Here is a 69,046-nt window from a genome sequence, read left to right on the forward strand (position 1 = left end):
TGTAGTGGCCTAGCGCCAGCTACGATGGAATGAGAAAGCAGTTGAGAATAAAAAATGGCTAGCACCACAACAACATAGACTGGACTGGTCATTGCTATGTCCAATATTCAAGTTACTTCCAAGGTATAAACATTCGTTTACTACAAATACAATCAGAGTCATCTCGATTAATAAGTAGTCGTTGATAAATTTCTTTGTAAAGTATTTTATGCTCATTTAAAAAACAATTCTTTCCCAATTTCTTACATCATAATATCAATTTCGAAATAGTTCTATAAGGTTTTTTTAAATTCTGAGTAATTTCAAAAACATACCACGGAAGATGTAGCTAAAGGATTAAGTGATTGAAAATGAAAATCTAAGCTCTAGGGTGAAAAGAAAATAGACACATATCACTATATTGTACGAATTTAAAGACTAAATTTTAACTGATATTGCTATCGATGGGATTTGATTATAAAATACTTACGACTTAAAACAGTTTAATGTAAGTCCCTCAATATTTATCTATTTAGCCTAATATTTCTATACCTGATTTAACAAATTGATTCAATATTCTTTTGGTCTTTTTCTTTTTGAGTATATATATATATATATATATATATATATATATATATATATATATTTATATATATATATATAGATATTTGTTTACACAAAATTAAAATTTCATCATGAATTCGATGACATTACTCCCACCCCTGATTGCTCCGTAACATAATTATTTCGCATTTAAAAATCTAAACTCTTTTTCTTTTTTGTAATAGTTTATTAATTTATATAAGAGACTGTGTTTTTTAACATCAAGCGGGTGTGAGTACAAAGAACAAATAGCTATGATCCATTAATACAACTTGTGTACAATCATGATTTCACGTACTATGCACAATTCTGAATACTCAAGAACATGATTATGATAGCTTGAATTTTAACGACAAAACATTAAAGACTCATGTCATGTCATATAATATTCTGGGTGAAATATCGTATAATTCATGTTGAGGAAAGAGACCAAATTGGATAAACAAATTCTTATCAAAGTTCATCGTGATCATCATATCCTTCGTCGTCGTCGTCGTCGTCATGAGCTAAGGTCTTTTCGACATCACCAACAGCTTCATTGCCTTCATCATTGTTGACGAAAACATCTTTCTTTTCCTTCATGTTCGTAGGCTTATTGTATTGTCGGAGATGTTCAGATCATCTGGTTTACTATCAACTCCAATTTTCAAGTCGGGTTTCTTTTTAACGCATCGGCAGGCGGCGTCTTGCGCCTTCGGGAACATCTTACATCCGGGTTCCATGATCATGATTCCAAGCATCCCCATTGCAGAGTGGCATGCTGCGGGGTGAGGGGTGAGGGGTCACAGAGAGGGGTGATGTGGGAGAGAGAGAGAAAGAGATAGTCAGAGACAGAGAATCAGAGAAAGAGGGAAAAGATAAAACATTAGATATTCTATTTTACAGGATCAGGTTCCAGGACTATCCACTGGAAGACCAACCTGGATCTTCTATTCCCAGACAACTAGAATAAATAGAAAATACCGAACAAGTGCACGTATCAATACATTGGTCTTTATGTAGTTGTTCCGGGGGCAACTGGGGTAATCGATTAATGGAGTATCGCGTTGTCCTTGGGAGTAGTTGTCTGGAGTTACGTTTTGTGGTATTGTGGTATATTAAATCTTACTTCCAGAAGTATTCAACAAAGGCCCTCATTCAACCAGCTAACCTTTCATTCGTGAGTTATGAAAAACACAACAAATTTTTAATTTACAAGGGGTATGAATAATTTAGTGTTAACTGTATATACATTTAACAACTAGATCATTCATATCCTATCCAAATTTTGTAATGTGGCATATTAAAGCTTACATCTAAAAGTATTCAACAAAAACCCTTATCAACCAGTTTACCTTCCATTCATGACTTATGAAAAACACAAAAGTTTACAATGGGTATGAATAATTTAGTTGTAAACTGTTTATGATAGAGGTCTTACATTTAACGACTTTCTCCGTTTTGATGATCCCTTTCTCCTCCAGCTCCACGCAGATGTTCTCTATGCACATATGAAACTCCATGTCACACTGTTTCCGTTCCCGTGCACAGGTGTGGTAACAAATCTGGTGTCTCGCGCAGCATCCTGAGGCCCCTGGTATACGGTCCCACTGAATGAGGAATATAAAATGGATAAGTTTTAATTTTTAAAGAAAGTCCGCCACTTTATAAACTCATTTTCCAAAGTTGCTTTGGCACAGGTATGGTAACAAATCTGGTGTTTCGAGCAGCATCCTGAAGCCACTGGTAAACGGTTCAACTGGAACTGGGACAAAAGCAACGGCACATTACAAAGAACCAGATATAGAAGTTGATGGAAAGCCTTAATCTCCAATGTCTTGAACAGACAGGGCACCTATAGCAAGAAAGAAAGCAATGTTTACTTTAAAGAAAGTCCGCCGCTTTATAAAATCTCCTTTTAATTTAAAGTCTCGAAGAGCATCTCGATGCACCTGGCATTCGCTGACATTTTAATGTATTTTTATCATATGTATGTATCTATGTATTTTTTCGTATCCACAGGCCCCAAATAATGTTCAACAAAAAGCATAATTGTATGCTTAAAGAATCGTACACATTATAATAGTATAACAGAATTACCAAAAAATTACAACCTACAACCTTTCGAAAAGAGCCATCATATTATATATCATATTCAAGATGAATAAATTTTGGAAAGATAAAACAAAATATATTTATCTGAATATTGTAAGGGAATTAAATGAATACAGTATAATCCTGTACTAATCTAGTACACGATTATTTACTATAATTTAGAGATCGTTATACAACTTAAATCTACCAAGCTAGGTGGTGTTGATCAGTTCGATAATATTTGGAGAAAAAAATCTTACAATGCAAACAGAAAATGATAGCTACTACTGTGTACATACCGAGCTGTCATATAGCCTGCAGTTTTTAAAAGCTGGCATTTTGAAATCTGGGTTCTGTTCCTGCACCCGACCTGAAAACGAAAGAATAAAAAACTTCTTTATCATACAAGATTTGTCTTTTCCCGCTAAAAACAATGATACAAAATATGTCATCTGACATTAGGCAGGTAGTATTAAAAACTGATGAAGGACGTCCAACCAAACAGCGGATTGTTTGCATTTGCATAATTAGCGGGCACAGGGGCACATGCCCCCCCCCCCCCCAAAAAAAAAAATAATAAATAAATAAATAAATAAATAAATAAATAAGTAAAATAAATAAATAAATAAATAAATAAATAAATAGATAAATGAATAAAAAAAAATTTTAAAATAAATAATAATAATAATATATCGAATGGCAAAAATAGAGAGAAATACTTACACACAGATAGGTCAAGAGAAAGAGAGGGGAGAGACGGACAGACGGAGAAACGGAGAAAGAGAGAGAGAGAGAGAGAGAGAAAGAGGGGGAGTGGAATCGGGGAAAGGGAAATACAAAAAACATTAACAAAATTATTGCAATTAAACAGCTCCCACCCACACCCCCCCCCCCCCTCGTGTGAGGCCGTGTTCGTTCGCAATATTTTCATATAGCACGACAGGTTCCCCCACCCATCACCCCATGACACAAAATGTTCCAATTTATTTTTTACGCTACGCCCCTTTTTGTTCAAACTATATACAAAAGAGGAACACTGAAAAGGTAATGAACGAAAATAAAATCTTTGCTAACGTTACCCTTCGGGCAGTGAAATTCGCATTCCGACGTCGCCTTCATCTGCTCCTCCATCACATCGTCCTCGGACATCTGCGCAGGGGGCTTCCCCGGCCAGTTCGGATCCTCTGCCTTCAGCTTTCCAATGTCCTGCATGAGCTTGTGCGTGAGCTTGTCCGTCAGATGCTGGAAGTCCTCCATCGCCAACGACTCCACGGACGACGAGCCCGCCGACCCCGGGCTGAGCGCCGACGCGGTGACCAAGTGGACGATGACGACGAGGATGGTGGGAAGGACGAGGTCCTGATCGATGATACGGGTCGGGACCATGCTGAAGATCATGTTGAGTTGGAAATCGAGTTGAAGTTAAACAACAGTGGAACAAGCAACCTTCTGTGTATACAAACAGGTCGGTTGGATCCACGTCTAGACCTTTAAGGTTTTAATCCAAAATTAATGTTTCTATTCTGCGTTAAATCTTCTCGTCCTGCATAAAGTGATCTCTCGAAAGAGCATTCCTTTTTTATCGTGTATTCTCGTACCTTGCTATGTTAAGCACACAAGATGAACGTATCACTATCGTTAGCATAAGTTCCAATACGTAGTTTGGCATCTATAGACGTTATATGGGTGACTTCCAATCATGCTTCAGCAAAGTATCCAAACAGTCATTTTAAAACTTGTCACAGAATCAGCCACTCCGGAACGGAAGCCACTATCTTACTAACAAGGCTGGTAAAGAAAAAAATCTTGACCTGGCGAACAGATTAAATACGAATTAAGCAAAGTTCGTACCGAAAAAAGTTCAGTGTTTAAAAACTAGAAAGAAATGAATATGTCTCCTGAAACGCCGAACAGATCTGGTTTAATCATCAGATCGTGAATCCATGCAATAAAAAATTAACACAACATTCAGCTTCCGGTTATGTATATATGCCACTTCCAAGTTCCACGTAGCAAACTAGTATGATGCATATCAACGTAATCTAACCATGCATTCATTCGCATGAGGGTAAAACTGATTTTATTGTAAAGAGAACTCTTTTGTCAATATTGAGCATGTCAAGGGGAATTTCATTTTTCAATGAGAACTTAGTGATCCATAAAAATTGGAACTTTGGACTCGACGTGTCGATTTTCTTCCCAATAATTATTTCTGGTGTCTATTACAAGAGATCCTAAACGGATATGGTATTTGACTTTAAGAGAGGCGGTGTGGATTCATATGCATTGGAGGAGGGGTAGGGTAAATGTGAACAAATATCGGTACAAAGTTGTTGATATAAGTTTTGCTACTTCTGCATAGGCTAATGGCGTCTGCCAGATGACGAAATCAAAAGGTTACCAAGGAAAACTGCAGTATACCCCGTACACTCTACAAATATACACACTTACTTCCCGACTTACTTTCTCTCTCTCTCTCTCTCTCTCTCTCTCTCTTCCTCCCCCAATCATACTGTAAACTAATAAAAAAATACCCTCTCACCAATCTATCTCTAAAACACCAATCATCCAAAACCACTGCCAAATTCACTTAAAGGCACACTGTCCTACTTGTAACTACTTGCTCCCTCTATATAGAAAGCTTCCCCAATCGGTGCCTGTTGGTCCCCCATGATCCTCTTTTTCTTATGTTAAATGACAGCTGAGTTAATGAGATAGCCAGGCGCGTACGCAGGATTTTTTCAAGGGGGGGGGGGGGGGGGGGGTTTTAACATTTATAAATCGGTCCGAAAATTTCGCAACGACTCAGCCAGCCGCTGAATAAGCGGGGGGGGGGGGGGGGGGGGGGGGGGGGGGGGGGGGGGGGGGGGGTAAGAGGACACATTTATTTTTTTTTTGGTCCCAAAAAAATCGCAACGACTCAGCCGACCGCTGAATAAGCGGGGGGGGGGGGGGGGGGGGGGGGGAGGGGGGGGGGGGGGGGGGGGGGGGGGGGGGGTAAGAGGGCACTTTTTTTTTTTTTTTTTTTGTCTCGAAATTTGGAAATTTGACATTTTGCTCCGTTGGGGGGGGGTAAGGTCACCTTTTTTAGGTCGGCCATGGGAATAATTTTTTTTTTTTTTTTTTTTATTTATTAAAAAAAAAAAAAAAAAAAAAAAATCAAAAAGGGGGGGGGGGGGGGGGGGGTTTAGGTTTTTTTTAGGGGGTTTTACACACAAAAAAAATTCCAAAGGCGTACGCGCCTGGAGATAGCCACCTGTCACAGTAACCTCGCTGGCTCGCTGTGTGGTCGAATCCCTTCTGGCTGAAGTAATAAAGCCTCCCTTTAAATCCCTCTCTCCTAAGTCTCCAAGATAAAAGGAGCAGAGCCCTATTAAAGTCACATAGAAGTCAGGGGCGGTATTCTGAACATTGTTGTAAGTTTTGTGTTATCTTTTGTTGTATCTTCCAGAGATAACACAGCGCTAATATTGTTGTAAGTTGGTATTCTGAACATTATTTTATCCCTGTGTTATCTCTTGAAGGACCGCCTCTATCTTATCTTTGACCATTGATGACACGCCCATTTTTTGTGGACCCTACCAATCAAAATCTATTTTATATAAGCATGATAAGTAGGTCAACCAATAGGAATACTTTATGCCATATCTGAAGATGCGCCTAGCGCATACTAATCTTGGGCGTAATTAGTTATTTGAGCACTTATTACGCGCGTCATCATTATGCGCTGTGAATGTGGATCATGAAGACAAATCACGCTTTCACTATATTGGTTAAGATGAGAGCATTAAAATCGTCATATCCTATCATGTAATATCTTAGAAAGTTCTCATCTGTGATGTTTCCGGTCAACACACAATCTTCTTCTAACTCGTCTATTGGCACGAAGTTGGTTCTGGGCAAAAAATATTGCCGCAATTATATCACCACGAAAGATACAACAACCCCCTACCTGTTGTAAATATTGTTGTAAATACCATGCGAGATAAGATAAGATAAAAGATACAACAACTTTCAGAATACCAATTATCTCGACATATTATCTCCCGTGCGCATATGCAAATGAGGATTAAATGCCACTTTATTAATAATACGCACAATTACAAGCGCACCAAACTATGAGCGCAGGCGCGGCCAATAAGATGAGAGAAAAGATACAACAAAAGATAACACAAAAGTTACAACAATGTTCAGAATACCAACTTTATCTTATCTTCAAAGATACAACAATATTAGATATAACACAGGGTTCAGAATACCGTCCCAGCTCTCATGGGGAATTCGACACCGTTCGGGTGTTTGGCCAAATAACAGGTGTTGTCAATCACCAGGGTTAGCCTTGAGTTTTATGACCATTATACCTTATGTAATGCTTTGCTTTTCCTTCGCCCGAATAATCTCCGAGCATGCTCCGAGAGACTAGGGGGTAATTCTTGACGGGCCAGCGGGTTTGCTGTGTGCAGATTTGTACTCCATTAATGGTATTTCCACCAAGTCTGGTCTCAGCGAATTATAGCCTTCTGCACATGGAAACTGACTACCCACTCCCTTTAAAATCAGTACAACTCACTCAGATCATGTCCAGTGCAGGTCTGCATGTGTTCTATTATATGCTGTCATGAAGCATCATACTGAACATTTTTAGGCAAAGTGTATCCAAATGAAATACATCATAAACCAATAGCAAAGTAGGATTTAGGAGTTAGACTGAATATTCAAAAGGAAAAAGGTAAGAGAACCAATGAGAAGTGGAAATACCTAAGCCATGAATAAAGAATGAGAAGAAAACAAAGGAACATACCAGGTGAAATGGACAAATTGGTATGTATTATAACTATAATGAATATTATGTAACCACATACCTGTATTCATTTTTTTATACTATCATTGGTTTATATTATGTTATACAAGCATTGCTTTTTAATAGGTTCCTCATATTTCACGTTACGGATTATTTACTGCCATCATTGTCATTATGCTTTATCTTGCTAACTATTGATAATATTTAAACTGTTCTTTTGTGGAATGTGAAACAATAAAAACAGAACAAACAAACAAAGTAATGAATTATGTAAGTGAATAAGCAAATTATGTGAAATGAATATGTATAAAGAGAAGAGATTAGAGACACAAATAGTAACTGTAACAAATACAAGTATGGAATGAGTCTAATTTTAACTCTTACCATACAGTCATCCTTTATACCCCCCTCCTCTCTCTCTCTCTCTCTCTCCCTCTCTCTCTCTCTCTCTTTCTCTTTCATTGCTATACAGTGTGAGTCTAAAAAAGATTACACCTAGAAAATTGCTAATTATTAAACAAATCATTGATGAACATTAAATTGTTATATGTCTCATGAAAGAGTGTTTTATTCCAAATCATTTGGTACCATTTTTGTGTTATGTGTTCACGCTTGGATGAACAGGAGACAATGTTTGCTAGAGTGCAAACATCGACTTGCGCCAAAGTTGCCTATGTGATGTTTGAATAATAAAACAAATGGGATTTGGGTATTAATTCGGTCTTTGCAGATCCAAATAACATCCCTAACAAAATTAATCATGCCTCTCATATATTAGATATTGAATATTAAATATCAACGAACATTTGTGCGCGTGTATGTGGGTGTGTGTGACTTTGCCCTTTGCAAAAAACATATGCAATGCATTTCATTTGATAAATTCAATCCATTCTCTCACTCCGCTAATCCCAACATAATACATACTGTAGGCATCACTTTGGCGCAAGTCGATTTTTGCACTGTCGCAAACAATGCCACCTGTTCATCCAAGCGTGAACACATACCACACAAAAATGGTACTAAATGATTTGGGATAAAACACTCTTTCAAAAGATGTATAATAATTTACTTTTCATAGATGATTTTAAAAATAATTAGCAATTTTCTAGGTCTAAACTTTTTTTGACTCACACGGTATAGGCTATTAAGCTAATAAACCGGCCGACTAATATTATATAACAATTTTATTCATACTTTTTTAACAAACTGGACAGCCTGAAAGCTTGCCCAATGATTGCCCGACATGGATTCCTAGTATTGTATTAATATCATGTCACTAGGTCCCCAGTAAAAACATTCATACATTTTAATATGTTAGTAAACCGATCTATTGTCAACCCGGCCTGAGCAGCCCGCTCAAATCCGTAGTTAAAGCCCCTCTAAAATGTTGGGAGCCCCACAAATTTGATGGCAAAAAATTAATTTAAGTTGTCTCATAATATAAAATAGGATGTCATTTAAAATACAAAATTCATGTTTACTGCGAGAACCTAAATTTTGTATTCTTTTATCAATATTCGACTTTAAACACATTATTTTTGGGGGAAATATTTCCAGAAGTGTATCTTAAATAACGCCCCCTTTCACATTATGATACAATTTAAGTGAAATTTTGCCATCAAATTTTCGGCGAATTTGGGGCAAAGCAACGAGATATATATTAAAAACCAAAACAAATGATCAATGTAGAATCACCGAATGTATACTATATTGGGTTTCGCAATAACGAGATCCTAGTGTAACAGAATAATGTGAGAGAGTGAAGCGACTGACTTTTAGCAAAAGATTTCATTGTAAACCCACACAAAATTTGATTTCTGATGCAATTTACCTAACGTATTGGGAGCGCATATAATCCGTCACTGCCGCCACTGTCTTTCATGCTTTTGGCAGTTTATAAGGGACAAAACCTACACAATCATATTGTGAGGTCATCGCGTGCATTCACTTCAACCTATAGGAAAAGCCCTCTCACACATTTACGCGCATTGACCTACGTAATAATGTATACTCATCACCAATGCGTTCGAGTAGAAACTTTTGACCAATCAGGAACGCGTTACTAAAATCATACTCCAAAAATTATACGTAACAATGAAATGCGCAAGTTTTGTGTTTACATTAGTAACACATTACCTACAAGAGATTCATTCTTTATGAATTCCCCTTGCATTAAAGACGTTTGCTCTGCTCCTGTCTTTATATCTCAAAGAGAAATGGCTAGCCGATCTTCTCGTAAGCGACGATTTTTCGCCCGACTTCGAAAGAGAATGGGAAAGAGTATGAGGAGACTGTGTTGTCTCTTGTCAGGTAGGAATATTTTCCTAAAGCTCCCCCAATGGTCATATAACCTTATTAACACATAAACACAGTATTCACATTTTAATAGTGTCTGAATATAAATCAGATTTACTGTTTCTGCAGTTACCAGACTCCAAAGCTTCGTCGAGCACGACCCGAAAATAGGGTGGTACTCTTTTGACCACCATTCACTGTTCAACTTTGTTCTATCATTATTTTCTATAGCAAATTTGAAAATTACAATTTTATTTTTGGGGTGGTATTTATCTAATTACAGCCACCGAGGATGACAGTACTGCCAACCGAAGTAATGTTTTGACAACAGAAGCCCTCAAAATGGTAAGAATTCTATTAAAACCCAATTCTTCAATATTCGTAAAAGTTCTATTCAACCAAGACAATCATAGTTGGAATTAAATCATTCTTTTGCTCTCACGGGCCTTTCGTTCTCCTGCTTTAATTAGATTTTCATTTTAATCTTCTCTCCGAATATACATCAGCACTACATCCTGACTTATGGATCCTGTTGCGTATCGTCGTAGAAGTAGAAGTAGAAGTAGAAGTATATAATATTCTCTCTCCGTATTGGTTTGTCCGCCTCTCTGTATGCAATTTTAAAGCTATTACACAATATTCAGCTCTCATCTCATATAATTCTTTTTCTTCGTTCAAACACAGTTCCACTCTACTACATGTAATATCAACGATACATTCAGTGACTCGACTTCATTGTGGAGTTCGGAAGAGGGCTTCCCAAGCATCACGTATTACCCAATCATCGCTTCAAAGGAAAACGACAGCGATAACAACGACGTCGACGATGATAACGATGACGGAACAAGTTTCGCATCCGACTGCTGTCAGCTCCATAACGAAGTCTTGATCGAGATTCATCATGAAGATGATAACGATTCATTATCTGACACTACTTCTAGTTTGATCAGATTCATGGACGAAATGGACAATGATAGTTTCACAGACGTGTCCAGCATTACAACCGACAATGAAGACGATAACGACACGTTTACGACAGTCACCGATTTGACATACTACACCCATGATCTTTTCGATGACGACAGTAGTGACGTCATACTTGATCTCTCCCTCACCAAAAATGAATACGAACTTATCAATGGTAGAGACCAAACAATCGAAAGTGATTTGTCATTGCAACAACTTTTCTAGATGAAATCATTTCTGAGGTCGCCTTCAAACTGGATTCTTACAATTGAACCTCCGATATATTTTTGTTTAAAAAATGACAAATACTCAATTATATCCTTGTAAATAAATCTGGATATGCTATACTCAAATTTAAACTACCTTTGTGTTGTTGTTGTGTGTGTGTATGTGTGAAAACTTGTGAAATAATAAAGAGTAGAAAACCATTCAAACTCAACTAAAGTATACCGTGTGAGTCAAAAAAAAGTTTACACCTAGAAAATTGCTTATTATTTTTAAAATCATCTATGGACAGTAAATTGTATACATCTTATGAAAGAGAGTTTTATCCCAAATCATTTGGTATCATTTTTGTGTGGTATGTGTTCACGCTTGGAGGCACAGGAGGCATTGTTTGCGAGAGCGCAAATCACATTTTAAATTAATCTTTTCTTCTTTATATATTTTCTCGTACCATGTTATTGGTTTTACACATATTTTGTCATGCCTAATACTTGTTTTTAAAATGGAGATGTGGACATAAATTCAATTCAACTCCCTCACTCTCTCATTCTCCTACCCCTCCAAAACCCCTTCTCCTTCAGCTCACTCCCCGTCTCACCTTTTTGTTCATCATATAATTATGAATTAATTGTCACAAACAATACGTGAATAATAAAAAAGGACACATTTCTTATTTGTTCTATTAAATTCAAATCGGACATCAAAAATATACACAACATAGTCCAAGAAAGTACATGAACTGTACAATGACATTTTATACTTAACATTTGTTCACAATTAATAATAATACTAATAAAAGGATACACATATTTCAGAAAACATACAGAAAAACATAAATTACCCGGGTACTGTACACACTGAAAGTGAAAAATAAATAATGAGAATGATAATACCCAAACAAATTGCACGGTTGACAAAATAGTACACAAAAATTATATTGGAGCACTTGTATAATAAGGAAAAAGAGGTCCGATTTCAGCAACGGCTTTTAAAGGTATAGACCAGTTCTGGTCATGCGATTGCATTGTGAAAGAAACGTTGTGGAATCGATCAGAAAAGGTTGATCATCTAGCATAAAAGTTGGTGTGTACTGCAAGGTTCTGGAATCATCAAAATTATAAGAAATTTGGCCCAGTCTTGGTAAAGTTACAAGCACTGTACACAGAAAGATGTATTTGGGACTACGTGATATCTATCCAGTCCGGATAGATATAATAATTACCAATATATAACAACTAGTAGGCGGTTTCCCGGCAAAATTTGTATCATCACATATTACCGGTAGTCAAAACATATTCTTTCACATGATTGGTTATAAGAGCTTTCATTTCAATTTTTGAGAGGGGGGGGGGCATTTTGAAAACTGGTCTATACCTTTATTATAAGAAAACCTAAATCTGCAGCATGGTTGTGTGACTATGTCACAGTTTAGGTACACAGTAATTTACTAATTTCATATCTTTGCAAATGTTGAGAATACACATAACAGTTCATGATGTACTTGTATTTAACTTCATAAACAACAAACAAAGACATTTTTATGCTCTACATAAAACACAGATCACCTTCAAGGTTATATCTTGCATAGAAAGCCAACGGCTACAATACACAAGGCCGACAGTCCCCAAGACCGACAGCCCATATGACCGACAAGTTCGGTCTCACAGGCCTTCCGAACAGCTGCCTTTGGGTTTAAAAGACGGTCTTACAGATCCTCTGACAAACTTTTCTGAGGGTTCACAAGACCGAAATTGTCGGTCTCGAAGTGCAGGCCATTGGTCTTGTGGGCCGTCGGTCTCAAGAGCTGTTGGTCTACTTGGATGGAATGGAGAGGTTACAAGAGAAAACTACATGTACCTGGCAGTGACTGGGCCCTACAAGTTACACATTATAAACAAACTACATGTTCACAATACACATTATCACTTCATGTACTTAATAAATATACAATTGTCGAATTATTGTACTGGTAGTTATTACCCACTAACTATTCACTTCACAATTTAGTCTTCTTTTCTTCTATTAAGTATAATCTTGAATCTTGATCGAATAAAGGGACTCACTGCATGATTCAATATTCATTTGTTGGTTTTAGTTACTAAATACTAAGTCACACATACTGCAAAACAAAGTTAGATTTACTGCAAATAATTTCATTCCTATGTCAAAGAATCTATAAGTAATAAGAACTTAACTGAATACAGGCTTTCTAACATTAACAATTAATTCAGAATTAGTAATAAGATCACAATGTTTACTATCAAGAACATATTTTTTCAGCAAATATTGACAAAATATCAAACATACTACACTTACTACTGTTGATATACAGTACAGTACTACATTTCTACATTTTCTAAATTTCTACAAGTTCTCTTTATGAATGAATTTCAACTACCGGTAACATCAAAATTCATTCTTATTCTATAAAACGAAACATCAATATACAACGATCATCTTAGTAACAAGCTCTTCAATGATCAAAACTCATGAGTCAAAATTTTGAAGTACGCCCCCATGCCATCAGAATCAGAACATCAGATTTGATAATATTTGGTGAAACATTTGTAGATGCAACAACTTCACAGAAGTCAATACCAAATAAATTTGTTTAGCATAGTCTTGCAATACCGGTACACAAAATTTGAAACAGGAGGAATGTGCACTTTTACTTTTTGGTAAAAGCATATTTTCACTTCACTGGAAATAAATAATAGTTCAAAGTATTTATTCCAAGTAGCTTTTGGCAATAAAATAAATTACTGTTTGTTACATTGGCAATAACAGAGAGACCATTTCAGTTCTGTCAGTATGTACACAAATCATTTTGCACAAATACAGTACAAGCCTGAATTATTCATACCCCTTGTAAATTTGATGGGGGGGGGGTTGTGTATTTTTAGTAACTCAAGAATGAAAGGTGGTCTGCTTGAATCAGGGGCCTTTGTTGAATACTTTTAAATAAAGCTTTAATATGTCACATTCTCAAGAAACATTAATCAGGATAAATCAATATTCCACATATTTATATTTAACAACTTGGTAAAGGTATGAATAATTCAGTCGTTAACGGTACAAGTTACTCAGTTACTCATATTGCACTTGCATTGGTGGATATGTACTCAAACTCTAATTATAATTCACTGGATTAATATATCTTATTGATATGTTTGATACTTTTTTTTAATTTAAATTTCCATTTCAATATAAAATACATGTACAGGTTTCAAGTTGTTATGACTGTTTAAGGAGCTTTTCCTTAAGGGGTATTTAGTTCTCTCAAGAAAAGAAAAAACAAAATTCGCTGCTAAGGCTACATGTACATGTACATGTACATAGAGTTAATTTCCTTCTTTCAAATATGTACATGTAAATTACATCAAATTAAATTAGAAATTAAAGTACTGTATTTTGCTAGTCAAGTGATTTGTTAGCATTTATCAACCATGCATGTTAATTGTACCGGGTATTTGAAAACCATGATTGCTCAATACTGATCTAAAAGAATGCTCACAAGTATTCTCCATAATGCTCTAAGAAAAAACATCATTCATGAATCTAGTCTACATAACTAAACTGGCCATCACTTACTATCATTTGAAAGATCATGTAGGATTTTTGCTTTACAAAGTTGGTGGGAAATTGCCTTCAAACAAAACAAGGCACAACAATGGTACAGTCAACCCTGCATAAGTCAAATATGTTGAGACGGCAAAGAATGGCTTGACGTATGACTTAGGAAGTGTAAAAATTAAAATAATACATGTTTTGTATAGTTTTTTAAAGATCTGTCTTAAGGAAGATTTGGCAATGCATGCATGACTTTGAGTTTTGCAGAGTTTAACTGTAATTCCATCTAGGTCAGAAAATTATTCTTTTTGCAATTGGTATTGTAGTAAGAAAATGTTGAGGTTCATGCTGGTACGCGTACATGTATACAAAAAAAAAATAATAATAATAATTTGTTCAGAAAATCAGCAGAGATTGAATTTTGGCTCAACTTTTTGTAGTTCTACTAAGCTCCATTCTCACATGATGCCGTAAAACCAACTAAACAAAACAACAAAACTTGCTGCATAAAGCATCGAATGCACTTCAGTCAATGTTTGTCCTTTGAACCAATTCAACAAATGTTCCCTTGGTAAAGATATATTATCCGAAAAAGGAAAGATGCAACTTCTAACATGCTGCATGTAAGTACATGCTGCTTGCATGGTGTACACTTAGGGCTTGCGGATGCACCATGTGAGAGAGACAGAGGGTGGATAGTCAACCTGTTCGAAACGTCAAGCCACTCCCGCCATCCATCCTCTCCAATCGTCGCTATAGTTCTCCTTAGAACTATGAGCTATTAAAGAAAGATAACCAACAGTCTTTTTACAGACTACACCAACAGTCCTTTTCAGGACTACACAACCTCAAGAAAGATTACAGAGAGTACTTTTCAGGACTCCTCAATCCTCCCTCTCTCTCTCACATGGGGCATCCGCAAGCCTACTGTATAACTTCTGACATATTACAATAGTTAGCTCTCTTAGATGTCATTACACATAAGACTTGGCAAGTTCAATTAGATGTAAAATAGTTGGGCTACACTTTGGTGACATACATTATGGTTGTGCATAAGGGGCGAGACGTTACAGATGAAACTATCCTGAACTCAAAATCAAAAGACTTCAAGCTTTTAAACATATATAGTTGGGTTTTGGAATATAATTAACACAGGGCTCTATTCACATTTTTAAAGGGATGGGGTGGGCAAGAACTGAACTTGTTAGAGTCTGCTTGCATGAGCCCTAAGTAAAGATTTCAAGTTTGGGAAGGGGGTTCGGACTTCAAACTTTAGGCGCCCATCTGTCCCGGGGGTCGAGTACACTAGTGTCAAGCACTGCCGCTTACAAGACTGCCATCATTTATTTTGAACTCACCAAAAAAGACACAGAGTGCTCAGCCTTATTGCTATCAATGTGGAGAGGGTAGCTTTACTTCTCACAGCTATTGCATAAGTACTTTCAAATTGAAGAGAGATGCAGTCACTTGTTGGGAGAGGATGAATTTCAGAGGCTGGACAACAGTGACCTGAGGAACACAAATGATTTTAATATTAAGATACAAGAATGCTGAACAATAATAATAATAATAATAATATTCTGTGTTTATATAGCGCTCAATACATCGATCCGACTATGTGCCTAAGCGCTTTACAGATATATTATTACCCAGGTCATCAGATTCAGGCTTACCCGCACACAATGTATGCACATTTTCCACTCCTGGGGAGCATTCCAGCCAATCGCCATTTTACAAGCGCAAACTTGCTCGTCCAACCACATGAACATTCGCATCCTACCGGGTACCCATTTAAAACCTGGGTGTTTTATTCATACTTGAATATGAATGACATGAAACTTCGGAATCTCTATCAACCTAATTTCTTCAAAATAAATTTGAAAAAACTTGAAATTGAGTCGCAGTTTTCAGATTTTCAGGGTCTTTATGTCTTTCATTTAGGATTTCTGAATTGAAAAGTCTAAAGGCTTCTCTTCACTTCAGCACATAGTTACACAAATGTAGCCCAACATTAAAGGAAAACATACATGCACCTGTACATCTCATTGTATGACACGTTCTCCCCAAGTGCTTTGAATTGCTATAAAATTAAATGTTGATCACAAAATTGTGAGAACTATCCCACTGCTAGTGTCCATGTAGGACGAAATTGGAGAGAGAACTACCAAAACCTGATGAAAAAGAACATTCAGTTTCAAGTTTTTTTGCAGTTATTTTAAGACTTTTGTAGTTCAAGGACAATCACCCCCGACCAATTACCAGCAAGACAATTACCACCCCCCCCCTCCCACCCCCCCCCCCCCCCCCCCCCCAAAAAAAAAAAATGCTTTTATTAAACCAACTTATTCTCAGGGTGGACTCGACTTCTCCTTTAAATTTAATGAACAGCCCTGGAGTAATTTTCCAGTGGGGGGGGGGGGGGGGGGGGGGTGGTTGTCTTCGGGGAGGGGGGGGGGTGGTAGTTTCTGTGGGCCATTGTCCCGTTACTCATATTTGCTACACATGGAGCAACCCATTGACTCTCTATGCTTTGCTGGAGTGGAGCAACCCTAGAGTTACCCTGCATCCCACTCATTTACATAATACATACCCAGTAAAGATAGCTTTTCCTCTTGGCATGGATTTTCCAAGTCAGTTTGGAGAAACCTGCCATCTCTCCATCCTCGATGTTAAAATTGGATTTGACAGACATCATGGTGCCCTTGGTCTCAAACTCAACCCGCGATGGATACTGATGCTTGGTGATCGTCGCTGGAATCTCAATTTTTCCGATTGGAGAGCTGGCGTACATTCGGAAAGGTTTTCCCATCTTCACTTGGGGGGAGGTATCCAAGTCTTCAGCAACGTACACGACAAACGTCATCCACTACAACAGTACAAATAACAAAGGAGAAAACGTCAATATTCATGAAACGCTGATAACAACAAAAAACAACATGAAAACAAGTTATAATCCCTATTATGTATTGGCTTGTAATTGTAGGTAAGCTGTATCAGGCTATCAGCAATTTCTGTTCTTTTAACAAGTGTAAAGTGTAAACAAAACTGTGTTCATCTCGATCTCCTCCATCAAACTCAACTCTCAAAGTCAATCATCATTTGATTTAGGCCCTAATTGTATTTAATAATAGTAAATGCAATCCAGGTTCACCAACAAATGAAAAGAAAAGACATATTTATTCATAGAGACATAACCAAGGATTCTACTGCATTTTCCGCAAAGATGCAGATATAGCAGCACACATCGGCCGCTCCGCCCCGGTCTCTGGCCTGCCGATTACCTTGTGAAAACCTTGGAGGTCAGTCACCATCCGAAAAGTCTCGTGTTTGTCCGACGAGAGAGTTGCGGATCTTTGAGCTATAAGTGGTTCTGATTCGAGCTCCAGTTGTGCTAGAATAGCTACCAATACAACCATCACGATGAAAAGAATTACGGTGAACTGCATCATGAAAAAAGTATCAAATAATTAAATAATTCAAAAAATGAAACACTGCACAGTTGTTGTTGTTTTCAATTTTCTGCGACCTCTTGCGACCAAATAAAGGAAACAAATCACACACATGTGAAAATCTTACCGTCACATTTTTTTATTTCCTGCTAAATATCGTGATTTCATTTGTCACTGCTGTTTGCCTTTAACCATTAAGATGGTAAGTAGTTAAATTACGTTTGTATAATATTTCGTGTTCCCTTGATTTAGATAATGCCATCACTGGTGTGGTTTCTGAGCATTTAGTTTATTGTGTTGTCCCACATATTAACTTTTATGTTGGTGAATTGACTTGGATCTACTAGTAACTAGTGTGCCATAGGTCTAGTCTACTAGACTCTATACCAAAAATTAGAAGAAGAACAGGAAATAGACCCAACAGTATCAACACAGTATGTCAAATAGGCTCGTCCATGAATAATTGATAAGAGTGATATTACACAAAAGTGCAGCATTCTCACTTCTGTTTCGTGATTTCAGAAATCATCCGCAAAACAAGGATCGTCTTCGTAAATGCGGACAGACGCGTCAGCAAAAATAAGGGCTGTCCGCATTTTCGTTGACAATTCTGAATTCCGATCTGTGGGTTCGGGATGCGAAAGAAGGTCGGCAATGATTTTCTTGACGCATTTCACATTGACTTTGTACAGAGACTTAATTCACGTTATGAGCGATAAATCCGATCGAGAAGACAGACAACCCATAAAAGTAGACAGTAAACTGGAGGAATTTCATTACGCGTAATCCTGTTTTTCGCATTGCCAGTGTGCAGATCGGGAAACTGAACCCGCAGAGTGCCAAAGAAAAAAAACGTCTAGGCCTAGATGAAAATTTTCGACAATCCATAATTTTTTAGGACACATTTTGTGAATGAGAAACCACTAAAATAGCATTTTAGTCTAAGCTTCGCACAGGAAATTCTATAACCGCCTTCTGTCTCTAAAGAGAGGAGCAGACCCTTCCCAAATAAGAGACTATAGAAAGAGACAGAAATTTTCAGTCTAAAAACTTATTATTGATTGATGGTAACTTTGTCATACATGGTATTGGTAACTTCCATGAAAACTTTGATAAGGTTATACTACAAAATAATACATTTATGAATGCTCACCATCGGCACATACATACATCTAGCCTGCTATAAACAATTTTTTTTCCGCGATGTTTTATTTTCTTGCAGCCAAAAGCAGGGAAGACCAAGGTGGCCGCCAGGTGTGTGAAGCTGATACATCCTCAGAGCAGAAAGGCTGCCAAATTAGGTGGAAGGGAGATGCACAAAGAGAGGGTCAGAAAGTAAGTGGATTGAATTTGTTTTAATTGAATTGAACTTTATTTGATTCCAATCACATTTGACATTTACATTGTTGTAAAACATAGGCAAAGAAAAATACCCTGAAATATATATAAACATAAGTTTAAAAAAAAGAAAAAAGGCATGATTAAATCTACTGAAGTATGGGATGGAAAAAGGTGCATCCGTAAAAGCCACAGGGGCTTGGATGCATAGGTGATATAGGGAAATTTCTTGAAACTGTGAAATCATTTGGGAGTTATGTGTCCTATTTACCATGCAAGTATAAATGATTTCAGTGATTATGGTGTATTTTTTTTCAGATACACGGAAATAAGATTCACATTTTAAGTGAAATGTACATGTATAATCTAGTATTATTGATCATGTCTCACTATTCCACACATTATGTCTCTCTAGTGACTCTAGTCACACTTGTATTCATAAACAGCTAAAAATGTGTTTTAAACCCAAGGATAAGGATAGGGATTAATATTTAGGCTTTATCAATTGGATATTCTTTATTGAATTTCAACCTTTTTTCATTGCATCACTCTTTTAATGATTTTTTTTTTACTGAAGAGAAACTTAATATATTTGTTGTCTATCTTTGTTTTATTGGTTGGATGACAAAACTCATATCGACTCTTGACAATTTAAAGAATAAGAAATTAAATATATAAACAAATTAAAAGATTTTTCAGTTGAAGTATGATGATTTCTCAGTGACAGAGAAAGTGTTACAGCTAAGAAAGTATGCTTATTTTAATTTTCTCTGGTCTCTGTCTTTCCTTACCAGAGTTCATCAAGACACTGCCTTTAAGAACTCTATTCAAATTGAGAAGTTAAAGTGGTTCCAAGAGGCATTAGAACCAGATAGAGCAAACTACAGCAGGGCTGATGCAGAGGACCTAGTGGAAAGGTATTATTATACTCCTGATGATAATAATAATAGTAATAACAAAGATAATAATAATGATAATGATACAGATAGTACTACTACGACTGCTACAACTACTCTTACTACTTCTACTGCTACCTTCACTACTACTTCTACTACTTCTGCTGCTACTACTACTACTACTACTTTTAGTACCACTACTACTACTACTACTACTGCTACCATTACCACTTCTTCTTCTACTAGCTACTTCTACTATAACTATTACTATTACTACTACTACTTCTGCTACTGAAAATATAATGCATTATTGATTGATATTACATCCATAATATGTATTGCAGATATGATCCAAATATACTCTACTGTGCTCAATACAAAGTTTATTACTATTACCATGGCTTTAGCTGAGCCACCATAATGAGGCATGCATGCTTTCAAGGGATTGCTTTCTACCTGTTGACTATTTACCTCACCTGAGTGGAGATTGGCAAACATAGATATATGTCTTGCCAAAGCATGTTGGTGAAGTCACTGAAGTGACAGGAATTTGAACCACATACCGTGAGATCCACAGTAAAACGTCTTGTTTATTAGACCATGACACTTCTACATAGGTAGTGACATGCACGTCAACTTCCTATTGAAGATTCGCCAGCAGACTGAGAACTGTAAACTTGAGTAGAAATGCATGTTATAGTCAGGACTTGACAATTACATTAAGAGTTGGATCTGGTACAAACAGAATTCAAATTTTAGGTGGCGAATGTCACTTTAAAATGTCAGATCACCTATTTGTAAATGTATCTCCAAATTCATTTTGTTGGACACTGATCATATTTGTTGGTATCCAATGGTCTGTCTCCCCTGTCCAGGTATCTTGAGAGGTTTGAAGAGGAGCTGGAGCAGATATCGATTGTTAATAGCATAAAATCAAGAAGTGGGAGGCAGCACGCAATGAGAGAAGACGTTATCAATCAAACTAAGAAGAGAGAGGAAGAGCAGTTTAATACCTGTGGATTGGGTGAGTATACTACTTGTTTATGCCGATATCAATTACAAATTTTTGCCAAGACTGCTAGAATACTTAATCAACATGGTTTTCAAGGATATACCAAATTTTTAGAGCACAATCCAGAACATCCTTCAAACAATTTTGAAGATTTTTTGCTGGATTTCTTGTGTTATACTGTAATCAGGCCTGTTATTTCAGTAACTTTTTTATTGAAGAATCTTCCATTTGGTTTTGAATCAAATAACTTAAATCATAATTGTTCCTTCAAATATTTTCTTACATAACCATACTTTAAACTGACTTGCCCATAGTTCAATATACAGATGGTACAGATAAGACTCCTTTATTAAATTCTACATCTTTTGTATTGAATGTAAATTTTGTTTTATTCCTCAAAAAAGTGAGAAACCTACTTGGGATCAACAAGTGGTTTAGTCTGGAAACTTGAAAAATATCTCTGTTTACAACAAAAGTGAATACTGGTAATAAATAAAGTTTGCATTTAATTCAGTGTGAGGAAATTTCACCTTTTCATTAACAAATCTGTGTAAAATATGATCTCCTGTTAATATAATAGTAGTTTGACACATTTCCTTTCACCTTTTTTCTGTTGAAGAAATTCCTGACATCTGTGATGGGCGGAACGCGAAGGTCTTAAGGTCGTGGGATGGAAGCCCCAAATTCCTTGGAAATATCAAAATGAGGAGAGTTGTGAGGACTATCCCTGACCTGTCTGACTTTGCTGACTTTGCTGGACAGTCAACAGCGGAAAATGGCTCGGCGGAAAATGGCCAGGAGTCCCTGATGAAAGGGAGGATGAGCAGGGAGACGATGACCAGGTCGACGATGACAAGGAGGACGATGAGGGGGTTGAGGACGATTTGTTGGACAGCGACGAGGAAGACATGGATGATGAAAGGAACGATAGTAAAGAAGACGAAGGGGTGGAAAGTCACTGAATGCCTTAAAGCCCATCTGCACTAGTTTGGTCAAGAAGGATTAGACCTCACTGCATGGTCACTGACAGGTGGTTATCTCATCAAATCAGCTCTCAATTAACATAAGAAAAAGGGGACCATGGGGAACCAACGGTCACCAATTAGGCATTTTTTGCTATACAGAGGGCGCAAGAAGCTATAAGTTGTGCAGTGGGGCTTTAAGAACCAAAAGGAATATGGTGCCATGTTGATGATCACAGACTGAAAGGATTTGGTTGTCCTCTGTAGCCGCAAGTTCCACTTACCCAAAGAAAACATCAAAGTTTCTGCAAGACGTCATTGAATACACTGAGAAACTGTTAATCACAGAAGATTTTTCAGCAATGACTATTCATGGATCTTTTCACTTTGGTTCAAGTACCAAACGTTACAGGCTACAATGTTCCAGCACATAGTCTTGGGAAACCCATACTTACTTACATTGCATTTGCATCTTAGCTTGGGATACTAAAAGCTATGTTTGTGGGTACCCTGTGAAACATCTTCTCCAGGGGAAGGGGTAGCTCTGGATGCAAAATTGGGGTACAAAGTTCTCACTAATTTTGTAAAGAGATTTTTATGTTTCAAGCTGAACAGCAGAAGAATTGCAGCTGTGAGAGGAGTTGATCGATTCATTATGCTAATTTTTTGATTTTGAGAACTCATTCAAAGCTATTAAAAGCGTTTAAAGGAAAACAATGAACTGATATGTTTGGATGGTTTTCAATTTTTAATCAATTTCTTAATATAAATAGCAAATACAAAACCCATTAGTATAAACTCTATTCTCATTCTTTTTCCAGATTAATAAGTTTCAAGTTTTAGTGCCCATACACATGTATTTACCAAGTGATGCTTGATATTTGTTGATACATATGAATTATGGATAAAAGAAAATAAAGTATAAAATATCATTATAAACAAATCAGGATGTACTTGTTCTGTGATATTCTAAATTTTATCTTACTCTTCATCTTTTATGTCATTTTGAGGAAATTGCTTTTAATGTTACAGTACACCATTGTCTTTGGGAAGATGACAAGACGCTGATGATGATGATGATGAAAGTGACAATGGTAATGGTGGTTGTGTCGATAATGACGACGACAATGATAGTGATGATGATGATGGTGATAATAATAGTGACAGGGATGGTGACGACTAAAAAAAATTTGGTGGTGGTGGTGATAGTGACTACGGTGATGATGATAATGTTGTTGGTGAGCATGATATTGATAGTGATAATGATGGTGGTGGTATTGATAATGATTGTGATGATTGTAATGATTGTAATGATGTGGTTGACGAGGATGATGATTGTGATGATGGTAGTGCTGTGGTGGTAGTCAGTAAAATTGCTAGAGTGTCATCTCACTCACTCTTTAAATCTTTCGTTCCCGCCTTCCACAATCATTTGTGTGTGTGTGTGTCTCTCTCTCTCTCTTTAACTCAATTTCTCCCTCTAACACACTTCATCTCCCACCTCTAATCCTCAACATGAAGATAATGGATGTCCTGTAATAAGGGCACAGCCTGACAAGAAATCAATCCATCCTAGCACCACATTTATTATACTGCTTTTGTTCTCCATAATACATGTACTATCGTCGCAGTTCTCTCTATACACGTTCATGTTCAATATATTTTTGCATCTTTTCGCATATTTGTACACCCTGCATTTTCAAACTACCTTGTGCATCCATTGACTACAGCAAAGACATGGCAGCTACTTCACAAATGCATAAATAGACATTTTTCACAAGCAAGTGATATGTGCAAATCATTTCACAACAACCTAAATAAGGAATGACACGTATCCAATACATTAGTACTTAACATCACTATTTTCATGAACTATGTTAAATTACATACTGAAATGGGTACTTTGGAATCAATGCATACTTATAGGGAGGATTTGGGCATGGGGCAAGATACTACATGGCATTTACTATTAACAAGATACTTGTACTTTTTTAACAAAATTGCTGCTTTACACCTTCCATTGCAATGAATTACAAAAGTAGGATTTCTACAAGGGTCACTCTGTGTCAAATATATCAACAAGCATTGATAATAATATTCTGGATTTATGTCTCTAAGTGCTTTACAGATATATCATTACCCCAGTCATTGGATTCAGTCTTGCCTGCATTCAATGTATGTAACCTCTTCACTCCCTGGGGAGCACTCTAGCCAGACGCCTTTTAACAAACGCTCACAATGATGAGCAAACGACAATGACTTTCACATCCTACCAGGTACCCATTTGACTAGCACCTGGGTGGAGAGGAGCAATACAGATAAAATACCTTGCTCAAGGACATAAGTGCTTAGCCGGGCATCGAACCCACGACTTTCCCATCCCCAGTCAAGTGTTTAGACAACTTGCCTACGACCCCTCTACTGGAATAATAAACATAATCGACATCAAAAGTATCGTTTCCCTTAAAATTTGTTCTGATATGCTACATCCAGATCAAGAAAACTAAAATATGTTGCCAATAATTATAATTATTGTTAAAACAATGTTTTAAGGAATGAGGAGAATAATTGATAAATAAACATCCTACGCGGTTAAAGAATACTGGACAATAATAAAGCTCTATCTTATATCCTATCATGTATTAAAGTACGGTATAAATATGGTATCAACTAACACATCAATACATAGGAATTATTTTCAGTACATCAATTAACACATCTAGATAATCAAGTGTGGTGTTAACATAATAACCTACACATGTACATGTATAATGTTAATGCATTTCTTAATAGTACTTTATACATTTTCGTTCTTTGTTCATTCGGCAATATAAATAATCATATTCTTTCTACATATACAGGTACACAGAAATATGCATAAATATAGCTCTTGTAGGAAATTGTACCTTTTTTAATATTACAGCACATAAAGATAATGTCAATAGTATACTTTTAGTCACTTCTTTCCAAGGCTTACATATTAAAAGGGGATTACAGATTAATGTTTTACGAATCTGAAAGAATGATATTGGAATGGAAATCACTACCGGTACACATTTATCGTCCCTGATTTAAACATTGGCTTTTCTCATTTGGTATGCTTCAAGGAATACAACCTTTTAAAACCATCTAGACTGACAGATGATTGACAAACATAAAGTTTACTGAATTTCAGATAAAATATATCTCTGGATATAACTTGAATTATATATTAATTTTACTTTATTACAGAAAATTTACAAAGAGCATTTTCCATGCGCACGGATATATCAAATACACACAATAGTACAAGATAAAATGCATGCAAGTACATGTATTATAATACATTGTTGTTTGTTCTCAAGAGCAATTACATTTTTCTAGTACTTGTAGACAAAGGAAAATGATGAGTTGTACAATAAGGAAAGTGCAGTGTAGTAGAAGTAGTAGTAGATAAAGCATTTTGCTATATATTTTTAAAGAATTACTGATTCAAGTATCCTGAATCATAACAGAAAAAATGCAATAAATAATTATTCTAAATCTTTTTCATATTATTGTTATGACATTCATAAGAACTTAATATACTTGCTTGCCAGCACATGTCATAACTAATTGATTTCTTGAGTAAGCACAGCATTTTCTCAACTGCTTAACCATCAAGACATATTTTTGTTTACAATAAAAGCAATAATAAGCACATTATTTTACTGATATAAATGTAATTTGAATCTATCCAAATTTATACTCAGAAGATATCATACAATCCCTGCTACTTTTGAAGAATTTAATATATCATGTCCTACAGAATGTATACTTATATTTAAACCTACATTATATGTTATACATAATTCTTTACCAACAATAAATCTATATCTTTTCATGAAATTATGTGCCATCATATACTTGTACATGGAATTCATATTTACAGAGGAATTTCTACCTGAACTTTTACATCATTTATGTATTCTGACAAACACTCCAAAAACCACCATTTATTTTCAATACATAAGAAAGTGTCCATGGTGCATAAACTGTCCTCAGATAAAAGTTCCCACTTTGTAAAACACTTCTATTCAAAGCAAACTTTTTTATAGCATAATCAAAATTCGGTACAGTACTTCACTTCTCACTATACATCACACAGAAAACACTGACACATAAAAATAATATTTCAGCTGTTAAATATAAGGTACACTAATTTGTCTAATTTGATCATGTATATACAGAACTTTCTACACACAGAATACCCAATTACTGTAGTGTGATCACCATATACAACAAAGCTGCTCCGACATTCGTTTCAGCGATATCTGTTCCAGGTTTTATTTCGTCAAAGGTATAAAATTAGGGTTCCAATTAGGTTTAATGTTGTATTAGGTTTAGGGTTAGCATTTTTTTTAGGATTAGATATAGTGTTTGGTCAAGGATTGATGTTCAGAATTCAGCGGCAGTTTTTTAAATTTTGTCATAATGACGCAAGTATGATACGCTTCACATTAACTATATCTTATGACACAGCCAGGTGAATACGAGCAGTGAATTTAAGTTAGTTAACATTCATTTAAACGTTTTTAACAAACTGCCGCGGTATACCATGACATGTGTGAATGAACCTTTATTTTACATGTAGAATATTGACCGTGGAGCAATTGCCGCAAGAGCATACATCATAAAACCATATCACCTGTTTTCATCAAGCTAGAGCACAATGAGGTAAAAACAAGATGAAAACATCTACAATTACTCCATTTCTGATTCTCTGTACCTGCCAACCCCCCCCCCCCCCCCAACCCCCCTCCAGCCATAAAATCTTTAAAAATTGACCCTAGCCTAGCATTTACAGCGCAGTCAATTTAGCATGCTATAATCATTTGAAATCATTTAAATCATTAGTGTTCACTCTGCTGTCATGTTTATACCCCATAACACCTACAATGGTTTCCCACAATGAAAACAGCACACTCACAAAACTCCAGTGATATGTACATGCATAAAAGAATTTAAAAAGTACCGGTATTCAATTTATTTTTAGGTAGCACATAACAAAGCAAAATGAATTTCTATGAGCAGGAATGCAACATACATTAAACATATAGTGGCAAACTGATACAAAATGGAATGGCATTGGTGGGACAAAGAATGGGGTCTACCCGACAGTTTCTGCATAGAAGAAAGACTACATAAAGACTAAAAAAGCATATATTATATACAATAAATTTTAAGAAAATTAGGTATTGTAAACATAAATTTTTGCACAAATAGGAAAGCAAAATAGGGGCAGCATTTCAGCTTCATAACGATGGAATGTAAATTACAAATCATAAAAAGGAATACATAAGATTAAAAAGTTACTAAATAAAATACAAACAAGATATAAATTGCATGAAAGTTTTGACTGACAAGTTTGCAATGAGTTGTCCCTGAAGTATTTGTGTGGTTTGTTTCTATCAATGCCAACAAGTTTAACATTTATTTTTCTTTTCTTTTTTTTTGTACAATTAATCCTGAACTATACCAAGAAATATTCATTTTTATAATGCTTGTGGTGACACTCTGGTAATCACAGTACTTTGGCAAGATTTTGGCAATGTTTCAAGAAGTTTTGTTAAGTTCACATCACAAAATCTTACAATTACAACATAGCAAAGAGGAATGTACAATAGACTTTAACACTGGCGGGCAAAGTAGGCATGGGTATACAAACACAACGTAAATGCATAAAAACATTAATCACTATGAGATAGGGAACAAACCTACAAACTTTGTCCATTCATAGAGTTATAAATTAATTGAGAGAACAGATGTATTTGTACACAGAAGCAATCTTTCACCTATGGCTCGAATAAACTTTATCTCAAGGTTAGAGTGCCTTCAATAAATATGGCAGCATTTGGAATATCAGTCTCAAATCATATAATGGAAAAGAAATGAATACATGTACTGGTATATTATAATTGATAGTAGCACAGACATGCACAGCTGACATCTAGGTAAGCAAGGTAATGTAATACAATTATGACACTACATAACAATGTGCAAAGATTAGCATTTATGAATGAGTTAAGAGTCATCTTTACATGAGTTTCTTTCTTTCACCTTCAGCTCACATAAACTTTATCTCCATGTTAGATAACCCTTTAATAAATATGGCAGTATATTTGGAATTTATCTCAAAGTCTACAATAAATAATGATTAAATGTAATAGTATCATACAAATTATTTGAGCCAAGACATGCAGGACATACTGTAGGTGCATGTTAACACAGAAATATAGTACACTCATGACACTATATATATTTGTTGTATTAGTGCAAAGAAACTTAAAATATGAGTTATAAAGTCACCTAAATGTTCTGATTAACTTTTCAGTTAAACAAAGACAAAAACCTGCTGTTCTGACATTTGTTAACACAATACCTGTCTGAACTCCTACTATTTGTTATTTGTAACTGCTGCACTGTATTCTGGCTGACAGATGGCGGCAAGAGGCAGGTTCTACTCTATACGCTATATTGGCCAATGGCAAGTAAAGTTTGTTAAATGGGCAAGCATTTTAAAGTAAATTCTAATCTTTTAATACAGCATCCCAATTAAATATTTTAGGTTGCTTTTTAGGGTTAGGTATAGTACCCGTTGGTCCCCATGATCCCCTTTTTCTAATGTTAATTGAGAGCTGATTTGATGAGATCACCACCTGCCACTGACCACGCAGGGTGGTCTAATCCCTCCTGACCAACATAGTGCAGACAGGCTTTAAACTCTTAACTCTTGCAGCCGGTCTGGTGGATAAAAGAGGGCTCCATCCTGAAGAAAAAGTTTGATATTCCTTGAATGCAGTAAAAGAAATTCCAAATCATGAGATGATGACATGGGAGTAGTTCTTGGTCCCGAGACTAGGACCTGCTCCAAGCTTGGACTCCAGCTCAGCTTTCTTGGCCATGCAATCAAAAGACCTAGGAGACAAAAGAAGAGGAAATAAATAAAATTACATGATAATAATAAGACAAGTACAGTCAAACCTGTCTATAGCGACCGCCCAAGGGAAACGCATAAAGTGGTCTTTATAGACAGGTCGTCTTTGAAGACAGGTTCCTTTAGTACATGTTTCAATGAGAAACCATTTTCAAGGGAAACAAGAAATGTGGTCTTTGTAGACAGGTGGCCACTAAAGCAGGTTTGACTGTAATAATAAATTTTGTATAGGACATAATACTACGTTTCTAAGCGCTTACCATTGGAAAAATGAAATGAAAAATGATACCATGATTCACAAATTTGATAGAGGGTTTTTTGTTTTAAGAACATTTTGTGACGCAAGGTAGGAGTTGAAATTTGTCCCAGTATGAATGAAACACTGAGCAGTTAAAACAATTGATTAAAAAACGTCTGAAAAGAAAGGAAAGTGTGTCTGGAATGTTATGCTTGTGTTCAATCTGACATTCATTACAGCTTAACCAAAGCTGAGGCATGTAATACCATTTCTGAAACTACACAATGATACATTATTTGCAAGGAGCACTGCCAGTGGATGTCTTCAACATTGTATCACAAAGTGTCTAAAATGAAATGGCCAATCAATTTTGGCAAATTTGTTATCAATTTTCTTCTAAAAAGATTCCGCATCCATGGGTACCAGTGACATATTTGCCCAATATTGTTGAAAGTATGCTAGTCCTTTTTCCATTGGCCACCCTTTACAGTAAACTCCACACAAATCATACATAGGCAATATTGTCAGGATGCCCATGAGGATATTAGGTGGTGAATGGCACCGTTAGTTTAAGCCCTGTCAGAAACCCGACTGCTGTTGATGTGTCGGTAATCAACTCACTTTGTGTACTGGTTGCGAATCTGCTCTCTGAGTTTGGCTGAGTTCTGCGCCACCGCTCGTGACTTGTCAATCTCCTGCTGTTTCTTGGCGATGACCCCTTCGACCTTCTGATCCTTGTGTTTGATCTTCTGCTCAGTGTACCTTGCCAACGCCTCCGCATCCTCAGCAACCCTACAGAAAAAAAGGAAACAATTAAGCTTCTTAAAGACATGCAGTTCCATTTGTTATTACACACTAAGATAAACAAAAAAACTAGGTGAAAACATGGAATAATGACCGTGGAACAATTGCCACAAATGCATATGTCATAAAACCATATCACATGTTTGCAACTAATCAACATCTGTGCATCAAAATAGAACACATTGAGATGAAAACAAGGTGAAAACTAGGTGAAAACATCTACAATTATTCAATTGTATAAGGATGACCATCTGCCGGAAAACTAGTCCCAAGAACAATTATCTACCCAACCTCTTTCCCCAAATACAATGAGCCTAGACAACGACCTCCCTCAAAAAGTATAGTGACATGCTGCAAATAAGTCAAATATATTGCTATTTTTAATCACTTGTATCCACTTTTTATTTTACCTGCCCTGCATGGACCATCAATCAGGTCAAGCCATAGACTTTTTACAGAATGTTCTCCTTTTCTTTGTATGTTCAAATTGTCTCTCCTTTAGTTTCTTTATGCAGAAATACTATAAATTCAAAATTCTTATTGATAAGAATGAAAGGCAAGTGCATCTAGAACAAATATTCATACTAACAAATCCTGAGACTGGGAACCTGGAGGACAATCTACCATTCCCACAATTATCCCTATGTATTCAAACTGATTTACCTGGCTATTCTTTCCTTGTGTGTTTTCTCCTTGACGATACGAAGCTCTTGAGCCTTCTGGGCTTTCTCTTGAACCACTTTCTCGGCCTTCACTACTGCCTGCTCCTGAACCTGTCAATTTGCCAAAGATAAAATTTAAAAATAATAAAAATAAAAATAATCTTAAAAAACATATATATCTTTAATTCAGCATATAATTAATTGTTTTGTCATTTGTGTATGTTCTATCTACTTCTGTTTCTTTGAATGCAGTTGCCTTTATGTTATCTCTTTTCTTTGGTTTTGTTTCACAAGTGTGCCTTGAGTCATTGATCTCAAGTGGATTCGGCACCTCACAAATCATATATATTACTATCATGTATTATAACGTAAATCTTTGTTAAGAAGATTATAGAGAGCAATACTAACATTCTGGATTTCTACATAACTCAATACATCAACAATGTACCTAAGAACTTTAACAATATCATTAGTCATGGTCATCAGATTCAGGCTTGACAATATGCAACGTAAGCACATACTCCACTCCCTGGGGATTATTTCAACCAGAATGAACACAAGAAAAGAGAGAAAGAAAAAAAACAAAGAAAGAATAACAAAAGATGAAGAGAGAGGGAGAGAGAAAATAAAAATGTAAGAAGTCCGAGATAGACTGACAAATAGAAAGATGCAGACAAATAAAGTGAGAATGTGCATGAAATACAGACATTGAGAAGTGAGATGAGAAAGAGAGAGAGAGAGAGGGAGAGAGAGAGAGGGAGTGATGGATAGACTGACATGCATAGTGAGAGAGTCATAGAAAGAGAGTTACCACTGTTCTGTGTTTGACGATATCATCTTTCCATTTCTCCAGGTTAGTATCGAGAACCACCTTCGTCTTGCTTGCCTTCTTCTGTTGCTGCTCCAGTTTGCGCCTGTCAAATGCCATTTCCAATAAATAAATAATGTCAAATGCCATTTACAATAAATAAATAATATCAAATGCCATTTCCAATAAATAAATAATATCAAATTCCATTTACAATAAATAAATAATATCAAATGCCATTTACACTAAATAAATAATATCAAATGCCATTTACAATAAATAAATAATATCAAATGCCATTTACAATAAATAAATAATGTCAAATGCCATTTACAATAAATAAATAATATCGTTTGGTCTATTGCTCATTTAGTGTAATTTTCAGTCGGTGTAATTCTATTTTTGTCTAATGCCCATTTGTGTTATAATCCATATGGTCTAATAATCATTTAATCCTCAATAATGATAATCATCAAATAATCATCAAATGTTTCCAATTATGGAACTCCCTCCCATCTTATTTCTTTTTCCCTGGGCCCCCTGCACCAAACATTGACAGATTCAAGAAAGATGTCATTTAGTATTTAATTTCTAAATTGTAACCTTTGAATTCTATACTTTTGAACATTTAATGCACTTTCTCTTGTTTTAATCACACTGAAATAGTATGTACTTATTATGGTTAAAGGGCCACTTTTTATCAGCTTTGATGAAAACAACAGGTACTACGACCTATTGTAAGAATAAAATTAAAAACTGGCAAAGAATCGATCGATTTGGAGTCAGTTTGTATGTGTGCGACTGATGTATCCTTCGAATTGTACATTACCTGCTGTTCCTGAGTTCCGTCTGTCTCTGAAACTGTTGTTGTTCGATCATTTCCTTGTGCTTACTGTCCTTCGTATCGATACACATCCTCTGGTATTCGTTCTCCTCTCTTCAAAAGCAAGAAGAAAACAGGACACAGAAGTAGACATATGGGACTGCATGGTGTGATCTTGGTGCAAAATTAACACGTCGTATGTCCTCATCACCTCCCAGTCTTAACCTGTTGACTACTGAATTTTTTCATTCCCATAGGCTTAATACAGTGGGCAACCGGTTCATAAAGGCAACGGGTTAAAACGGTTTCGGGGCAAGCCAAGATGAAGGAAAGTTCAGAATCAGGATGTATTGCAAAGATAATTTGTTATGGTCACATGTTATTTAAAAAGAAAGAAAAAATATGTCATCAGTAGCTCCCAAAGGGCGGCCGTAAACAGGTTTATGGAAAATCACGCTGAAGGAAATTGGACATCTGCCCTGTCTTATAAAGAGTTGCGATTGATCCAAATCAATCATATTAATAATTAACTAATTTGTTTTTAAGATTGCTTGGAACAACCTGTCTATAAAGACCGCTTTTTGCGTTTCCCTTGAGTGGTCTTAATTAAGAGACAGGTTTGACTGCATAACATTTCAAGAAAATATTTCAAGAGGATTAGAACTCACTCTGTTTTCTTGTCGATGACTTTCTTTCGCACGGCATGCTGCTGCATGACTTCCTTATTCTTTCTCTGAAGCTCCTGAATGAATAACAAACAGAAAAAATATTAATAATAACCTGTAATTATTTCATCATGAAAATTTCTAGTGAAGTGCTATACTTTAGACAGTTAAATATACACCATTAAAAAATGGTCATTAGTCAAAAGTAGAACACCTGTGAATTTAAATATGCTAAATCTACTGATGCAATATGAAATTATGGCTTTTAGTATGGCATCAAAACATATCTTGTAGATTTATTGTAATATTTAAATGCATATTAAGACAAAAATCACACCATTTGGAGACCAGCTTTAATTGCAGACCCGTAAAGACCACTCTGTCATGCAACATACTAGCATCAATTTTATATCTTTCTGTATTTCCTCTACATGCAAACTAATACATCACATCACAGTTACATCACATGTACACAATCAGGTGTCTTTTACCTTTTTCTAGAAAACACACATTTGTAACATCAACTTTTTTCGTTTCCCTTCTCATGCATGCATTGGCTTCCGTTGTTTCCACACACACACACAGAGAGGGAGAAAAAAAATTACCAATCTCCTGTACTAAACATGTCTAATCAATATGAAATGAGCTTCTACATGAGCATGCAATATGCCTAGACTACATCAAGACATGAAATGAGGATTTGGTTTCATACCCCAAATGCTTCTGATTGTTTACTCTTGTTCTCTCTCTCTCCTTTTCAGCTTTAGCTGTGTCAAGAGTGAGAGAGAGATGTGTTTGTCTACCAGTCCCTACTAGTCTCTTGTCGACGTCCGCTTGGGACCAAACTTTGTGCTAGAGATTTCCTTCATGCACATGAACAGTTCTGAGGAGGCGCGATAGCTCAGTCGGTAGAGCAGTGGTCTCGTAATCCGGTGACCCAGGTTCAAAACTAAGTCGATGCACTAGTGCCCTTTGGTAAGGCATTAATCCTCATTACCTGGTCCCTCAGAGAGAGGACCTAAAGCTGCCGGCCATCTGGTTGCTTACTTACAAGCATTTATGCTTTCTTAGCAGTCAGGTAAAATAACAACCACCACAACTTCACTGTTATGATATAGAGCTGGTAAAATAACTCCAGGATTATATCAAAATAAAATTGATTTTGTTTGCTTCTTCTCTCTTTGGTTTTCCTTCAGCTGATTCCAGCATAAGGAAGATGTGTTTCTCTACAATACGTACCGGTCTCTACCAATCTCTTGTTCAAGATTGCTCGGACAGAAAATATGCCCTAGAGTCTCTTTTTCTTCTTCTATGCACATGCAATATCTAGGCTACAAACCATGAGACGGACAGCCCACACAAATCGACATTGTCGGTCGCTTGGGCTGACGGTTCTGTGGGCTCTGTCGGTCTACGGGTCATGTTTTGCATGCTGTATTTCAAGAAAACATTGATACACAATGATTTATTTTGTAAACTAGGAAGCAAGCACACACTCATACCCTCACTTCTTCTTGCTGTTTATTTTCTCTTTTAGCTTCAGCTGATTCCAGGGACAGTACACTGTGTTTCTCCGCCATCCTCCTGTATTCCTCGTCTTTGGCCTCTTTCTCCTGAAGAGCTTTGGCCTAGTGATAAAAGGGGAATCAACGATGATTATTCCAAACGTGTTTCACCAAAATATTTTGAAATAGAATTTTCTACCCTATCGGGAAAAAACAAAGCCAGAATACTTTAAAATAGATGAAAAGCTAGCATCTAATTGTTTCATATTACTGAAAATTCATCAAGTCTGTAACTATATCATCAAAAGGGCTGGCAACGAGGCATATATACCAAGAAACCATTATCATTCCAAAGATGCTGGCCTAAGAGATGCTGGCCTAAGTAAAGTAATCTCAAGCTTAGCAGGTGAACCTAATATTAGAGCAAACATACAAGAAACAAAGCATATATATAGTTGTGCATAAAATGTAGGCCTGTAAAACCTAGGGGGATGTTGGTGCGCCCCCCCCCCCCCAAAAAAAAAAAAAAAACTAGATGGAATTTTGACTGCGCGCAGTCGAAAATGATGCCTCCGCCATAGAGCAATTTAAACAAGTTTGGAGTTTAAATCTCCAGTGGTTCTTGAGATATCATGATAACAATCTCAATGCATGGAATTTCATAAGTTGACCTCTGTGATCCTTGACCTTTGACCTACGTGCTCCAAAATCTAATCAGATTGTCTTCCTATGGTGATACACACTATCATTAAGTTTGAAGTTTAAATCTCCAGTGGTTCTTGAGATATTATGATATGGTGATACATACTATCATTAAGTTTGAAGTGAAAATTCTCCAGTGGTTCTTGAGATATCGCGATAACGATCTCAATGTATGGAATTTCATAAGTTGACCTCTGTGACCCTTGACCTTTGACCTACGTGCTCCAAAATCTAATCAGATTGTCTTCCTATGGTGATACACACTATCATTAAGTTTGAAGTTTAAATCTCCAGTGGTTCTTGAGATATTATGATAACAATCTCAATGTATGGAATTTCATAAGTTGACCTCTGTGACCATTGACCTTTGACCTACGTGCTCCAAAATCTAATCAGATCGTCTTCCTATGGTGATACATACTATCCTTAAGTTTGAAGTTTTTACATCTCCAGTGGTTCTTGAGATATCATGATAACAATCTCAATGTATGGAATTTCATAAGTTGACCTCTATGACCCTTGACCTTTGACCTACGTGCTCCAAAATGTAATCAGATTGTTTTCCTATAGTGATACACACTATCACTAAGTTTGAAGTTTAAATCTCCAGTGGTTGTTGAGATATCATGATAACAATCTCAATGTATGGAATTTCATAAGTTGACCTCTGTGACCCTTGACCTTTGACATACGTGCTCCAAAATCTAATCAGATCGTCTTCCTATGGTGATACATACTATCCTTAAGTTTGAAGTTTAAATCTCAAATGGTTCTTGAGATATCGCGCTAACAAACTCAATACAAGGAATTTCATAAGTTGACCTCTGTGACCTGTGACCTTTGACCTACGTACTCCAAAATCTAATCAGATCGTCTTCCTATGGTGATAAATACTATTCCCGAGTCTTAAGTTTAAATCTTAAATGGTTCTTGAGATATTGTGATAACGGTCAAACGGGACGGACAACCCGAAAACATGATGCCTCCGGCACCACCTTCGGTGACGGAGGCATAAAAAATATATTTTCCTCCAAAATGCTGAACCACCCCGGACCTTCTAATTTCAGCCCGAAAGTTGTGATAATTCAAATTTTTACAATATTTGCCCCTACGCCCCTTCCAAAGGGATATGGGGGTCAGGATCCATCTAATGGCATGTATGTACATTCATTGTGGGGAAACTAGCCTATTCAAAAAATATAATATTTTCCTCGAAAATGCTGAACCACCCCGGCCCTTACCATTTTCGGCCTGAAATTGGTGTTTATTCAAATTATCACAATATTTGCCCCTACGCACCTTTCAAAGGGATATGGGGGTCAGGATCCATCTCATGGCATGTATGGACATTCATTGTGGGGAAACTAGCCTATTAAAAAAAATATATATTTTCCTCCAAAATGCTGAACCACCCCGGACCTTCTAATTTCGGCCTGAAAGTTGTGATAATTCAAATTTTTACAATATTTGCCCCTACGCCCCTTCCAGAGGGATATGGGGGTCAGGATCCATCTAATGGCATGTATGTACATTCATTGTGGGGAAACTAGCCTATTCAAAAAATATAATATTTTCCTCCAAAATGCTGAACCACCCCGGCCCTTACCATTTCGGCCTGAAATTGGTGTTTATTCAAATTATCACAATATTTGCCCCTACGCCCCTTTCAAAGGGATATGGGGGTCAAGATCCATCTAATGGCATGTATGGACATTCATTGTGGGGAAACTAACCTATTAAAAAAAATATATATTTTCCTCCAAAATCCTGAACCACCCCGGCCCTTACCATTTCAGCCTGAAATTGGTGTTTATTCAAATTATCACAATATTTGCCCCTACACCCCTTTCAAAGGGATTGGGGGTCAGGATCCATCTAATGGCATGTATGGACATTCATTGTGGGGAAACTAACCTATTCAAAAAAAATAATATTTTCCTCCAAAATGCTGAACCACCCCGGCCCTTACCATTTCGGCCCGAAAGTTGTGATAATTCAAATTTTTACAATATTTGCCCCTTCGCCACTTTCAAAGGGATATGGGAGTCAGGATCAACCTAATGGCATGAATGTACATTCATTGTGGGGAAACTAACCTATTAAAAAAAAAATATTTTCCTCCAAAATGCTGAACCACCCCGGACCTTCTAATTTCGGCCCAAAAGTTGTGATAATTCAAATTTTTACAATATTTGCCCCTACGCCCCTTCCAAAGGGATATGGGGGTCAGGATCCATCTAATGGCATGTATGTACATTGATTGTGAGGGAACTAGCCTATTCAAAAAGTATAATATTTTCCTCGAAAATGCTGAACCACCCCGGCCCTTACCATTTTGGCCTGAAATTGGTGTTTATTCAAATTATCACAATATTTGCCCCTATGCCCCTTTCAAAGGGATATGGGGGTCAAGATCCATCTAATGGCATGTAGGTACATTCATTGTGGAGAAACTAGCCTATTAAAAAAAATATATATTTTCCTCCAAAATCCTGAACCACCCCGGCCCTTACTATTTTGGCCTGAAATTGGTGTTTATTTAATAATCACAATATTTGCCCCTATGCCCTTTTCAAAGGGATATGGGGGTCAAGATCCATCTAATGGCATGTAGGTTCATTCATTGTGGAGAAACTAGCCTATTAAAAAAAATATATATTTTCCTCCAAAATCCTGAACCACCCCGGCCCTTACCATTTCGGCCTGAAATTTGTGTTTATTCAAATTATCACAATATTTGCCCCTACGCCCCTTTCAAAGGGATATGGGGGTCAAGATCCATCTAATGGCATGTATGGACATTCATTGTGGGGAAACTAACCTATTAAAAAAAATATATATTTTCGTCCAAAATGCTGAACCACCCCGGACCTTGCCATTTCGGCCTGAAATTGGTGTTTATTCAAATTATCACAATATTTGCCCCTACGCCCCTTTCAAAGGGATTTGGGGGTCAGGATCCATCTAATGGCATGTATGTACATACATTGTGGGGAAACTATCCTAATCAAAAAATATAATTTTTTCCTTCAAAATGCTGAACCACCCCGGCCCTTACAATTTCGGCCCGAAAGTTGTGATAATTAAAATTTTTACAATATTTGCCCCTACGCCCCTTTCAAAGGGATATGGGGGTCAGGATCCATCTAATGGCATGTATGGACATTCATTGTGGGGAAACTAGCCTATTAAAAAAAATATATATTTTCCTCCAAAATGCTGAACCACCCCGGACCTTCTAATTTCGGCCTGAAAGTTGTGATAATTCAAATTTTTACAATATTTGCCCCTACGCCCCTTCCAGAGGGATATGGGGGTCAGGATCCATCTAATGGCATGTATGTACATTGATTGTGAGGGAACTAGCCTATTCAAAAAGTATAATATTTTCCTCGAAAATGCTGAACCACCCCGGCCCTTACCATTTTGGCCTGAAATTGGTGTTTATTCAAATTATCACAATATTTGCCCCTATGCCCCTTTCAAAGGGATATGGGGGTCAAGATCCATCTAATGGCATGTAGGTACATTCATTGTGGAGAAACTAGCCTATTAAAAAAAATATATATTTTCCTCCAAAATCCTGAACCACCCCGGCCCTTACTATTTTGGCCTGAAATTGGTGTTTATTTAATAATCACAATATTTGCCCCTATGCCCTTTTCAAAGGGATATGGGGGTCAAGATCCATCTAATGGCATGTAGGTTCATTCATTGTGGAGAAACTAGCCTATTAAAAAAAATATATATTTTCCTCCAAAATCCTGAACCACCCCGGCCCTTACCATTTCGGCCTGAAATTTGTGTTTATTCAAATTATCACAATATTTGCCCCTACGCCCCTTTCAAAGGGATATGGGGGTCAAGATCCATCTAATGGCATGTATGGACATTCATTGTGGGGAAACTAACCTATTAAAAAAAATATATATTTTCGTCCAAAATGCTGAACCACCCCGGACCTTGCCATTTCGGCCTGAAATTGGTGTTTATTCAAATTATCACAATATTTGCCCCTACGCCCCTTTCAAAGGGATTTGGGGGTCAGGATCCATCTAATGGCATGTATGTACATACATTGTGGGGAAACTATCCTAATCAAAAAATATAATTTTTTCCTTCAAAATGCTGAACCACCCCGGCCCTTACAATTTCGGCCCGAAAGTTGTGATAATTAAAATTTTTACAATATTTGCCCCTACGCACCTTTCAAAGGGATATGGGGGTCAGGATCCATCTAATGGCATGTATGGACATTCATTGTGGGGAAACTAGCCTATTAAAAAAAATATATATTTTCCTCCAAAATGCTGAACCACCCCGGACCTTCTAATTTCGGCCTGAAAGTTGTGATAATTCAAATTTTTACAATATTTGCCCCTACGCCCCTTCCAGAGGGATATGGGGGTCAGGATCCATCTAATGGCATGTATGTACATTCATTGTGGGGAAACTAGCCTATTCAAAAAATATAATATTTTCCTCCAAAATGCTGAACCACCCCGGCCCTTACCATTTCGGCCTGAAATTGGTGTTTATTCAAATTATCACAATATTTGCCCCTACGCCCCTTTCAAAGGGATATGGGGGTCAAGATCCATCTAATGGCATGTATGGACATTCATTGTGGGGAAACTAACCTATTAAAAAAAATATATATTTTCCTCCAAAATGCTGAACCACCCTGGCCCTTAACATTTCGGCCCGAAAGTTGTGATAATTAAAATTTTTACAATATTTGCTCCTTCGCCCCTTTCAAAGGGATATGGGAGTCAGGATCAACCTAATGGCATGTATGTACATTCATTGTGGGGAAACTAACCTATTAAAAAAAATATATATTTTCCTCCAAAATCCTGAACCACCCCGGCCCTTACCATTTCGGCCTGAAATTGGTGTTTATTCAAATTATCACAATATTTGCCCCTACACCCCTTTCAAAGGGATTGGGGGTCAGGATCCATCTAATGGCATGTATGGACATTCATTGTGGGGAAACTAACCTATTCAAAAAAAATAATATTTTCCTCCAAAATGCTGAACCACCCCGGCCCTTACCATTTCGGCCCGAAAGTTGTGATAATTCAAATTATCACAATATTTGCCCCTACGCCCCTTTCAAAGGGATTTGGGGGTCAGGATCCATCTAATGGCATGTATGTACATACATTGTGGGGAAACTATCCTAATCAAAAAATATAATTTTTTCCTTCAAAATGCTGAACCACCCCGGCCCTTACAATTTCGGCCCGAAAGTTGTGATAATTAAAATTTTTACAATATTTGCCCCTACGCACCTTTCAAAGGGATATGGGGGTCAGGATCCATCTAATGGCATGTATGGACATTCATTGTGGGGAAACTAGCCTATTAAAAAAAATATATATTTTCCTCCAAAATGCTGAACCACCCCGGACCTTCTAATTTCGGCCTGAAAGTTGTGATAATTCAAATTTTTACAATATTTGCCCCTACGCCCCTTCCAGAGGGATATGGGGGTCAGGATCCATCTAATGGCATGTATGTACATTCATTGTGGGGAAACTAGCCTATTCAAAAAATATAATATTTTCCTCCAAAATGCTGAACCACCCCGGCCCTTACCATTTCGGCCTGAAATTGGTGTTTATTCAAATTATCACAATATTTGCCCCTACGCCCCTTTCAAAGGGATATGGGGGTCAAGATCCATCTAATGGCATGTATGGACATTCATTGTGGGGAAACTAACCTATTAAAAAAAATATATATTTTCCTCCAAAATGCTGAACCACCCTGGCCCTTAACATTTCGGCCCGAAAGTTGTGATAATTAAAATTTTTACAATATTTGCTCCTTCGCCCCTTTCAAAGGGATATGGGAGTCAGGATCAACCTAATGGCATGTATGTACATTCATTGTGGGGAAACTAACCTATTAAAAAAATATATATATTTTCCTCCAAAATCCTGAACCACCCCGGCCCTTACCATTTCGGCCTGAAATTGGTGTTTATTCAAATTATCACAATATTTGCCCCTACACCCCTTTCAAAGGGATTGGGGGTCAGGATCCATCTAATGGCATGTATGGACATTCATTGTGGGGAAACTAACCTATTCAAAAAAAATAATATTTTCCTCCAAAATGCTGAACCACCCCGGCCCTTACCATTTCGGCCCGAAAGTTGTGATAATTCAAATTTTTACAATATTTGCCCCTTCGCCCCTTTCAAAGGGATATGGGGGTCAGGATCAACCTAATGGCATGAATGTACATTCATTGTGGGGAAACTAACCTATTAAAAAAAATATATTTTCCTCCAAAATGCTGAACCACCCCGGACCTTCTAATTTCGGCCCAAAAGTTGTGATAATTCAAATTTTTACAATATTTGCCCCTACGCCCCTTCCAAAGGGATATGGGGGTCAGGATCCATCTAATGGCATGTACGAACATTGATTGTGAGGGAACTAGCCTATTCAAAAAATATAATATTTTCCTCGAAAATGCTGAACCACCCCGGCCCTTACCATTTTCGGCCTAAAATTGGTGTTTATTCAAATTATCACAATATTTGCCCCTACGCACCTTTCAAAGGGATATGGGGGTCAGGATCCATCTAATGGCATGTATGGACATTCATTGTGGGGAAACTAGCCTATTAAAAAAAATATATATTTTCCTCCAAAATGCTGAACCACCCCGATCCTTCTAATTTCGGCCTGAAAGTTGTGATAATTCAAATTTTTACAATATTTGCCCCTACGCCCCTTCCAGGGGATATGGGGGTCAGGATCCATCTAATGGCATGTATGTACATTGATTGTGGGGAACTAGCCTATTCAAAAAGTATAATATTTTCCTCGAAAATGCTGAACCACCCCGGCCCTTACCATTTTGGCCTGAAATTGGTGTTTATTCAAATTATCACAATATTTGCCCCTATGCCCCTTTCAAAGGGATATGGGGGTCAAGATCCATCTAATGGCATGTAGGTACATTCATTGTGGAGAAACTAGCCTATTAAAAAAAATATATATTTTCCTCCAAAATCCTGAACCACCCCGGCCCTTACTATTTTGGCCTGAAATTGGTGTTTATTCAAATTATTACAATATTTGCCCCTATGCCCTTTTCAAAGGGATATGGGGGTCAATATCCATCTAATGGCATGTAGGTTCATTCATTGTGGAGAAACTAGCCTATTAAAAAAATATATATTTTCCTCCAAAATCCTGAACCACCCCGGCCCTTACCATTTCGGCCTGAAATTTGTGTTTATTCAAATTATCACGATATTTGCCCCTACGCCCCTTTCAAAGGGATATGGGGGTCAAGATCCATCTAATGGCATGTATGGACATTCATTGTGGGGAAACTAACCTATTAAAAAAAATATATATTTTCGTCCAAAATGCTGAACCACCCCGGACCTTGCCATTTCGGCCTGAAATTGGTGTTTATTCAAATTATCACAATATTTGCCCCTACGCCCCTTTCAAAGGGATTTGGGGGTCAGGATCCATCTAATGGCATGTATGTACATACATTGTGGGGAAACTATCCTAATCAAAAAATATAATTTTTTCCTTCAAAATGCTGAACCACCCCGGCCCTTACAATTTCGGCCCGAAAGTTGTGATAATTAAAATTTTTACAATATTTGCCATTACGCCCCTTTCAAAGGGATATGGGGGTCAGGATCCATCTAATGGCATGTATGGACATTCATTGTGGGGAAACTAACCTATTAAAAAAAAAATATATTTTCCTCCAAAATGCTGAACCACCCCGGACCTTCTAATTTTGGCCCAAAAGTTGTGATAATTCAAATTTTTACAACATTTGCCCCTACGCCCCTTTCAAAGGGATATGGGGGTCAGGATCCATCTAATGGCATGTATGTACATTGATTGTGGGGAAACTAGCCTATTCAAAAAATATAATATTTTCCTCGAAAATGCTGAACCACCCCGGCCCTTACCATTTTGGCCTGAAATTGGTGTTTATTCAAATTATCACAATATTTGCCCCTACGCCCCTTTCAAAGGGATATCTGGGTCAAGATCCATCTAATGGCATATATGGACATTCATTGTGGGAAAACTAACCTATTAAAAAAAATATATATTTTCCTCCAAAATGCTGAGCCACCCCGGACCATACAATTTCGGCCCGAAAGTTGTGATAATTCAAACTTTTACAATATTTGCCCCTATGCCCCTTCCGAAGGGATATGGGGGTCAGGATCCATCTAATGGCATGTATATACATTGATTGTGGGGAAACTAGCCTATTCAAAAAATATAATATTTTCCTCGAAAATGCTGAACCACCCCGGCCCTTACCATTTTGGCCTGAAATTGGTGTTTATTCAAATTATCACAATATTTGCCCCTACGCCCCTTTCAAAGGGATATGGGGGTCAGGATCCATCTAATGGCATGTTTGTACATACATTGTGGGGAAACTATCCTAATCAAAAAATATAATTTTTTCCTTCAAAATGCTGAACCACCCCGGCCCTTACAATTTCGGCCCGAAAGTTGTGATAATTAAAATTTTTACAATATTTGCCATTATGCCCCTTTCAAAGGGATATGGGGGTCAGGATCCATCTAATGGCATGTATGGACATTCATTGTGGGGAAACTAACCTATTAAAAAAAAATATATATTTTCCTCCAATATGCTGAACCACCCCGGACCTTCTAATTTCGGCCCAAAAGTTGTGATAATTCAAATTTTTACAACATTTGCCCCTACGCCCCTTCCAAAGGGATATGGGGGTCAGGATCCATCTAATGGCATGTATGTACATTGATTGTGGGGAAACTAGCCTATTCAAAAAATATAATATTTTCCTCGAAAATGCTGAACCACCCCGGCCCTTACCATTTTGGTCTGAAATTGGTGTTTATTCAAATTATCACAATATTTGCCCCTACGCCCCTTTCAAAGGGATATCGGGGTCAAGATCCATCTAATGGCATGTATGGACATTCATTGTGGGAAAACTAACCTATTAAAAAAAATATATATTTTCCTCCAAAATGCTGAGCCACCCCGGACCTTACAATTTCGGCCCGAAAGTTGTGATAATTCAAACTTTTACAATATTTGCCCCTACGCCCCTTCCAAAGGGATATGGGGGTCAGGATCCATCTAATGGCATGTATATACATTGATTGTGGGGAAACTAGCCTATTAAAAAAAAATAATATTTTCCTCGAAAATGCTGAACCACCCCGGCCCTTACCATTTTGGCCTGAAATTGGTGTTTATTCAAATTATCACAATATTTGCCCCTACGCCCCTTTCAAAGGGATATGGGGGTCAGGATCCATCTAATGGCATGTATGGACATTCATTGTGGGGAAACTAACCTATTAAAAAAAATATATATTTTCCTCCAAAATGCTGAACCACCCCGGACCTTCTAATTTCGGCCCAAAAGTTGTGATAATTCAAATTTTTACAACATTTGCCCCTACGCCCCTTTCAAAGGGATATGGGGGTCAGGATCCATCTAATGGCATGTATGTACATTGATTGTGGGGAAACTAGCCTATTCAAAAAATATAATATTTTCCTCGAAAATGCTGAACCACCCCGGCCCTTACCATTTTGGCCTGAAATTGGTGTTTATTCAAATTATCACAATATTTGCCCCTACGCCCCTTTCAAAGGGATATCGGGGTCAAGATCCATCTAATGGCATGTATGGACATTCATTGTGGGAAAACTAACCTATTAAAAAAAATATATATTTTCCTCCAAAATGCTGAGCCACCCCGGACCATACAATTTCGGCCCGAAAGTTGTGATAATTCAAACTTTTACAATATTTGCCCCTACGCCCCTTCCGAAGGGATATGGGGGTCAGGATCCATCTAATGGCATGTATATACATTGATTGTGGGGAAACTAGCCTATTCAAAAAATATAATATTTTCCTCGAAAATGCTGAACCACCCCGGCCCTTACCATTTTGGCCTAAAATTGGTTTTTATTCAAATTATCACAATATTTGCCCCTACGCCCCTTTCAAAGGGATATGGGGGTCAGGATCCATCTAATGGCATGTATGGACATTGATTGTGGGGAAACTAGCCTATTCAAAAAATATAATATTTTCCTCGAAAATGCTGAACCACCCCGGCCCTTACCATTTTGGTCTGAAATTGGTGTTTATTCAAATTATCACAATATTTGCCCCTACGCCCCTTTCAAAGGGATATCGGGGTCAAGATCCATCTAATGGCATGTATGGACATTCATTGTGGGAAAACTAACCTATTAAAAAAAATATATATTTTCCTCCAAAATGCTGAGCCACCCCGGACCTTACAATTTCGGCCCGAAAGTTGTGATAATTCAAACTTTTACAATATTTGCCCCTACGCCCCTTCCAAAGGGATATGGGGGTCAGGATCCATCTAATGGCATGTATATACATTGATTGTGGGGAAACTAGCCTATTAAAAAAAAATAATATTTTCCTCGAAAATGCTGAACCACCCCGGCCCTTACCATTTTGGCCTGAAATTGGTGTTTATTCAAATTATCACAATATTTGCCCCTACGCCCCTTTCAAAGGGATATGGGGGTCAGGATCCATCTAATGGCATGTATGGACATTCATTGTGGGGAAACTAACCTATTAAAAAAAATATATATTTTCCTCCAAAATGCTGAACCACCCCGGACCCTCTAATTTCGGCCCAAAAGTTGTGATAATTCAAATTTTTACAACATTTGCCCCTACGCCCCTTTCAAAGGGATATGGGGGTCAGGATCCATCTAATGGCATGTATGTACATTGATTGTGGGGAAACTAGCCTATTCAAAAAATATAATATTTTCCTCGAAAATGCTGAACCACCCCGGCCCTTACCATTTTGGCCTGAAATTGGTGTTTATTCAAATTATCACAATATTTGCCCCTACGCCCCTTTCAAAGGGATATCGGGGTCAAGATCCATCTAATGGCATGTATGGACATTCATTGTGGGAAAACTAACCTATTAAAAAAATATATATTTTCCTCCAAAATGCTGAGCCACCCCGGACCATACAATTTCGGCCCGAAAGTTGTGATAATTCAAACTTTTACAATATTTGCCCCTACGCCCCTTCCGAAGGGATATGGGGGTCAGGATCCATCTAATGGCATGTATATACATTGATTGTGGGGAAACTAGCCTATTCAAAAAATATAATATTTTCCTCGAAAATGCTGAACCACCCCGGCCCTTACCATTTTGGCCTGAAATTGGTTTTTATTCAAATTATCACAATATTTGCCCCTACGCCCCTTTCAAAGGGATATGGGGGTCAGGATCCATCTAATGGCATGTATGTACATTCATTGTGGGGAAACTAGCCTAATCAAAAAATATAATTTTTTCCTTCAAAATGCTGAACCACCCCGGCCCTTACAATTTCAGCCCGAAAGTTGTGATAATAAATTTTTTTTACAATATTTGCCCCTACGCCCCTTTCAAAGGGATATCGGGGTCAAGATCCATCTAATGGCATGTATTGACATTCATTGTGGGAAAACTAACCTATTAAAAAAAATATATATTTTCCTCCAAAATGCTGAGCCACCCCGGACCTTCTAATTTCGGCCAGAAAGTTGTGATAATTCAAATTTTTACAACATTTGCCCCTACGCCCCTTTCAAAGGGATATGGGGGTCAGGATCCATCTAATGGCATGTATGTACATTGATTGTGGGGAAACTAACCTATTAAAAAAAATATATATTTTCCTCCAAAATGCTGAACCACCCCGGACCTTCTAATTTCGGCCCAAAAGTTGTGATAATTCAAATTTTTACAACATTTGCCCCTACGCCCCTTTCAAAGGGATATGGGGGTCAGGATCCATCTAATGGCATGTATGTACATTGATTGTGGGGAAACTAGCCTATTCAAAAAATATAATATTTTCCTCGAAAATGCTGAACCACCCCGGCCCTTACCATTTTGGCCTGAAATTGGTGTTTATTCAAATTATCACAATATTTGCCCCTACGCCCCTTTCAAAGGGATATCGGGGTCAAGATCCATCTAATGGCATGTATGGACATTCATTGTGGGAAAACTAACCTATTAAAAAAAATATATATTTTCCTCCAAAATGCTGAGCCACCCCGGACCATACAATTTCGGCCCGAAAGTTGTGATAATTCAAACTTTTACAATATTTGCCCCTACGCCCCTTCGAAGGGATATGGGGGTCAGGATCCATCTAATGGCATGTATATACATTGATTGTGGGGAAACTAGCCTATTCAAAAAATATAATATTTTCCTCGAAAATGCTGAACCACCCCGGCCCTTACCATTTTGGCCTGAAATTGGTTTTTATTCAAATTATCACAATATTTGCCCCTACGCCCCTTTCAAAGGGATATGGGGGTCAGGATCCATCTAATGGCATGTATGTACATTCATTGTGGGGAAACTAGCCTAATCAAAAAATATAATTTTTTCCTTCAAAATGCTGAACCACCCCGGCCCTTACAATTTCAGCCCGAAAGTTGTGATAATAAATTTTTTTTACAATATTTGCCCCTACGCCCCTTTCAAAGGGATATCGGGGTCAAGATCCATCTAATGGCATGTATTGACATTCATTGTGGGAAAACTAACCTATTAAAAAAAATATATATTTTCCTCCAAAATGCTGAGCCACCCCGGACCTTCTAATTTCGGCCAGAAAGTTGTGATAATTCAAATTTTTACAATATTTGCCCCTACGCCCCTTTCAAAGGGATATGGAGGTCAGGATCCATGTAATGGCATGTATGTACATTCATTGTGGGGAAACTAGCTTATTAAAAAAAAAAAAAATTTCCTTCAAAATGCTGAACCACCCCGGCCCTTACAATTTCGGCCCGAAAGTTGTGATAATTAAAATTTTTACAATATTTGCCACTACGCCCCTTTCAAAGGGATATGGGGGTCAGGATCCATCTAATGGCATGTATGGACATTCATTGTGGGGAAACTAACCTATAAAAAACTAGATGGAATTCGACTGCGCGCAGTCGAAAATGATGCCTCCGTTATAGAGCAATTTTACAAACCAAAACAGAAAAAAAAAATTGAATTCACGTTCAATGGTAATCCATTGACAGGTTCTCAGAATATTGTGATTACAAGCAATTTCTCATATACATATATGACCCTTTGATCTTTGACCTCATGACCATAAAATCTACTCAGTTCATTGGCTCTGCAAGATGTTCTGAGTTAAATAGTAATCCATCTGTCAGTTCTAATGAGAATGCGTTCACAAGCTATTTTTGCATACATAATGGGCCCATGACCTTTGACCTTTGACCTTATGAACCAAGAATCTACTCAGTTCATTGGCTCTGCAAGTAACAAACATGACCTAATTTTGGCATGAATCCATCAATCGGTTCTTGAGATAACGCGATCACAAGCTGTTTTTGCATTCATAATGTGCGCTGTGGCCTTTGACCTTTGACCTACGTGCTCCAAAATCTAATCAGATTGTCTTCTTATGGTGATACACACTATCATTAAGTTTGAAGTTTAAATCTCCAGTGGTTCTTGAGATATTATGATAACAATCTCAATGTATGGAATTTCATAAGTTGACCTCTGTGACCCTTGACCTTTGACCTACGTGCTCTAAAATCTAATCAGATCGTCTTCCTATGGTGATACATACTATCCTTAAGTTTGAAGTTTTTACATCTCCAGTGGTTCTTGAGATATGATAACAATCTCAATGTATGGAATTTCATAAGTTGACCTCTATGACCCTTGACCTTTGACCTACGTGCTCTAAAATCTAATCAGATCGTCTTCCTATGGTGATACATACTATCCTTAAGTTTGAAGTTTTTACATCTCCAGTGGTTCTTGAGATATGATAACAATCTCAATGTATGGAATTTCATAAGTTGACCTCTATGACCCTTGACCTTTGACCTACGTGCTCCAAAATGTAATCAGATTGTTTTCCTATAGTGATACACACTATCACCAAGTTTGAAGTTTAAATCTCCAGTGGTTCTTGAGATATCATGATAACAATCTCAATGTATGGAATTTCATAAGTTGACCTCTGTGACCCTTGACCTTTGACATACGTGCTCCAAAATCTAATCAGATCGTCTTCCTATGGTGATACATACTATCCTTAAGTTTGAAGTTTAAATCTCAAATGGTTCTTGAGATATCGCGCTAACAAACTCAATACAAGGAATTTCATAAGTTGACCTCTGTGACCTGTGACCTTTGACCTACGTACTCCAAAATCTAATCAGATCGTCTTCCTATGGTGATAAATACTATTCCCGAGTCTTAAGTTTAAATCTTAAATGGTTCTTGAGATATTGTGATAACGGTCAAACGGGACGGACGTACGGACGGACGTACGGACGGACGGACGGACGTACGGACGGACGGACGGACGTACGGACGGACGGACGTACGGACGGACAACCCGAAAACATGATGCCTCCGGCACCACCTTCGGTGGCGGAGGCATAAAAATATATTTTCCTCCAAAATGCTGAACCACCCCGTACCTTCTAATTTCGGCCTAAAAGTTGTGATAATTCAAATTTTTACAACATTTGCCCCTACGCCCCTTCGAAAGGGATATGGGGGTCAGGATCCATCTAATGGCATGTATGTACATTCATTGTGGGGAAACTAGCCTAATCAAAAAATATAATATTTTCCTCCAAAATGCTGAACCACCCCGGCCCTTGCCATTTCGGCCTGAAATTGGTGTTTATTCAAATTATCACAATATTTGCCCCTACGCCCCTTTCAAAGGGATATGGGGGTCAGGATCCATCTAATGGCATGTATGTACATACATTATGGGGAAACTATCCTAATCAAAAAATATAATTTTTTCCTTCAAAATGCTGAACCACCCCGGCCCTTACCATTTTGGCCTGAAATTGGTGTTTATTCAAATTATCACAATATTTGCCCCTACGCCCCTTTCAAAGGGATATCGGGGTCAATATCCATCTAATGGCATGTATGGACATTCATTGTGGGAAAACTAACCTATGAAAAAAAATATATATTTTCCTCGAAAATGCTGAACCACCCCGGCCCTTACCATTTTGGCCTGAAATTGGTGTTTATTCAAATTATCACAATATTTGCCCCTAAGCCCCTTTCAAAGGGATATGGGGGTCAGGATCCATCTAATGGCATGTATGTACATTCATTGTGGGGAAACTAGCCTAATCAAAAAATATAATTTTTTCCTTCAAAATGCTGAACCACCCCGGCCCTTACAATTTCGGCCCGAAAGTTGTGATAATTAAAATTTTTACAATATTTGCCATTACCCCTTTCAAAGGGATATGGGGGTCAGGATCCATCTAATGGCATGTATGTACATACATTGTGGGGAAACTATCCTAATCAAAAAATATAATTTTTCCTTCAAAATGCTGAACCACCCCGGCCCTTACAATTTCGGCCCGAAAGTTGTGATAATTAAAATTTTTACAATATTTGCCATTACGCCCCTTTCAAAGGGATATGGGGGTCAGGATCCATCTAATGGCATGTATGGACATTCATTGTGGGGAAACTAACCTATTAAAAAAAAAATATATTTTCCTCCAAAATGCTGAACCACCCCGGACCTTCTAATTTTGGCCCAAAAGTTGTGATAATTCAAATTTTTACAACATTTGCCCCTACGCCCCTTTCAAAGGGATATGGGGGTCAGGATCCATCTAATGGCATGTATGTACATTGATTGTGGGGAAACTAGCCTATTCAAAAAATATAATATTTTCCTCGAAAATGCTGAACCACCCCGGCCCTTACCATTTTGGCCTGAAATTGGTGTTTATTCAAATTATCACAATATTTGCCCCTACGCCCCTTTCAAAGGGATATCGGGGTCAAGATCCATCTAATGGCATGTATGGACATTCATTGTGGGAAAACTAACCTATTAAAAAAAATATATATTTTCCTCCAAAATGCTGAACCACCCCGGACCTTACAATTTCGGCCCGAAAGTTGTGATAATTCAAACTTTTACAATATTTGCCCCTATGCCCCTTCTGAAGGGATATGGGGGTCAGGATCCATCTAATGGCATGTATATACATTGATTGTGGGGAAACTAGCCTATTCAAAAAATATAATATTTTCCTCGAAAATGCTGAACCACCCCGGCCCTTACCATTTTGGCCTGAAATTGGTGTTTATTCAAATTATCACAATATTTGCCCCTACGCCCCTTTCAAAGGGATATGGGGGTCAGGATCCATCTAATGGCATGTTTGTACATACATTGTGGGGAAACTATCCTAATCAAAAAATATAATTTTTTCCTTCAAAATGCTGAACCACCCCGGCCCTTACAATTTCGGCCCGAAAGTTGTGATAATTAAAATTTTTACAATATTTGCCATTATGCCCCTTTCAAAGGGATATGGGGGTCAGGATCCATCTAATGGCATGTATGGACATTCATTGTGGGGAAACTAACCTATTAAAAAAAATATATATTTTCCTCCAAATGCTGAACCACCCCGGACCTTCTAATTTCGGCCCAAAAGTTGTGATAATTCAAATTTTTACAATATTTGCCCCTACGCCCCTTCCAAAGGGATATGGGGGTCAGGATCCATCTAATGGCATGTATGTACATTGATTGTGGGGAAACTAGCCTATTCAAAAAATATAATATTTTCCTCGAAAATGCTGAACCACCCCGGCCCTTACCATTTTGGTCTGAAATTGGTGTTTATTCAAATTATCACAATATTTGCCCCTACGCCCCTTTCAAAGGGATATGGGGGTCAGGATCCATCTAATGGCATGTATGGACATTCATTGTGGGGAAACTAACCTATTAAAAAAAATATATATTTTCCTCCAAAATGCTGAACCACCCCGGACCTTCTAATTTCGGCCCAAAAGTTGTGATAATTCAAATTTTTACAATATTTGCCCCTACGCCCCTTCCAAAGGGATATGGGGGTCAGGATCCATCTAATGGCATGTATGTACATTGATTGTGGGGAAACTAGCCTATTCAAAAAATATAATATTTTCATCGAAAATGCTGAACCACCCCGGCCCTTACCATTTTGGTCTGAAATTGGTGTTTATTCAAATTATCACAATATTTGCCCCTACGCCCCTTTCAAAGGGATATCGGGGTCAAGATCCATCTAATGGCATGTATGGACATTCATTGTGGGAAAACTAACCTATTAAAAAAAATATATATTTTCCTCCAAAATGCTGAACCACCCCGGACCTTACAATTTCGGCCCGAAAGTTGTGATAATTCAAACTTTTACAATATTTGCCCCTACGCCCCTTCCAAAGGGATATGGGGGTCAGGATCCATCTAATGGCATGTATATACATTGATTGTGGGGAAACTAGCCTATTAAAAAAAAATAATATTTTCCTCGAAAATGCTGAACCACCCCGGCCCTTACCATTTTGGCCTGAAATTGGTGTTTATTCAAATTATCACAATATTTGCCCCTACGCCCCTTTCAAAGGGATATGGGGGTCAGGATCCATCTAATGGCATGTATGGACATTCATTGTGGGGAAACTAACCTATTAAAAAAAATATATATTTTCCTCCAAAATGCTGAACCACCCCGGACCTTCTAATTTCGGCCCAAAAGTTGTGATAATTCAAATTTTTACAATATTTGCCCCTACGCCCCTTTCAAAGGGATATGGGGGTCAGGATCCATCTAATGGCATGTATGTACATTGATTGTGGGGAAACTAGCCTATTCAAAAAATATAATATTTTCCTCGAAAATGCTGAACCACCCCGGCCCTTACCATTTTGGCCTGAAATTGGTGTTTATTCAAATTATCACAATATTTGCCCCTACGCCCCTTTCAAAGGGATATGGGGGTCAAGATCCATCTAATGGCATGTATGGACATTCATTGTGGGAAAACTAACCTATTAAAAAAAATATATATTTTCCTCCAAAATGCTGAACCACCCCGGACCATACAATTTCGGCCCGAAAGTTGTGATAATTCAAACTTTTACAATATTTGCCCCTACGCCCCTTTCGAAGGGATATGGGGGTCAGGATCCATCTAATGGCATGTATATACATTGATTGTGGGGAAACTAGCCTATTCAAAAAATATAATATTTTCCTCGAAAATGCTGAACCACCCCGGCCCTTACCATTTTGGCCTCAAATTGGTTTTTATTCAAATTATCACAATATTTGCCCCTACGCCCCTTTCAAAGGGATATGGGGGTCAGGATCCATCTAATGGCATGTATGGACATTCATTGTGGGGAAACTAACCTATTAAAAAAAATATATTTTCCTCCAAAATGCTGAACCACCCCGGACCTTCTAATTTCGGCCCAAAAGTTGTGATAATTCAAATTTTTACAATATTTGCCCCTACGCCCCTTTCAAAGGGATATGGGGGTCAGGATCCATCTAATGGCATGTATGTACATTGATTGTGGGGAAACTAGCCTATTCAAAAAATATAATATTTTCCTCGAAAATGCTGAACCACCCCGGCCCTTACCATTTTGGCCTGAAAGTGGTGTTTATTCAAATTATCACAATATTTGCCCCTACGCCCCTTTCAAAGGGATATCGGGGTCAAGATCCATCTAATGGCATGTATGGACATTCATTGTGGGAAAACTAACCTATTAAAAAAAATATATATTTTCCTCCAAAATGCTGAACCACCCCGGACCTTACAATTTCGGCCCGAAAGTTGTGATAATTCAAAATTTTACAATATTTGCCCCTACGCCCCTTCCAAAGGGATATGGGGGTCAGGATCCATCTAATGGCATGTATATACATTCATTGTGGGGAAACTAGCCTATTCAAAAAATATAATATTTTCCTCGAAAATGCTGAACCACCCCGGCCCTTACCATTTTGGCCTGAAATTGGTTTTTATTCAAATTATCACAATATTTGCCCCTACGCCCCTTTCAAAGGGATATGGGGGTCAGGATCCATCTAATGGCATGTATGTACATTCATTGTGGGGAAACTAGCCTAATCAAAAAATATAATTTTTCCTTCAAAATGCTGAACCACCCCGGCCCTTACAATTTCAGCCCGAAAGTTGTGATAATAAATTTTTTTTACAATATTTGCCCCTACGCCCCTTTCAAAGGGATATCGGGGTCAAGATCCATCTAATGGCATGTATTGACATTCATTGTGGGAAAACTAACCTATTAAAAAAAATATATATTTTCCTCCAAAATGCTGAGCCACCCCGGACCTTCTAATTTCGGCCAGAAAGTTGTGATAATTCAAATTTTTACAATATTTGCCCCTACGCCCCTTTCAAAGGGATATGGGGGTCAGGATCCATCTAATGGCATGTATGTACATTAATTGTGGGGAAACTAGCTTATTAAAAAAAAAAAAAAATTTCCTTCAAAATGCTGAACCACCCCGGCCCTTACAATTTCGGCCCGAAAGTTGTGATAATTAAATTTTTACAATATTTGCCACTACGCCCCTTTCAAAGGGATATGGGGGTCAGGATCCATCTAATGGCATGTATGGACATTCATTGTGGGGAAACTAACCTATAAAAAAAAATATATTTTCCTCCAAAATGCTGAACCACCCCGGACCATACAATTTCGGCCCGAAAGTTGTGATAATTCAAATTTTACAATATTTGCCCCTACGCCCCTTCCAAAGGGATATGGGGGTCAGGATCCATCTAATGGCATGTATATACATTCATTGTGGGGAAACTAGCCTATTCAAAAAATATAATATTTTCCTCGAAAATGCTGAACCACCCCGGCCCTTACCATTTTGGCCTAAAATTGGTTTTTATTCAAATTATCACAATATTTGCCCCTACGCCCCTTTCAAAGGGATATGGGGGTCAGGATCCATCTAATGGCATGTATGGACATTCATTGTGGGGAAACTAACCTATTAAAAAAAATATATATTTTCCTCCAAAATGCTGAACCACCCCGGACCTTCTAATTTCGGCCCAAAAGTTGTGATAATTCAAATTTTTACAACATTTGCCCCTACGCCCCTTTCAAAGGGATATGGGGGTCAGGATCCATCTAATGGCATGTATATACATTGATTGTGGGGAAACTAGCCTATTCAAAAAATATAATATTTTCCTCGAAAATGCTGAACCACCCCGGCCCTTACCATTTTGGCCTGAAATTGGTTTTTATTCAAATTATCACAATATTTGCCCCTACGCCCCTTTCAAAGGGATATGGGGGTCAGGATCCATCTAATGGCATGTATGTACATTCATTGTGGGGAAACTAGCCTAATCAAAAAATATAATTTTTTCCTTCAAAATGCTGAACCACCCCGGCCCTTACAATTTCGGCCCGAAAGTTGTGATAATAAATTTTTTTTTACAATATTTGCCCCTACGCCCCTTTCAAAGGGATATCGGGGTCAAGATCCATCTAATGGCATGTATTGACATTCATTGTGGGAAAACTAACCTATTAAAAAAAATATATATTTTCCTCCAAAATGCTGAACCACCCCGGACCTTCTAATTTCGGCCAGAAAGTTGTGATAATTCAAATTTTTACAATATTTGCCCCTACGCCCCTTTCAAAGGGATATGGGGGTCAGGATCCATCTAATGGCATGTATGTACATTCATTGTGGGGAAACTAGCTTATTAAAAAAAAAAAAAAATTTCCTTCAAAATGCTGAACCACCCCGGCCCTTACAATTTCGGCCCGAAAGTTGTGATAATTAAAATTTTTACAATATTTGCCACTACGCCCCTTTCAAAGGGATATGGGGGTCAGGATCCATCTAATGGCATGTATGGACATTCATTGTGGGGAAACTAACCTATAAAAAAAAATATATTTTCCTCCAAAATGCTGAACCACCCGTACCTTCTAATTTCGGCCTAAAAGTTGTGATAATTCAAATTTTTACAACATTTGCCCCTACGCCCCTTCAAAGGGATATGGGGGTCAGGATCCATCTAATGGCATGTATGTACATTCATTGTGGGGAAACTAGCCTAATCAAAAAATATAATATTTTCCTCCAAAATGCTGAACCACCCCGGCCCTTACCATTTCGGCCTGAAATTGGTGTTTATTCAAATTATCACAATATTTGCCCCTACGCCCCTTTCAAAGGGATATGGGGGTCAGGATCCATCTAATGGCATGTATGTACATACATTGTGGGGAAACTATCCTAATCAAAAAATATAATTTTTTCCTTCAAAATGCTGAACCACCCCGGCCCTTACCATTTTGGCCTGAAATTGGTGTTTATTCAAATTATCACAATATTTGCCCCTACGCCCCTTTCAAAGGGATATCGGGGTCAAGATCCATCTAATGGCATGTATGGACATTCATTGTGGGAAAACTAACCTATGAAAAAAAATATATATTTTCCTCGAAAATGCTGAACCACCCCGGCCCTTACCATTTTGGCCTGAAATTGGTGTTTATTCAAATTATCACAATATTTGCCCCTAAGCCCCTTTCAAAGGGATATGGGGGTCAGGATCCATCTAATGGCATGTATGTACATTCATTGTGGGGAAACTAGCCTAATCAAAAAATATAATTTTTTCCTTCAAAATGCTGAACCACCCCGGCCCTTACAATTTCGGCCCGAAAGTTGTGATAATTAAAATTTTTACAATATTTGCCATTACACCCCTTTCAAAGGGATATGGGGGTCAGGATCCATCTAATGGCATGTATGTACATTCATTGTGGGGAAACTAGCCTATTCAAAAAATATAATATTTTCCTCGAAAATGCTGAACCACCCCGGCCCTTACCATTTTGGCCTGAAAGTGGTGTTTATTCAAATTATCACAATATTTGCCCCTACGCCCCTTTCAAAGGGATATCGGGGTCAGATCCATCTAATGGCATGTATGGACATTCATTGTGGGAAAACTAACCTATTAAAAAAAATATATATTTTCCTCCAAAATGCTGAACCACCCCGGACCATACAATTTCGGCCCGAAAGTTGTGATAATTCAAACTTTTACAATATTTGCCCCTACGCCCCTTTCAAAGGGATATGGGGGTCAGGATCCATCTAATGGCATGTATATACATTGATTGTGGGGAAACTAGCCTATTCAAAAAATATAATATTTTCCTCGAAAATGCTGAACCACCCCGGCCCTTACCATTTTGGCCTAAAATTGGTTTTTATTCAAATTATCACAATATTTGCCCCTACGCCCCTTTCAAAGGGATATGGGGGTCAGGATCCATCTAATGGCATGTATGTACATTCATTGTGGGGAAACTAGCCTAATCAAAAAATATAATTTTTTCCTTCAAAATGCTGAACCACCCCGGCCCTTACAATTTCGGCCCGAAAGTTGTGATAATAAATTTTTTTTACAATATTTGCCCCTACGCCCCTTTCAAAGGGATATCGGGGTCAAGATCCATCTAATGGCATGTATTGACATTCATTGTGGGAAAACTAACCTATTAAAAAAATATATATTTTCCTCCAAAATGCTGAGCCACCCCGGACCTCTTAATTTCGGCCAGAAAGTTGTGATAATTCAAATTTTTACAATATTTGCCCCTACGCCCCTTTCAAAGGGATATGGAGGTCAGGATCCATCTAATGGCATGTATGTACATTAATTGTGGGGAAACTAGCTTATTAAAAAAAAAAAAATTTTCCTTCAAAATGCTGAACCACCCCGGCCCTTACAATTTCGGCCCGAAAGTTGTGATAATTAAAATTTTTACAATATTTGCCACTACGCCCCTTTCAAAGGGATATGGGGGTCAGGATCCATCTAATGGCATGTATGGACATTCATTGTGGGGAAACTAACCTATTAAAAAAAAATATATTTTCCTCCAAAATGCTGAACCACCCCGGACCTTACAATTTCGGCCCGAAAGTTGTGATAATTCAAACTTTTACAATATTTGCCCCTACGCCCCTTTCAAAGGGATATGGGGGTCAGGATCCATCTAATGGCATGTATATACATTGATTGTGGGGAAACTAGCCTATTCAAAAAATATAATATTTTCCTCGAAAATGCTGAACCACCCCGGCCCTTACCATTTTGGCCTAAAATGTTTTTTATTCAAATTATCACAATATTTGCCCCTACGCCCCTTTCAAAGGGATATGGGGGTCAGGATCCATCTAATGGCATGTATGGACATTCATTGTGGGGAAACTAACCTATTAAAAAAAATATATATTTTCCTCCAAAATGCTGAACCACCCCGGACCTTCTAATTTCGGCCCAAAAGTTGTGATAATTCAAATTTTTACAATATTTGCCCCTACGCCCCTTTCAAAGGGATATGGGGGTCAGGATCCATCTAATGGCATGTATATACATTGATTGTGGGGAAACTAGCCTATTCAAAAAATATAATATTTTCCTCAAAATGCTGAACCACCCCGGCCCTTACCATTTTGGCCTGAAATTGGTGTTTATTCAAATTATCACAATATTTGCCCCTACGCCCCTTTCAAAGGGATATGGGGGTCAGGATCCATCTAATGGCATGTATGTACATTCATTGTGGGGAAACTAGCCTAATCAAAAAATATAATTTTTCCTTCAAAATGCTGAACCACCCCGGCCCTTACAATTTCGGCCCGAAAGTTGTGATAATAAATTTTTTTTTACAATATTTGCCCCTACGCCCCTTTCAAAGGGATATCGGGGTCAGGATCCATCTAATGGCATGTATTGACATTCATTGTGGGAAAACTAACCTATTAAAAAAAATATATATTTTCCTCCAAAATGCTGAACCACCCCGGACCTTCTAATTTCGGCCAGAAAGTTGTGATAATTCAAATTTTACAATATTTGCCCCTACGCCCCTTTCAAAGGGATATGGGGGTCAGGATCCATCTAATGGCATGTATGTACATTCATTGTGGGGAAACTAGCTATTAAAAAAAAAAAAAAATTTCCTTCAAAATGCTGAACCACCCCGGCCCTTACAATTTCGGCCCGAAAGTTGTGATAATTAAAATTTTACAATATTTGCCACTACGCCCCTTTCAAAGGGATATGGGGGTCAGGATCCATCTAATGGCATGTATGGACATTCATTGTGGGGAAACTAACCTATAAAAAAAAATATATTTTCCTCCAAAATGCTGAACCACCCCGTACCTTCTAATTTCGGCCTAAAAGTTGTGATAATTCAAATTTTTACATTTGCCCCTACGCCCCTTCAAAGGGATATGGGGGTCAGGATCCATCTAATGGCATGTATGTACATTCATTGTGGGGAAACTAGCCTAATCAAAAAATATAATATTTTCCTCCAAAATGCTGAACCACCCCGGCCCTTGCCATTTCGGCCTGAAATTGGTGTTTATTCAAATTATCACAATATTTGCCCCTACGCCCCTTTCAAAGGGATATGGGGGTCAGGATCCATCTAATGGCATGTATGTACATTCATTGTGGGGAAACTATCCTAATCAAAAAATATAATTTTTTCCTTCAAAATGCTGAACCACCCCGGCCCTTACCATTTTGGCCTGAAATTGGTGTTTATTCAAATTATCACAATATTTGCCCCTACGCCCCTTTCAAAGGGATATGGGGGTCAGGATCCATCTAATGGCATGTATGGACATTCATTGTGGGAAAACTAACCTATGAAAAAAAATATATATTTTCCTCCAAAATGCTGAACCACCCCGGCCCTTACCATTTTGGCCTGAAATTGGTGTTTATTCAAATTATCACAATATTTGCCCCTACGCCCCTTTCAAAGGGATATGGGGGTCAGGATCCATCTAATGGCATGTATGTACATTCATTGTGGGGAAACTAGCCTAATCAAAAAATATAATTTTTTCCTTCAAAATGCTGAACCACCCCGGCCCTTACAATTTCGGCCCGAAAGTTGTGATAATTAAAATTTTTACAATATTTGCCATTACACCCCTTTCAAAGGGATATGGGGGTTAGGATCCATCTAATGGCATGTATGGACATTCATTGTGGGGAAACTAACCTATTAAAAAAATATATATTTTCCTCCAAAATGCTAAACCACCCCGGACCTTCTAATTTCGGCCCAAATGTTGTGATAATTCAAATTTTTACAACATTTGCCCCTACGCCCCTTTCAAAGGGATATGGGGGTCAGGATCCATCTAATGGCATGTATGTACATTCATTGTGGGGAAACTAGCCTATTCAAAAAATATATATTTTCCTCGAAATGCTGAACCACCCCGGCCCTTACCATTTTGGCTGAAATTGGTGTTTATTCAAATTATCACAATATTTGCCCCTACGCCCCTTTCAAAGGGATATGGGGGTCAAGATCCATCTAATGGCATGTATGACATTCATTGTGGGGAAACTAACCTATTAAAAAAAATATATATTTTCCTCCAAAATGCTGAACCACCCCGGACCTTCTAATTTCGGCCCGAAATTGGTGTTTATTCAAATTATCACAATATTTGCCCCTACGCCCCTTTCAAAGGGATATGGGGGTCAGGATCCATCTAATGGCATGTATGTACATTCATTGTGGGGAAACTAGCCTAATCAAAAAATATAATTTTTCCTTCAAAATGCTGAACCACCCGGCCCTTACAATTTCGGCCCGAAAGTTGTGATAATTAAAATTTTACAATATTTGCCATTACGCCCCTTTCAAAGGGATATGGGGGTCAGGATCCATCTAATGGCATGTATGGACATTCATTGTGGGGAAACTAACCTATTAAAAAAATATATATTTTCCTCCAAAATGCTGAACCACCCCGGACCTTCTAATTTCGGCCCGAAAGTTGTGATAATTCAAATTTTTACAATATTTGCCCCTACGCCCCTTCCAAAGGGATATGGGGGTCAGGATCCATCTAATGGCATGTATGTACATTCATTGTGGGGAAACTAGCCTATTCAAAAAATATATATTTTCCTCGAAATGCTGAACCACCCCGGCCCTTACCATTTTGGCCTGAAATTGGTGTTTATTCAAATTATCACAATATTTGCCCCTACGCCCTTTCAAAGGGATATGGGGGTCAGGATCCATCTAATGGCATGTAGGTACATTCATTGTGGAGAAACTAGCCTATTAAAAGAAATATATATTTTCCTCCAAAATGCTGAACCACCCCGGCCCTTACCATTTTGGCCTGAAATTGGTGTTTATTCAAATTATCACAATATTTGCCCCTATGCCCCTTTCAAAGGGATATGGGGGTCAAGATCCATCTAATGGCATGTAGGTACATTCATTGTGGAGAAACTAGCCTATTAAAAAAAATATATATTTCCTCCAAAATCCTGAACCACCCCGGCCCTTACCATTTCGGCCTGAAATTTGTGTTTATTCAAATTATCACAATATTTGCCCCTTCGCCCCTTTCAAAGGGATATGGGGGTCAAGATCCATCTAATGGCATGTATGGACATTCATTGTGGGGAAACTAACCTATTTAAAAAAAATATATATTTTCCTCCAAAATGCTGAACCACCCCGGCCCTTACCATTTCGGCACGAAAGTTGTGATAATTCAAATTTTTACAATATTTGCCCCTTCGCCCCTTTCAAAGGGATATGGGGGTCAGGATCCATCTAATGGCATGTATGTACATTCATTGTGGGGAAACTTGCCTATTCAAAAAATATAACATTTCCCCCAAAATGCTGAACCACCCTGGCCCTTACCATTTCGGCACGAAATTGTGATCATTCAAATTTTTACAATATTTGCCCTACGCCCCTTTCAAAGGGATATGGGGGTCAGGATCCATCTAATGGCATGTATGGACATTCATTGTGGGGAAACTAACCTATTAAAAAAAAATATAATTTTTCCTCAAAATGCTGAGCCATCCCGAACCTTCTAATTTCGGCCCGAAAGTTGTGATAATTCAAATTTTTACAATATTTGCCCCTACGCCCCTTTCAAAGGGATATGGGGGGATCCATCTAATGGCATGTATGTACATTCATTGTGGGGAAACTAGCCTAATCAAAAAATATAATTTTTTTCTTCAAAATGCTGAACCATCCGGCCCTTACAATTTCGGCCCGAAAGTTGTGATAATTAATTTTTTTCAATATTTGCCACTACGCCCCTTTCAAAGGGATGGGGGTCAGGATCCATCTAATGGCATGTATGGACATTCATTGTGGGGAAACTAACCTATTAAAAAAAAATATATATTTTCCTCCAAAATGCTGAACCACCCCGGCCCTTACATTTCGGCCCAAAAGTTGTGATAATTTTTACAATATTTGCCACTACGCCCCTTTCAAAGGGATATGGGGTCAGGATCCATGTAATGGCATGTATGTACAATCATTGTGGGGAAACTAGCCTATTAAAAAAATATATATATTCCTCCAAAATGCTGAACCACCCCGGCCCTTACAATTTCGGTCCAAAAGTTGTGATAATTCAAATTTTACAATATTTGCCCCTACGCCCCTTTCAAAGGGATATGGGGGTCAGGATCCATGTAATGGCATGTATGTACAATCATTGTGGGGAAACTAGCCTATTAAAAAAAAAATATATTTTCCTCGAAAATGCTGAACCACCCCGGCCCTTACCATTTTGGCCTGAAATTGGTGTTTATTCAAATTATCACAATATTTGCCCCTACGCCCCTTTCAAAGGGATATCGGGGTCAAGATCCATCTAATGGCATGTATGGACATTCATTGTGGGAAAACTAACCTATTAAAAAAAATATATATTTTCCTCCAAAATGCTGAGCCACCCGGCCCTTACCATTTTGGCCTGAAATTGGTGTTTATTCAAATTATCACAATATTTGCCCCTACGCCCCTTTCAAAGGGATATCGGGGTCAAGATCAATCTAATGGCATGTATTGACATTCATTGTGGGAAAACTAACCTATTAAAAAAATATATATTTTCCTCCAAAATGCTGAGCCACCCCGGACCTTCTAATTTCGGCCCGAATTGGTTTTATTCAAATTATCACAATATTTGCCCCTAAGCCCCTTTCAAAGGGATATGGGGGTCAGGATCCATCTAATGGCATGTATGTACATTCATTGTGGGGAAACTAGCCTAATCAAAAAATATAATTTTTCCTTCAAAATGCTGAACCACCCCGGCCCTTACAATTTCGGCCCGAAAGTTGTGATAATTAAAATTTTTACAATATTTGCCATTACGCCCCTTTCAAAGGGATATGGGGGTCAAGATCATCTAATGGCATGTTTGACATTCATTGTGGGAAAACTAACCTATTAAAAAAAATATATATTTTCCTCCAAAATGCTGAGCCACCCCGGACCTTCTAATTTCGGCCCGAAAGTTGTGATAATTCAAACTTTTACAATATTTGCCCCCTACGCCCCTTTCAAAGGGATATGGGGGTCAGGATCCATCTAATGGCATGTATGTACATTCATTGTGGGGAAACAAGCCTATTCAAAAAATATAATATTTTCCTTCAAAATGCTGAACCACCCCGGCCCTTACAATTTCGGCCCGAAAGTTGTGATAAATAAAATTTTTACAATATTTGCCACTACGCCCCTTTCAAAGGGATATGGGGGTCAGGATCCATCTAATGGCATGTATGGACATTCATTGTGGGGAAACTAACCTATTAAAAAAAAATATATATTTTCCTCCAAAATGCTGAACCACCCCGGACCTTCTAATTTCGGCCCAAAAGTTGTGATAATTCAAATTTTTACAATATTTGCCCCTACGCCCCTTTCAAAGGGATATGGGGGTCAGGATCCATCTAATGGCATGTATGGACATTCATTGTGGGGAAACTAGCCTATTCAAAAAATATAATATTTTCCTCGAAAATGCTGAACCACCCTGGCCCTTACCATTTTGGCCTGAAATTGGTGTTTAGTCAAATTATCACAATATTTGCCCCTATGCCCGTTTCAAAGGGATATGGGGGTCAAGTTCCATCTAATGGCATGTAGGTACATTCATTGTGGAGAAACTAGCCTATTAAAAAAAAATATATATTTTCCTCCAAAATGCTGAACCACCCCGGACCTTTAATTTCGGCCCAAAAGTTGTGATAATTCAAATTTTTACAACATTTGCCCCTACGCCCCTTCCAAAGGGATATGGGGGTCAGGATCCATCTAATGGCATGTATGTTCATTGATTGTGGGGAAACTAGCCTATTCAAAAAATATAATATTTTCCTCGAAAATGCTGAACCACCCCGGCCCTTACCATTTTGGCCTGAAATTGGTGTTTATTCAAATTATCACAATATTTGCCCCTAGCCCCTTTCAAAGGGATATGGGGGTCAGGATCCATCTAATGGCATGTATGGACATTCATTGTGGGGAAACTAGCCTAATCAAAAAATATAATTTTTCCTTCAAAATGCTGAACCACCCCGGCCCTTACAATTTCGGCCGAAAGTTGTGATAATTAAAATTTTTACAATATTTGCCATTACGCCCCTTTCAAAGGGATATGGGGGTTAGGATCCATCTAATGGCATGTATGGACATTCATTGTGGGGAAACTAACCTATTAAAAAATATATATATTTTCCTCCCAAATGCTAAACCACCCCGGACCTTCTAATTTCGGCCCAAATGTTGTGATAATTCAAATTTTACAACATTTGCCCCTACGCCCCTTCCAAAGGGATATGGGGGTCAGGATCCATCTAATGGCATGTATGTACATTGATTGTGGGGAAACTAGCCTATTCAAAAAATATATATTTTCCTCGAAATGCTGAACCACCCCGGCCCTTACAATTTCAGCCCGAAAGTTGTGATAATTAAAATTTTTACAATATTTGCCACTACGCCCTTTCAAAGGGGATATGGGGGTCAGGATCCATCTAATGGCATGTATGTACATTCATTGTGGGGGAAACTAGCCTATTCAAAAATAAGTTTTTCCTTCAAAATGCTGAACCACCCCGGCCCTACAATTTCGGCCTTAAATTGGGTTTATTCAAATTATCACAATATTTGCCCCTTACGCCCCTTTCAAAGGGATATGGGGGTCAGGATCCATCTAATGGCATGTATGTACATTATTGTGGGGAAACTAGCCTATTAAAAAAAAAAAAAAATTTCCTCCAAATGCTGAACCACCCCGGCCTTACCATTTCGGCCTGAAATTGGTGTTTATTCAAATTATCACAATATTTGCCCCTACGCCCCTTTCAAAGGGATATGGGGGTCAAGATCCATCTAATGGCATGTATGGACATTCATTGTGGGGAAACTAACCTATTAAAAAAAAAATATATTTTCCTCCAAAATGCTGAACCACCCCGGACCTTCTAATTTCGGCCCGAAAGTTGTGATAATTCAAATTTTTACAATATTTGCCCCTACGCCCCTTTCAAAGGGATATGGGGTCAGGATCCATCTAATGGCATGTATGGACATTCATTGTGGGGAAACTAACCTATTAAAAAAAATATATATTTTCCTCCAAAATGCTGAACCACCCCGGACCTTCTAATTTCGGCCGAAAGTTGTGATAATTCAAATTTTTACAATATTTGCCCCTACGCCCTTTCCAAAGGGATATGGGGGTCAGGATCCATCTAATGGCATGTTTGTACATTCATTGTGGGGAAACTAGCCTATTCAAAAAAATATAATTTTCCTCGAAAATGCTGAACCACCCCGCCCTTACCATTTGGCCTGAAATTGGTGTTTATTCAAATTATCACAATATTTGCCCCTACGCCCCTTTCAAAGGGATATGGGGTCAGGATCCATCTAATGGCATGTATGGACATTCATTGTGGGGAAACTAGCCTATTAAAAAAATATATATTTTCCTCCAAAATGCTGAACCACCCCGGCCCTTCTAATTTCGGCCCGAAATTGTGATAATTCAAATTTTTACAATATTTGCCCCTACGCCCCTTTCAAAGGGATATGGGGGTCAGGATCCATCTAATGGCATGTATGTACATCATTGTGGGGAAACTAGCCTATTAAAAAAAATAATATTTTCCTCCAAAATGCTGAACCACCCCGGCCCTTACCATTTTGGCCTGAAATTGTGTGTTTATTCAAATTATCACAATATTTGCCCCTACGCCCCTTTCAAAGGGATATGGGGGTCAGGATCCATCTAATGGCATGTATGGACATTCATTGTGGGGAAACTAGCCTATTAAAAAAATATATATTTCCTCCAAAATGCTGAACCACCCCGGCCCTTACCATTTCGGCCCGAAAGTTTGTGATAATTCAAATTTTACAATATTTGCCCCTACGCCCCTTTCAAAGGGATATGGGGGTCAGGATCCATCTAATGGCATGTATGGACATTCATTGTGGGGAAACTAACCTATTAAAAAAAAATATAATTTTCCTCCAAAATGCTGAACCACCCCGGCCCTTACTAATTTCGGCCTGAAATTGTGTTTATTCAAATTTTTACAATATTTGCCCCTACGCCCCTTTCCAAAGGGATATGGGGGTCAGGATCCATCTAATGGCATGTATGTACATTCATTGTGGGGAAACTAGCCTAATCAAAAAATATAATATTTTCCTCAAAATGCTGAACCACCCCGCCCTTACCATTTCGGCCCGAAAGTTGTGATAATTAAAATTTTTACAATATTTGCCCCTACGCCCCTTTCAAAGGGATATGGGGGTCAGGATCCATCTAATGGCATGTATGGACATTCATTGTGGGGAAACTAACCTATTATTAAAAAAATATATAATTTTCCTCCAAAATGCTGAACCACCCCGGACCTTCTAATTTCGGCCCAAAGTTGTGATAATTCAAATTTTTACAATATTTGCCCCTACGCCCCTTCAAAGGGATATGGGGGTCAGGATCCATCTAATGGCATGTATGTACATTCATTGTGGGGGAAACTAGCCTATTCAAAAAAAATATATATTTTCCTCAAAATGCTGAACCACCCCGGACCTTACAATTTCGGCCCGAAAGTTGTGATAATTAAAATTTTTACAATATTTGCCACTACGCCCCTTTCAAAGGGATATGGGGGTCAGGATCCATCTAATGGCATGTATGTACATTCATTGTGGGGAAACTAGCCTAATCAAAAAATATATATTTTCCTTCAAAATGCTGAACCACCCCGGCCCTTACAATCGGCCTGAAATTGGTGTTTATTCAAATTATCACAATATTTGCCCCTACGCCCCTTTCAAAGGGATATGGGGGTCAAGATCCATCTAATGGCATGTATGTACAATTATTGTGGGGAAACTAGCCTATTAAAAAAAAAAATATATTTCCTCCAAAATGCTGAACCACCCCGGCCCTTACCATTTCGGCCTGAAATTGGTTGATAATTCAAATTTTTACAATATTTGCCCCTACGCCCCTTTCAAAGGGATATGGGGGTCAGGATCCATCTAATGGCATGTATGTACATTCATTGTGGGGAAACTAGCCTATTAAAAAAAAATATATTTTCCTCCAAAATGCTGAACCACCCCGGCCCTTACCATTTGGCCCGAAATGGTGTGATAATTCAAATTTTTACAATATTTGCCCCTACGCCCCTTTCAAAGGGATATGGGGTCAGGATCCATCTAATGGCATGTATGGACATTCATTGTGGGGAAACTAACCTATTAAAAAAAATATATATTTTCCTCCAAATGCTGAACCACCCCGGACCTTCTAATTTCGGCCCGAAAGTTGTGATAATTCAAATTTTACAATATTTGCCCCTACGCCCCTTTCAAAGGGATATGGGGTCAGGATCCATCTAATGGCATGTATGTACATTCATTGTGGGGAAACTAGCCTATTCAAAAAAATATATTTTCCTCGAAAATGCTGAACCACCCCGGCCCTTACCATTTTGGCCTGAAATTGGTGTTTATTCAAATTATCACAATATTTGCCCCTACGCCCCTTTCAAAGGGATATGGGGGTCAGGATCCATCTAATGGCATGTATGGTACATTCATTGTGGGGAAACTAGCCTATTAAAAAAATATATTTTTCCTCCAAAATGCTGAACCACCCCGGCCCTTACAATTTGGCCGAAATTGTGATATTCAAATTTTTACAATATTTGCCCCTACGCCCCTTTCAAAGGGATATGGGGTCAGGATCCATCTAATGGCATGTATGTACATTCATTGTGGGAAACTAGCCTATTAAAAAAATATATATTTTCCTCCAAAATGCCTGAACCACCCGGCCCTTACCATTTCGGCCTGAAATTTGTGTTTATTCAAATTATCACAATATTTGCCCCTACGCCCCTTTCAAAGGGATATGGGGGTCAAGATCCATCAATGGCATGTATGGACATTCATTGTGGGGAAACTAACCTATTTAAAAAAAATTATATATTTCCTCCAAAATGCTGAACCACCCCGGCCTTACCATTTCGGCCGAAAGTTGTGATAATTCAAATTTTACAATATTTGCCCCTACGCCCCTTTCAAAGGGATATGGGGGTCAGGATCCATCTAATGGCATGTATGTACATTCATTGTGGGGAAACTAGCCTATTAAAAAAATAATATTTTCCTCCAAAATGCTGAACCACCCCGGCCCTTACCATTTTCGGCCGAAATTGTGATTATTCAAATTTTACAATATTGGCCCTACGCCCTTTCAAAGGGATATGGGGGTCAGGATCCATCTAATGGCATGTATGGACATTCATTGTGGGGAAACTAACCTATTAAAAAAAATATAATTTTT

At 37.8% G+C, this 69,046-nt stretch overlaps 4 protein-coding genes across 5 annotated transcripts; 1 reads left to right on the forward strand and 3 right to left on the reverse strand.

The window, feature by feature from the left end:
- Positions 1-654: 654 nt before the first annotated feature.
- Positions 655-4,689, reverse strand: LOC100893735 (group XIIB secretory phospholipase A2-like protein). The gene is made up of 4 exons (XM_003728230.3): positions 3,735-4,689; positions 2,955-3,025; positions 2,003-2,171; positions 655-1,342 (listed from the first exon to the last, which is right to left on the reverse strand). Exons 1-4 carry the CDS (start codon positions 4,051-4,053, stop codon positions 1,161-1,163), a joined length of 741 nt encoding a protein of 246 aa, XP_003728278.2. The 5' UTR covers positions 4,054-4,689; the 3' UTR covers positions 655-1,160.
- An 11,165-nt stretch (positions 4,690-15,854) lies between these two features.
- Positions 15,855-17,986, reverse strand: LOC100893658. The gene is made up of 3 exons (XM_030979616.1): positions 17,794-17,986; positions 17,103-17,378; positions 15,855-16,021 (listed from the first exon to the last, which is right to left on the reverse strand). The coding sequence occupies exons 1-3, from the start codon at positions 17,959-17,961 to the stop codon at positions 15,938-15,940; spliced, it is 528 nt and encodes a 175-aa protein (XP_030835476.1). The 5' UTR covers positions 17,962-17,986; the 3' UTR covers positions 15,855-15,937.
- A 50-nt stretch (positions 17,987-18,036) lies between these two features.
- Positions 18,037-22,260, forward strand: LOC576561 (translation machinery-associated protein 16). The gene is made up of 5 exons (XM_776859.5): positions 18,037-18,163; positions 19,184-19,296; positions 20,094-20,216; positions 21,071-21,219; positions 21,827-22,260. Exons 1-5 carry the CDS (start codon positions 18,161-18,163, stop codon positions 22,192-22,194), a joined length of 756 nt encoding a protein of 251 aa, XP_781952.2. The 5' UTR covers positions 18,037-18,160; the 3' UTR covers positions 22,195-22,260.
- A 6,714-nt stretch (positions 22,261-28,974) lies between these two features.
- Positions 28,975-35,116, reverse strand: LOC752509 (inner centromere protein). Of its 2 annotated transcripts, none has more exons than XM_030979617.1 (7): positions 34,633-35,116; positions 33,128-33,201; positions 32,466-32,573; positions 31,640-31,742; positions 30,830-30,939; positions 29,984-30,154; positions 28,975-29,105 (listed from the first exon to the last, which is right to left on the reverse strand). In XM_030979617.1, exons 1-7 carry the CDS (start codon positions 34,702-34,704, stop codon positions 29,006-29,008), a joined length of 738 nt encoding a protein of 245 aa, XP_030835477.1. In that variant the 5' UTR covers positions 34,705-35,116; the 3' UTR covers positions 28,975-29,005. The 2 variants fall into 2 exon arrangements, with proteins under 2 accessions (XP_030835477.1, XP_001179360.2); XM_001179360.4 differs by having other exon boundaries at positions 34,627-34,786.
- Between the last annotated feature and the right edge of the window lie 33,930 nt (positions 35,117-69,046).

This window comes from Strongylocentrotus purpuratus, unplaced genomic scaffold (assembly GCF_000002235.5).
Source record: "Strongylocentrotus purpuratus isolate Spur 01 unplaced genomic scaffold, Spur_5.0 spur5_scaffold_10, whole genome shotgun sequence".
In the NCBI taxonomy this organism is placed as follows: Eukaryota; Metazoa; Echinodermata; class Echinoidea; order Camarodonta; family Strongylocentrotidae; genus Strongylocentrotus; species Strongylocentrotus purpuratus.

Bases quoted from the DNA above. Each gene is read 5' to 3' on its own strand.
- LOC100893735 (XM_003728230.3), bottom strand. From the start codon at position 4,053: ATGATCTTCAGCATGGTCCCGACCCGTATCATCGATCAGGACCTCGTC. The intron at 3,026-3,734 runs GTAACGTTAGCA...TTTCGTTTTCAG, and splicing joins CGAATTTCACTGCCCGAAGG to GTCGGGTGCAGGAACAGAAC. The intron at 1,343-2,002 runs GTAAGACCTCTA...CTCACCCCGCAG, and splicing joins AACGGAGAAAGTCGTTAAAT to CATGCCACTCTGCAATGGGG.
- LOC100893658 (XM_030979616.1), bottom strand. From the start codon at position 17,961: ATGATGCAGTTCACCGTAATTCTTTTCATCGTGATGGTTGTATTGGTA. The intron at 17,379-17,793 runs GTAATCGGCAGG...GTACTGTTGTAG, and splicing joins ACCTCCAAGGTTTTCACAAG to TGGATGACGTTTGTCGTGTA. The intron at 16,022-17,102 runs GTATGTATTATG...TGTGTTCCTCAG, and splicing joins GGAAAAGCTATCTTTACTGG to GTCACTGTTGTCCAGCCTCT.
- LOC576561 (XM_776859.5), top strand. The intron at 19,297-20,093 runs GTAAGTGGATTG...TTTCCTTACCAG, and splicing joins CACAAAGAGAGGGTCAGAAA to AGTTCATCAAGACACTGCCT. The intron at 21,220-21,826 runs GTGAGTATACTA...TTTCTGTTGAAG, and splicing joins GTTTAATACCTGTGGATTGG to AAATTCCTGACATCTGTGAT.
- LOC752509 (XM_001179360.4), bottom strand. From the start codon at position 34,704: ATGGCGGAGAAACACAGTGTACTGTCCCTGGAATCAGCTGAAGCTAAA. The intron at 31,743-32,465 runs GTAATGTACAAT...GGCATTTGACAG, and splicing joins ACGGAACTCAGGAACAGCAG to GCGCAAACTGGAGCAGCAAC. The intron at 30,940-31,639 runs GTAACTCTCTTT...GCAAATTGACAG, and splicing joins TCGTCAAACACAGAACAGTG to GTTCAGGAGCAGGCAGTAGT.